The sequence below is a fragment of the Cornus florida genome, unplaced genomic scaffold (genome assembly GCF_030987335.1).
Source record: "Cornus florida cultivar Cherokee Brave unplaced genomic scaffold, ASM3098733v1 CherokeeBrave_3.0.0_Hap2_Chr06, whole genome shotgun sequence".
Classification (NCBI taxonomy): domain Eukaryota; kingdom Viridiplantae; phylum Streptophyta; class Magnoliopsida; order Cornales; family Cornaceae; genus Cornus; species Cornus florida.
Genome location: NW_026775576.1, coordinates 48,115,399 through 48,187,487, shown reverse-complemented (window position 1 = coordinate 48,187,487; position 72,089 = coordinate 48,115,399). Strand labels below are relative to the sequence as shown.

Here is a 72,089-nt window from a genome sequence, read left to right as displayed (position 1 = left end):
GTTTCTATATGAATATATTGTTGGCTTGTGATTTCGTAGCATTATGGATATGAAATGCTTATTATGCACAATTGAGAGTTATATTGCTAACTGGTTACTATGTAGTAGTAATGTGTATAAGTTGTTAACTTATTTATTTTGGAGTTGCTTGGGACATTGTTAAGCTGTGATGGCTAGGGTTTGGCTCTAGTACGGGGATAAGAGTCCTCTAAGTCAAAAGTTCACGTGTTGGGTTGGCTGCCTGGGGGTTAGTAGCTCCAAATTTGCCTTGTCTCGGCGGAAATCCGAGCTGTGATGTCCAAGTCTCCCACTATTTGTTTTCGCATTCAATTCCAAATTGACAATCATGTTTACCTTATTAACTTGTGGTTTTGGCTATTGGCGATTTTGAAGTTGTTACGTACATCCATACTAAATTACTATATTTAGTTCATTGCACACTTTTTGATTTCTAGTTGATAACTTAGAGAATCTATGTCTTGATGTGTGGTATTAGATATTCTAATTATACTAAATTGTTATATTTAGTTGATGTTGCCTTTTAGACTTCAAGTTGATAGCCTTGAGAATCTATATGTTGTTGCTTTGTGTAAGCATGATTCTATGTTGTTGCTTTATGTAAGCATGCGCCTTTGTTGTTGTTTTGTGTAAGCATGCTCCTATGTTGTTGCTTTGTGTAAGCATGACCATATGTTGCTAAAATTTCATGAATGAGGTGATTGATACTAGAAATGATCTTAGGTAGCTAGGATGCTCCTTGAGTCTCACCTTTGACATAGACGTTAGGTGGAATGAACCACAATGATTAAATCATGCAAACTTGTAAAATTTAGGTCGATGCAGGCTCATTTCTTACGAGTAGCTTTATGTTACTCACCCCTACGATACTGGGGTATATTTCAGGTACAAGAATCAAAGTTGAGGTCTTCATTATGCTTGGATGGTTTGTGGACTTAGAGACTTTCACTTTTGTGAAGGTTGGCTTGGAATGCCAATTGTAGTCTTATATGTCAACATGTGTACATTTGATTCCTTATATGTAATGTGTACATGAGTATACTCTTTACGATGTATTTGACATGTATGAGATGAGGCCGGAGGCCAATGACATGTAATTTGTATCCTATGTAAATTTTCATTTCATGGAATATTATGAAAGTATTGAAAAATATTGAGTTTTTGCTTCACCATATTTGCATTGGGTGTGGGAATTCCATTTTGATTCTTCCATTAGCATTCATTAATCATGTATGAAGCATGGCCAAGGGCCAAACGGCATTTTGAAACCATCTCATGATTTTAAATTCCAATTTTTCGTTTCAAACTTCGTTTTTTGGCATTTTGGCCGTTGGGGGGTCATATTTTGTATTGGCCATATTTTTGAGCCATGGACCATTGTAGCATGTCTTACTAGGTAAGTTACATTTGCGTGCATGGTCATATCCGGGCAAGGATTCTTCTTTGGTGAAATGAGTCTCCTACGGACTAATTTTTCACTTTTGTTGCATATTCTGACCTAAGGGTATTTTGGGAATTTCCTTTGGGAAATAAATTTCATTCTTCACATGGTTGATTAGGAAATATGATTTTAGGGGGGGGGGGGGGGGGGGGTTTCGTGTTTTTCCAGAAAATGCCATCTTGGCATCAGAAATCGCATCCAAAGTTCAGTTTTCAGTTTTTAAATTTAGCAGCTTTTTTGGACCCTTTGGACCAGTTTTCTTGGGAGGGCATTTTGGGAATTTCACATTGCGTATTTTTTGATTTTCCTTGCAAGTCACTTGGAAAATTCAATTTTGAGTGGGGTTTCTTCTTTGAGTTTTTCTAGAAAATGTCGTCTAAGGCCTCAAATTTCCATTTTTTCTGAAAAACCCCCTGCTACCAGGTTTTTGGGTCGCACTCTTACTGCCCCTTCACATCTAAACGGTTACGAGGGGTTTCGTAACCGGTTAGATGAGTGTGGGCAGCATTTTTTTTCACTATTTTTGGCTTCCTAACCGGTTAGGAAGGTCTCCTAACCGGTTAGATGTTCTTGGTTGCCCCTTTTTGACCGTTTTGCCCCTTCTTCTTCCGTAAACCATATCTACTTCATCCGAACTCCGAATCAAGCGATTTTTGAGTCTAAGTTCATTGATTTTTTGTTGTCTTTCCAATGGTGTGCTCGGTGGCACCCACTTTTAGGCTGAAAATGACGATTTTGCCCCTAGGTACATTCTTGTCCGTTTTTGAAATGTTGTTTCCGCATTTGATTCCTTTGTGTCCTGTGACCTCATTGAGGGTCACAATGGTGTCTTAGAGTCATGTTGTATCTCTAGAGACCGTTGTTTGTCTTTTGCTTCCGTATTTCGGATCCGTTATCAGGTCATCTTTCGGTTCATCACTGACGCACCGGGTTGAAAAACTTGGGCCGTCACATCGATCGATCTCATGATCGATCTCACTTTTCAGCTTTTAGCATCAACCTCCTTTTTGCTCCAAATCAGCCTCCTTTTGCTCCAAATATCACTAAAACTTAGTTTGACTCCAAAAAGGCCTTAAGAAACCATTTTTAGCTCGTTTTAACATTATTTACTTGAAATAGATAAAAACACAAATAAGTACTAAAACGGGTAAATAAAGATAGATGAATGGACTAAAATACCCTCGCTTAAGGGGTTTAAATGCGCACTTTTCAGCACTCATCATATCCCCAAACTTAAATATTGCTAGTCCCTAGCAATGAACTATAAAGTAAAGGAATGAAATGAACAACTATACAACTATGAACTAGAAAGCAATAAATAGATCACGCTACTGTCGTAGGAAACACAAGTGCATTTAGCATATGCAACAAGCCTTTTAAACCCCTAGGTTATCCCTAGTGGACGAGTGAAGTCTCGTGAGGGTTTTCAGAAATGATACCTACAAACATTAAGCTCATTCTCACTAAAGAGACACCAATATTGTAAACAAATATTGGGAGAAAACTACCTCAAGTATGAAAATTTTCAACCATTTTCAAGCAATCTCCCAAAATTTCAACATCAAGCAAACAAATATGGTCCTCCACATATCAAGAAAATGATCATGCAAATCAAAACAAGTCTAGAATCCTTTTTGAGTGGACCGGCATCAAATATATTGCTATTTTAGCCAACTAAAGAAATGATCACATCCTTATCCTCTCAAACTAGTACACAAATCTAGTACCTATCATCAAGACAAGGAGTGGACCTTTTATTAAAGTTTTATTATTTTAGGTGCGCTTATTCTTTTTACTTGATTTTTTTATTTTTATTTTTTATTTTTTTATTTTTTAACCCTAAGGATCAAAGATGGAAGTATAGTGCAATGTGTTGATCTATTAAACTTTCTAGCGATCCATAAGGTCGAGCGTTAAGTCAATGACTCCCAAACCGAACAGCTTTAGGGCATTAGGTGTTCAAACACCCCTAAGAACTTACAAGCTCAAATCAACTAGGTTACAAATCAAAACAACCTCCATCTAATCATTTCCCACTTCTCACTTTTTGGGAGAAATCCCTACTTTTTATTTGCTTTGGCAATAATTAATTATTTATTATTATTATTATTATTATTATTATTTTAACATTCAATTATTAACCTAGAGTTTGAGCCCTTCACCTTTCGGCGCGAGAAATTCAGTACTTAATGAAATTTGATGAGTATATGTTTCCGCGCTCATTAGTGGGGTGATATGACAGATTTTTTAAAAGTTAAAAGGGTTATGTGATAGTTTGTTTTAGTTAAAGGGGTTATACGATAGTTTTGACAAAATAGAGGGAATTTTATGATATTATTTCTATTATTAGAATAAAACAAACCAATAATAATTAAGGTCTCTAAATTTATTTATTTAATGGAAGTTAGGCTCCTAAAATTATTTATGTTTAACTGAAAGAACATGTTTATAAAAGAATCGAGTGAATATTTTATGCTTCCTATTGCAATAAATGTTACAAATGATGGAAACAAGTGAATGACTACGACATGACTTGAACTGATCCACGTCTATTGTAATCCAATCTCTCGACTTATCGTAACGCAATATGAGTGGTGTTAACGTGTGTTAATGTTAGACACAGTCAATAAATGTTATAAATGGAAATAAGTGAATGACTACGACTAGACTTGAACTATTGTGACCCAATCTATTGACTTATCCTAAAGCAAAATGAGTGTTGGCTCCAGGGGCTTGGAGAAGTTGGTAAGTCTTGCAGCTGTCACACAAGTGGTTAGTGCTGTTTTTCTTATCACACTTGACTAACCATGGTGCTGTTGTTGTAGGGCGGTTACAGTATTTCTAATTTGGCCTCTCTGGGGAGTTCGAAGGGCCTTGTTTAGGAGAGTTATGGGTCATAAAAAAAAAAAAAAAATGAGTAGGGTTCACGTTAGACATATCCTTGATTGCTTTTTCTTTAATTACCTGTTTTTGAAATGATGCTTACATGTGCAATGACTTTACCCAAAGATGGGACTGTTATTGTCCGTGGAACATTGACATCACTATTGTTCACATTTAAACCTAGTTCATTCATGTTTCATGGGATGAGAGAGGAGTCGATGAGGTTAAAATGCAATATAAATGGAGACAGAATTTTGTTTTAGGTTTGAACCAAAATATTATAAAAGAAATTCTTTTAAGCTTTAAACTAAAGAGATTTGACAATTTTTATTGGAAATTAAATGATATTTAAACCGAAAATACACACTATTTTCTTATTTATAAATGTTTATTATTAAAGTTTACAAGAAATTGGAATCAAATATTCAAATAAAAAAAATTTCAGAATTTGAATCCTGAAAAAAATTAAAACAAATTTGTGAAGAAAAATTGAATACTTAACAATGCTTTTCAGTTACCACTTCTGTTATATCAATTTTTTTATCTCCATTAATTTACTTTGCATCTTTCTTCGTTTTTTTATTGTATTCTCATTATATATACACACTTAGATTAGTATGATATAAAAAGTGATATTGCAATTGATCTTTAAAATTTCAAGTTTTAATTGCATACTACTAATTTGGCTCCCTAAATAAAGTTTTTTTTTTTTTTTACTTTGCCCATTTAACTCGTGAAGTCTTTTCTTTCCATCTCAACAGGGTACTCAAACGCTGTGATTGTTCATCTCTGCCTGAGCTGAAATTTCCATTGTGCTTCATTGGACAACACCTAATTACTTAATGGTTTGTGTTTGTGTGAATGTCAGAACTTTTGGGTTTGAACAGTGCAAGACTTATGATCTGTTTTTGAGATTGAGGGGCTTAATCTGTGGTTGTATTTTCAAATGTATAGCCTATTGGTAAATATATGCATACTTTAAATGACATTTAAGGTATAACAAACCTAATATTTTTATGTGGCTGAAGGGTTTCCTTGTTTTTTTTTTTTTTTTTTTTTTGCCTTACCCTTTCAAATATGAAAAGCAATGCCAAGGCAGTAACAACCCAAATCATTTGTGTTGCGTATACTGTTCAAAATATAATTACAAAGAAGCCCCTCAAAATCTCATAAACAAATCAGGATTTTTGCCTTGTCTAGGACCAGAAATTCTAAGATTTACACAAACACAATCCATTAAGGTACAATGTAAATTTTGGTTGAGGGAAGTCTTCAAATTGATTGGGCGTGGAATCCTACCAAATGTATCAGACGTATGCAAAGAACTCGACTGACAATTTTGGTTGAAGTCATCACCCATGTAAATTTGATTCTTTGTTGAGCCACATTATTGTGATGCATTTATTCTGACAATTTTTATGTGGTTGAAGTTTCTATTTTTATTTTTTGTTGGTCCACTCTTTGGCAATGCATGAGAAACGCGGTCATATATTGAATTAGGTATACCACACCAACTGTCTAGGCCATTAATGTGAACAAAGAAAATACATATAACATACTTAATCATGTAGTTTATTTATTTTTAATTAGTATATAGTGAATAATGATGACTAAATCCCAAGTTGCAATGTCATTGATAACATCAGATGGAAGATAAAAAATTCATTCAAAGTCACTTTTTATTTTTTATTTTTTATTTTATATATATAATGTGTCAAAGATTGGCCAAACAATCAAACATTTGTTGTGTAGCGTGCCTCTAATTTGAGATGCATGTGACCCTGATGTGACAAAAAACACATCATCCCTCCACCTCCACATTGATAACATCATATCGAAGATATAGCATTCAAAGTCTCCTCTTTCATAATCTGTCAAAAATTGGCCAACAACCAAACATTAAATTTTTTTTGAGTTAGGGTCCACTACCGTCAATGTGTCTATGTTTAGTCAGCAAATGTGGGTGTTGGCAAGTGAAATCTTGTGGTAGCGTGCGGTTCTCTCAGCTCGTTCGTCCTTGTATCGACTCCCTCTATGCCATTGAGGAGATCTTAGGAAAGGATCAAACCTACTACTCCCACCCCGGAACATCAGATGAGATTGAGAGTGGGAGATGGGCTTCACACAAATTTTGTTAAAAGACTACGCTTGTGGCCAGCTTTTGTACGCACAATATTATTATTATTATTTTCTTTCCTATGCATTTTTTTCCCCTCATTTCTTGATGGGTCTCACTAATTATATATATATATTTTTGATCAGTCTCATACTAAGCAGCTAGCTTGGTCACAAACTGTAGTTAGTCACCTCAGTTCAATTGCTGCGCTATTAATCAAGATAGCCATTGTTATAACATTGTTGTCACAAAAAAAATTATAGGTCCGTCATCATCCAACTAATTGCAAGAGTTTCACTTTCACTTTACTATCTGTAGGTCTTTGATAACTGACAGCCATGAGCATTGACATCTCACTATTATTCACATTTAGCCCTAAATGTCACTGTCGTCAATTAAACCTAATTCATTTATGTTTCATGGGATGACAGAGGAGTAGATGAGGTTAAAACGCAATATAAATGGAGACAGAATTTTGTTTTAGGTTTGAACCAAAATATTATAAAAGAAAATCTTTTAAGTTTTAAACTAAAGAGATGTGACAATTTTTATTGGAAATTAAATGATATTTAAACCGAAACTACTCTCTATTTTCTTTTTGTTAAATGTTTATTATTAAAATTTACAAGAAATTGGAATCAAATATTCAAATAAAAAAATTTCAGAATTTGAATTCTGAAAAAAAATTAAAACAAATTTGTGAAGAAAAATTGACTACCTAACAATGCTTTTCAGTTACCATTTTTGCCATGTCAATTTTTTCGTCTCCATTAATTTAGCTTGCATCTTTCTTCTTCTTTTATTGTATTCTCATTATATACACACACACTTGGACTATTATGATATAAAAAGTGATATCGCAATTGATCTTTAAAATTTTCAAGTTTTAATTGCATACTACTAATTTGGCTTCCCAAATAAAGTTTTTTTTTTTTTTTTTTTTTTTTTGCCTACTTAATTCGCGAAGTCTTTTCTTTCCATCTCAAAAGGGTACCCAAAAGCTGTGATTGTTCGGCTCTCCCTGAATTTCCATTGTGCTTCATTAGACAACACCTAAATTGATGGTTTATGTCTGTGTAAATGTCAGAACTTCTGGGTTTGAACCGTGCAAGACTTATGATCTGTTTTTGAGATTGAGGGGCTTAATCTATGTTTGTATTTTGAACAATATAGCCTATAGGTAAATATATGCATGAAATGACATTTAAGATAAATCCTTGTCCAGGACCAGAAAATTCTAAGATTTACACAACCACAATCCATTAAGGTACAATGTAAATTTTGGTTGACGGAAGTCTTCAAATTGATAGGGCGTGGAACCCTACCAAATGCATCATACGTATGCAAAGAACTTGGCTGACGATTTTGGTTGAAGTCATCACCCATGTAAACTTGATTCTAAATTTTTTATTGTTGAGCCACATTATTGTGATGCATTTATTCTGACAATTTTTATGTGGCTGAAGTTTTATTTTTATTTTTTGTTGGTCCACTCTTTGGCAATGCATGAGAAACACGGTCATATATTGAATTAGGTATATCACACCAACTGTCTACGCTATTAATGTGAAGAAGGAAAATACATTTAACATAATTAATTACGTAGTTGCACCCACCCATTTAGTTGAAGGAATGGAACTACACATAATAAAGTGAAAGTGAAACTCTTGCAATTAATTAGTTGGATGAGGACGGACGTATAATTTTTTTTTTAATAATTTTTTTTTAATAATTTGTTATCTTAAATTATATATTCTTAAAATATTACTATCGTCCCCATTAAAATTATTAAAAAAATTATTACCGGCCCCTCACATTTCCGTTGGTTGGCAACCAAAATTATTTTTCACAAAAAAAAAAAATGAAATAATATTGTGGGACTTGTGAAAATGATATAATTCGTACTGAATCTGTCACCAATCCATATGAAATTATTTTTAGCAATTAATTAGTTGGATGAGGACGGACCTATAATTTTTTTTTTTAATTATTTATTTTTAGTAATTTGTTATCTTAAATTATATATTCTTAAAATATTACTATTGTCCCCTTTAAAATTATTAAAAAATTTATTACCACCCCTCACATTTCTGTTGGTTGGCCACCAAAATTATTTTTCACAAAAAAAAAAAAAAAAAAAATGAAATAATATTGTGGGACTTGTGATAATGATATAATTCATACTGAATCCGTCACCAATCCATATGAAATAATATAATCCATATTGTTAAATAATACTTATTTTCTTTCCTCACATTAATGGTGTAGATAGTTGGTGGTATCCTGAATTAAGTTACACAATCCTTTTCAGACGTATGCAAGAACTCGGCTGACGATTTTGGTTGAAGTCATCACCCATGTAAACTTGATTCTAAATTTTTTATTGTTCAGCCACATTATTGTGATGCATTTATTCTGACAATTTTTATGTGGCTGAAGTTTTTATTTTTATTTTTTGTTGGTCCACTGTTTGGCAATGCATGAGAAGCACGGCCATGTATTAAAATAGGTATACCACACCAATTGTCTACGCCATTAATGCAAAGAAAGAAAATACATTTAACATAATTAATTATGCAGTTGCACCCGCCCATTTAGTTGAAGGAATGGAACTAGACATACTAAAGTGAAAGTGAAACCCTTGCAATTAATTAGTTGGACAAGGACGGACCTGTAATTTTTTTTTTAATAATTTTTTTTTAGTAATTTGTTATCTTAAATTATATATTCTTAAAATATTACTATTGTCCCTTTAAAATTATTAAAAAAATTATTACCGCCCCCTCACATTTCCTTTGGTTGGCAACCAAAATGATTTTTAACAAAAAAAAAAATTAAAACAATATTGTGGGACTTGTGAAAATGATATAATTCATACTGAATCCGTCACCAATCCATATGAAATTATTTTTAGCAATTAGTTAGTTGGATGAGGACGGACCTATAATTCTTTTTTAATAATTTATGTTTAGTAATTTGTTTTCTTAAATTATATATTCTTAAAATAGTACTATTGACCTTTTTAAAATTATTAAAAAAAATTATTACCACCCCCTCGCATTTCTGTTGGTTGGCCACTGGTCATTTTCCTTCCTTTCCTTTTTTTCTGAAATTTTACGGATAAATTTTTTTCATTTAATTTTCTTTTCTGAGTTCAGTTTCTCATCTCATAGTTTCGTCTCGAGTGCTCGGAAATAGTTTCTGAGACTCTTTCGTTCGGATTGACAACTTCCTTTGAGGACCGAGTCATTTCCGCATTTTCACTTTTCTGATACTATTCACTTTTTGTCCTTTTCCCTAATTCGTCCTTTTCCCTATTCTGTCTTTTCCCCGTTTGTCACTCACTTTTCGTACTCGGAGTTAGTTTTTGACTTGATGTGTCTTCATTCGAAGTGTTTTTCACGAAATACGTATCTTTACTTTTGCAAGAAAGTACTCTACTAGCTCCCGGTGTCTATAGGGGCATGGATGCACAGTTATTCAGAATTTTTTTCTTTTCTTGGGGTTTTTTTCGTAAATATCTTTTGAAGATATTTTATTCAGGGGTTTTTAAGAAAATATTTTCGGAAGATATTTCATTCTGGGGCTTTAGTGCAGTTTTCACTTTTTGGAGGGGCCATTGTGTAATTAATGAAAGTTATTACAAAGATATCTCGTCTGGAGTCTGGATCCTCGTACGGGATTCATTTTCACATTTCATCGAGTCGTGTACTCTTAGAATTTCGTTTTGGTCGTTTTTCTCCAGTTTCAGAGTTTCTGACCCTAGTTACCGCCGAACTTGTTTAGGGCATATCTCTTTGCTTGGGGCTCGATTTTCGACACCGTTTCTTTTGTTGTTCATATTTTCCTATTTTGAATCTTTTTTGTTCACATAGTTTTGTCATTTGAGCGCGTCTGCTCAAATTCCACTTTTCTAGACCAGGCGGGGCCCTTTTCGGGGCACTTTTTGAGATTTTCTATAAATAGGGGACTTAAAGAAGAAAAGTCAAATTTTGATCATCTTCCTCACCCTCTTGGCCGGCAGCCATGGGAGCTCCTTGGGCTATCACCTTTTCTTCTTCCCCTCCACTTGATTTCCTAAGTGAAAAGTTTTCGGCCTTCATGTTTATTGTTCCTCTCGACGAGCTTTACCTTTCCCCTTTATTAGAATCCATTTCTGACCATTTCTTGAATTCGGGTTTGAAGTCAAGTTGTGATTTTCATGTGGCTTCCATCGGATTCTTGTTCATCGTGTTGTCCCAGACAAAACCCTTCGGTATCGTCGGATTCGAAGCACTTTTATTTCTGTGGGCTTTTGAGATTTTCATCTCAAATTGACGTAGGGGCTGTTATAATTTATTTTCTTATTATATAGCATGCTTGTGATGCTTATACAACTTGTTTACATGCTTGGAAATCAAATTTAGAATTTTTAATTATTTATTTTCTTGTATGAGATTTGATTTTCCCGGTGGGTTATAGCATGTTTTAAACTTATGACATGATATTAAATTACTCTATGATATGGTCATTGACATATATTAAATTTAGAGCATTTGGACAAGTAATGAAGTTTTTATTTAATATTTATCTTGAGTAAATATTTATTTCATGTGGCCTTAACTAGTTTGAAATCAATGTTTGTTAGCATATTATATTAGGCCCTAGCATGCTCTTCTACATAGGTGAATTTAAGACTAATCGGAGGTGTTTTAAAATCTAGAGAATATTTAATTAATTGATTAATTAATTTATTCCATATGTACTATTCACTTCATTTGAATTCCGACTTGATATTCTTGATATGTATGTCATATACTTTCACATATATTAAATCGGGAATATTTGATTAGATTTTGAAGCCTTTCATTTATTATTTTTCTAGTATTAAACCATGTCTTGCTTAGAATTCACTTGTATCATGTTTTTAAATTAAGTCTTGATATGTTATATAACATATATTAAATTGAGATCATTTGGATGAATTTCAAAACCTAGAGATTTTAATTAAAAGGATTAATTAAAATCTATTCAATGGCTCCTTTGTCTTGATTAAGTTTCTAACATAGCATTCATGCTTTCCTTGACAAGTTCCCTCACATGTATAAATTTGAGAATAATTAGATAAGTTTTGAAACTTATATTTAATTATTTCCTTTGTATGGAACTTGATTCACATGGTCGTGTCTTGTATGAGATGAACATGTAACTTGATATTGAACTTATCCTTGACATGATCCTTGACTTGTCTTGTAATCTTGACAATTTAATCCCTTAAGTAGATTAAATTTCATTACATGCTTCCATCGCGTTAATCATGTTTTGATATTGAACTCGTGTTAACTTATGAATCGGACTTGTATTTCATGGGTTTTTATCTTTTTATCAAGCATCGTGACTAGGGGAAAGGTACCCATGGGTTAGTAGCCCTAAAGTGATCTCAAGAGTACGGTTTTAATCTGGGCGATATTCGAGTTTTCCACATTAGTTGATTTCACTCTTTAAATTTCAAGTTGCTATTCCTTGAAGATTTAAACTTGTTGTGTATGTGAAATGCTCCAATCTTGTTTACTTGCATAGATATTATGTCTTGTTCTTGATCTCATATATAACTCTTTTCACGTTCCATGGAATGTTCCATCCTTGTTTAGTTGCATAGATATTACGCCTTGTTCTTGATTTCGTGTGTTACACCTATCGTGTTAACAGGAATGCTCCAATCATGTTAATTGCATTGATAATGTAACTCTTGTTAACTTATATCCATGTATACTTCTTGTCATGTTATGTGAAATGCTCTAATCTTGTTTCATTACATAGATATTATACATTATCCTTGATTTTATGTATTTTTCTTGTCTTATTAATTGGAGTGTTCCAATCATGTTAATTATATTGATAATCTAATTCTTGTTAACTTATATTTAAGTATCCTTTTTGTCGTGTTAATTGGATCATTCTAATCTTGTTAAATTACATTAATAGTGTGATTCATGTTTAATTGTAAACTTGTCGTGTTCTTTAGATCATCCCAACCCTGACTCGTTTCATATATGTATATATATCATGATTCTTGTTGATATCGCTCTAATGTAGTTTAGGATGCTCCCTGAGTTTCATTTTGACATAGACGTTATCTGGCATCATCTTTTTGAACTGTTCCATGTAGTCTAAAAATCTTTAAAGAAATCGAGTCGATGCATGCTCATTCTCTACGAGTAAACTTGTTTACTCACCCCGAAGTTACTGGGGGATTTGTTCAGGTGCGAAGACTTGGTTCGTGATGCTTATCGTTCATTGGGATGGCTTGTAGCTTCGAGTTTCCATTTCATGCAAATGTTAGCATGAAGTGCCATTGTTGTAGCCTTTTGTATTAAACTTGTATTCTTTGATTCTATATGTATAATATGTACATAAGTACACTCTTTTCATTGTATTCAACATGTATAACATGAGGCCAAGGGCCAAGCATGTTCATATTTGCACTTGTATTCATTTGGCGCTACCTTTTGTTTAAAAATGTAACTTTTCCAACTTTAGAGGTTTGACATGTCAAATCTTGTAAATGGAATGTAATGGGGCCGTAGGCCATTGTAACATATTTAAAATGTCATCTTACACTTGCGTGTATGTTCATTTCATTACACATTAGCATATAATTAAGTTTGATCATGCCATGGGGGTTTCAAATAAGACTTAGAGACTTTTCTTTAATTTTGATGCATAACAGGTTCATATGCACATTCTCGAGCCATTTTGGTCGACCGAAATTCCAATTCGGTTGACCGATTCTCCTTTGGTTTCAATTGTTCAGCAAAAACTCCAACTCCAGTTGCCTTTTTCACTGTAGAGGTTTATTTCGGTCGACCGATTCTCTACTTCGGTCGACCGAAGCACCATCTTTCATTTCGAGCCTCAAACCGATCAACCGATTTGTCACTTTGGTCGATCGAACTGGGAGCGCTTTCTTCTCTTTTCTCCTGGCTTATTTCGGCAGACCGATGCTTCATTTCGATCAACCGAAATGGAGCTGCCTTATGAGTTGGTTTGGTTTGTTGCCTAGACAGGTTAACCTTATTTCATTCACTCCCACTTGACATTGTTCATCTTGTTTAAGCCATTTAATGGCGTACGTGATCTAGTTTGAACTAGATATTGTCCTTTTGGGTGTCATTAGTGCCATAAGGTATCATTTGACCTTTTTATCCTAGCTTTCACTTCCGGTTATTTCCTCGAGTTTTGTGACTTCATGGAACGTCACTCTGGTGTCCTAGGGATGGTTCATATCTCTAGAGACCTAGTCTTATCCTTTGCTCCCACGTTTTTATTTCCTTTGAGTTCCTTGACCTCATGTAAGGTCATCTTAGGGTCTTAGAGGTGTGTTATGTCTTGGGAGACCATTATCTTGTTTCTTGCTTCCGCATCTGGATCTGTTATCGGGTCAATCTTTGGTTCATCACTGTTACTCCGGGTTGAATCAAAACCCGGGTCACGACATGTGGTATCAGAGCGTCCGGGTTTGAATACCTTGGACGACGAGTTTTGGGTGCATATCATGTTTGTGTTGCCATGCTCTACATGTTTAAATGTTTCTTGAAAACATGTCTTGTATGATAACATATTCACATGCTTAGGTGTTTTGAGGCATCTATTATTTTTAAGCATGCCTTATGTGTATATATGCTTCCTGATAACATGGGACCTAGACCATGTCTGTGTCGTTATCATATTCTGGTGTGATATCATATCTGCATACTTATGTTAGCATGACCGTATGCGACGTATGTCGGCATACCTTACGCTTTTCATTCACGTGTATTATCGTACCATATACTTACGTGCTTCTTGATAACATGTTTTGATTTGATAACATGTCTGTTTGCTTACGTGGCAACTTGTTTAGAAGCTTAATTTGACTATATTAGCATGTTGTAGGTGCTCGTATGCCTGAGTATTCTGTATACCCTTGTTCATTTTGGCATGATTGTGTGCAGCATATCATTATGTTTTACATTTTTCTCCTGTGTACACTGACATGTTTTATGTGATCTTACTACTTATGTGAGTAGGTAGTCCATTGCTATGTTGTATGCTAGCTGTTTGCTTTCATATCTAGTTTTGACATTGTCAGTTAGGATCTGTCGTATCCCTTGGATGCATTCTTGTTTTACGGAGTTCTTCCTTGGATAGGAGAAATTCATTCTGGAAGGACCCATGTCAGGAACCTACTTGTCTGTTTTGTTGGTTGGGTGTTTCGAAACCTTAGTCTGACAGTTGATGCGAGTAAGGCTCATGTGAGTGTAGAATCGGAATCCTTGTCTGGTGGAGTGAAACGCGGGCCAGGGAGGCACCGTTTCATTTCCTTTTCCTTTGTGGCTTCTGGATCTAAGGCCTTAAGCGTAGCAGTGCCTATGACATTGTTGTTAGAGTTTTGGGATTAACTACCCCAACTCTCACAGATGCCTAGTTCCCGTGGTGCTTTTGGTAATGATTATTTTTGACATTGATGTCATCCGTATCAATAGGTTTTTTCGAGTTGACCTGGAACGGGGCATGTTATGAACTAGTGCCTTATACTGTCATGCTACCTCGTTGACGAGTAAGTGTGGGCGGGTTTTGGTCACTGTTCGTACTGCCTTGTCACTTTCTTCTTTTATCGGGTTTCAATGTTTCGTTGTCTTGGGATTCTCTCGGTGGTTGACGTTGAGTTAACGTGCCGATTCTTATGAGGTGTTGTCTCGGTTCGGGGTTTTGCGTTCCTTCAGTTGATCTTGAGACTTCTGGAGTTGTCTTTCAGTACTTTTTGAGCTATCTTTCGGTTTGACCTTTTGTTCGGTTCTTGTTCCGTTCTCTTTCAGTATATTCAGAATTTCGGGGATGAAATTCCTTTAAGGAGGGTAGGTTATAATGACCAGGTCATTTTTCTTCCTTTCATTTTTTTTTTGAAAGTTTACGGGTAAATTTTTTCGTTTAATTTTCTTTTCTGAGTTCAGTTTCTCATCTCATAGTGTCATCTCGAGTACTCAAAAATGGTTTCTGAGACTCTTTCGTTCGGATTGACAACTCCTTTTAGGATCGAGTCATTTTCGCATTTTCACTTTTCGGACACTATTCACTTTTTGTCCTTTTCCCTAATTCGTCCTTTTCCCAATTCTGTCTTTTCCCCGTTTGTCACTTTGTTGGCAAAACCTCACTTTTCGTGCTCGGAGTAAGTTTTTGACTTGACGTGTCTTCATTCGAAGTGGTTTCCACGAAATACGTATCTTTACTTTTGCAATAAAATACTCTGGTCGCTCCCGGTGTCCATAGGGGCATGGATACACAATTCTTTAGAATCTTTTTCTTTTCTTGGGGTATTTTTCGTAAATATCTTTTGAAGATATTTTATTTTAGGAGTTTTTAAAAAAGTATTTTGGAAGATATTTTCATTCTGGGCATTAGTGCAGTTTTCACTTTTTGGAAGGGCCATTGTGCAATTAACGAAAGTTACTGCAAAGATACCTTGTTTGGAGCCTGGATTCTTGTACGGGATTCATTTTCACATTTCGTCGAGTCGTGTACTCTTAGAATTTCGTTCTGGTAGTTTTTCTCCAGTTTTAGAATTTCTGACCCCGATTGCCGCCGAACTTGTTCAGAGCATATCTCTCTGCTCGGAACTCGGTTTTTGACACCATTTCTTCCATTGTTCATATTTTCCCATTTCGAATCTTTTTCGTTCAAAGAGTTTTGTCATTTGAGCGTGTTTGCTCAAATTTCACTTTTCCAAACCCGGCGGGGCCCTTTTTGGGCACTTTTTGCGATTTTCTATAAATAGGGGACTTAAAGAAGAAAAGTTAAATTTTGATCATCTTCCTCCCCCTCTTGGCCGGCAGCCATGGGAGCTCCTTGGGCTGCCACCTTTTTCTTCTTCTCCTCTACTTGATTTCCTAAGTGAAAAGTCTTCGGCCTTCACGTTTATTTTTCCCCTCGACGAGCTCTACTTTTTTCCCTTATTAGAATCCATTTCTGACCATTTATTGAGTTCGGGTTTGAAGTCAAGTTGTGATTTTCATGGGGCTTCCTTCGGATTCTTGTTCATCGTGTTGTCCCTGACAAAACCATTTGGTATCGTCGGATTCGGAGCACTTTTATTTCAGTGGACTTTTTAGATTTTCATCTCAAATTGAGGTAGGGGGTGGTATAATTTATTTTTTTGTTATGTAGCATGCTTGTGATGCTTATACAACTTGTTTACATGCTTGGATATCAAATCTAGAATTTTTAATTATTTATTTTCTTGTATGAGATTTGATTTTCCCGGTGGGTTATAGCATATTTTAAACTTATGACATGATATTAAATTACTCCATGATATAGTCATTGACATATATTAAATTTAGAGCATTTAGACAAGTAATGAAGTTTTTATTTAATATTTATCTTGAGTAAATATTTTTTTCATGTGGCCTTAACTAGTTTGAAATCAATGTGTGTTAGCATATTATATTAGGCCCTAGCATACTCTTCAACATAGATGAATTTGAGACTAATCGGAGGCGTTTTAAAATCTAGAGAATATTTAATTAATTGATTAATTAATTTATTTCATGTGTACTATTCACTTCATTTAAATTCCGACTTGATATTCTTGATATGTAGGGCATATACTTTCACATATATTAAATCGGGAATATTTGATTAGATTCTGAAGCCTTTCATTTATTATTTTTCTAGTATTAAAGTTTAATACCCATGGTCGTGTCTTGCTTAGAATTCACTTGTATCATGTTTTTAAATCAAGTCTTGACATATTGTATAACATATATTAAATTGAGATCATTTGGATAAAATTCAAAACCTAGAGATTTTAATTAAAATGATTAATTAAAATCCATTCAATGGCTCCTTTGTCTTGATTAAGCTTCTAACTTAGTATTCATACTTTCCTTGACAAGTTCCCTCACATGTATAAATTTGAGAATAATCGGATAAGTTTTGAAACTTATATTTAATTATTTCCTTTGTATGGAACTTGATTCACATGGTCGTGTCTTGTTTGAAATAAACATGTAACTTGATATTGAATTTGTGCTTGACATGATCCTTGACTTGTCTTGTAATCTTGACAATTTAATCACTTAAGTAGATTAAATTTCATTATATGCTTCCATCGCGTCAATCATGCTTTGATATTGAACTCGTGTTAACTTATGAATCGGACTTGTATTTCGTGGGTTTTTATCTTTTTTATTAAGCATCGTGATTTCTTGTATCTTGACTTCATTAATGTACCTAATGAATTTGCATAATTGTCTTGGAATGATTCAATTACTCATGTGTTGCTTAGTAAGTCATTGAATCATGTATCTTATACTTGTGGTATGTTTATTTCAATAGATTTCTTGTGCTATATATATTTTGGTTGTAATCTATATAGATGCACACTATGATTTCTTGACATTTCATATGCCATGATAGTTAATGAACTTAGGGCATGATTTGTGTGTTCCAAAATCTTGGTTATGCATGAAACATAGTTAATGCATTTCTTGTATTTTGATATTATCTTGGTTTACATAACTTGTTGATTTTGGGACTTGGGATATCAATCAAGAATTGACATGGCTAAGACTTGGTTCTAGTACGGGGGAATGTCCTCCAACACTATAGTGCGCACTAGGGGAAAGGTACCCATGGGTTAGTAGCCCTAAAGTGATCTCAAGAGTATGGTTTCAATCCGGGCGATATTCGAGTTTTCCACATTGGTTGATTTCACTCTTTAAATTTCAAGTTGCTATTCCTTGAAGATTTAAATTTGTTGTGTATGTGAAATGCTCCAATCTTATTTACTTGCATAAATATTATGCCTTGTTCTTGATTTCATGTATAAATCTTTTCGGGTTCCATGGAATGTTCCATCCTTGTTTAATTGCACAGATATTACGCCTTGTTCTTGATTTCGTGTGTTACACCTATCGTGTTAACTGGAATGCTCCAATCATGTTAATTGCATTGATAATGTAACTCTTGTTAACTTATAACCATGTATACTTCTTGTCATGTTATGTGAAATGCTCTAATCTTGTTTCATTGCATAGATATTATGCATTATCCTTGATTTCATGCATTTTTCTTGTCTTGTTAATTGGAGTGTTCCAATCATGTTAAGTATATTAATAATGTAATTCTTGTTAACTTATATTCAAGTATCCTTCTTGTCGTGTTAATTGGATCATTCTAATCTTGTTAAATTACATTAATAATGTGATTCATGTTCAATTGTAAACTTGTCGTGTTATTTGGATCATTCCAACCCTGACTCGTTTCATATATGTATATATATCATGATTCTTGTTGATATCGCTCTAATGTAGCATAGGATGCTCCCTGAGTCTCATTTTGACATAGACATTAGGTGACATCATCCTTTTGAACTCTTTCATGTAGTCTAATGTCTATGTCAATGACTTTGAGTTCATTGACCTCATGGAAGGTCATCTTAGGGTCTTAGAGGTTTATTATGCATTGGGAGACCATTGTCTTGTTTCTTGCTTTCGCATCTGGATTCGTTATCGGGTCAATCTTCGGTTCATCACTGTTGCTCCGAGTTGAATCAAAACCCGAGTCACAACAAATTATTTTTCACTCAAAAAAAAAAAAAAAAAAAAAAAAACAAATGAAATAATATTGTGGGACTCGTGAAAATGATATAATTCATATTGAATCCGTCACCAATCCATATGAAATTATATAATCCATATTGTTAAAAATACTTATTCTCTTCCCTCACATTAATGGCGTAGACAGTTGGTGGTATTCTGAACTAAGTTACACAATCCTTCTCAGACGTATGCAAAGAACTCGGCTAACGATTTTGGTTGAAGTCATCACCAATGTAAACTTGATTCTAAATTTTTTATTGTTGAACCACATTATTGTGATGCATTTATTCTCACAATTTTTATGTGGCTGAAGTTTTTATTTTTATTTTTTGTTGGTTCACTCTTTGGCAATGCATGAGAAGCACGGCCACGTATTGAATTAGGTATACCATACCAACTGTCTATGCTATTAATGTGAAGAAAGAAAATACATTTAACATAATTAATTATGTAGTTGCACCCACCCATTTAGTTGAAGGAATGGACCTAGACATAATAAAGTGAAAGTGAAACTCTTGTAATTAATTAGTTGGATGAGGACGGACCTATAATTTTTTTTAATAATTTTTTTTTAGTAATTTGTTATCTTAAATTATATATTCTTAAAATATTACTATTGTCCCCTTTAAAATTATTAAAAAAATTATTATCGCCCCCTCACATTTCCGTTGGTTGGCCACAAAAATTATTTTTCACAAAAAAAAAAAGAAAAATGAAATAATATTGTGGGACTCGTGAAAATTATATAATTCATACTGAATCCGTCACCAATCCATATGAAATTATATAATCCATATTGTTAAAAATACTTATTTTCTTTCCTTACATTAATGGCATATACAGTTGGTGGTATCATGAACTAAGTCACACAATCCTTCTCAATAGGTGTCGATCTAATGCTTTGAGCGTGGTCACGCTCTTCACACTCTCTTGCTCAAATTCTAACTATTTATGACATAATTTTGCGGCTTTCACTCTCCTGCTCTCGAATTCGCTCTCGCTCCACTTTATATGACTTAGATCATGAGAACCTAATTCAGCCACATTAAAATTGTGAGTATAAATGCATCATAATAATGTGGCTCTACAAAAAAAAAAAAAAAAAAAAACAAATTGCGCAATCAATTTGAAGACTTCCCACAACCAAAATTTGCATTGGAGATTATCTACCTTAACGAATTGTTAATTGTGTTTTGTGTAACTATTAGAATTTCTGGTACCCGACAAGGCAATAATCCTGGTCTGTTTATAATTTGCCGTTGCTCTACTTTGATTGATTTATTTATTCCTCTTCAAGAATTTACAAGCTAAAAATGTGTAATGCACACTTGTTTAATTACTACTGTAATGTTGTTATACTCCATTCATGCTCTGAGATAATTTTGGTTGATGGGCCACGTTTGGGCGGGATCAGGATGTAGGACAATGGTAGTCCAACTTGAAATTGCTCCTGCTATTGGACCCAGGCCCAACCCATTTTGATGGGCTGAAGAACAATAGCATGATTTCATGGGCCTGTTATATTTTTATTGATGCAAGAACATAAACCTTTATTTATTTATTTTTTTGTTTTAGAACTTGCATTAAACTGCATGTATATTGTGACCTTGAAGAAGATGGCTCTACCGCTGAAAATTGAGTGCAGCAAACGGTGTCAATGGGAACTTTTGCTTCAACTTCCTTTTTGAAAATAAGGGTCTGTTTGGTTTCTAACCCTGAAAACAATTCTCAAGAATTCAGTGAACACAAAACTGTTTTTAGAGAACTATAAAAGTCAATTTTTAACAAACTGAACCAAACTGATATTTTTTGTATACACCGACTTAGGTAAGACATGTGTTAGAGATTCTCAATGTACTTGATACCGATTGAAGCAAAGCATATTTATTTTGGAAAATTATGGAGAAATATGAGTTGACACAAGTGAATAAGAAATAAATATGAGGTAACACAAGTGAATAAGAAATAAACAATTATTCCATCTTATGAAATGCACCAAAGGAAAACAGAGTATGGATAATAAGAACTCCCTCTTCTTAAAAAGCCAAATGCTCAAATATCATAAAATCATCAAAAACTGAAGAACATCTATAGGAACTTAAATAGAGGCATGGAAGAACAACCCTCCAACAATAGGTAGATTTTCAAAACAAGCTTTACAAAAACCAAGCAAAGAAAATAAAAAGATACAAAGACTTCTTTGACTCACAACTTACTAGACTTGGTTTTTGTTTTGGTTATTAAATATCTAATTTTTGTATATCCAAAACTAACCTTAATGGTGTCAACGCAGTTGATGGGTACTCCAAGCACTGCACACTCCACTCTCTCTCTCTCTAGTGTACTTGTATGACCCATGAATTGTTGAAATTTATATAAGCTGCAGATCAATATTAGATACAGAATTAACAACGTGTCAAAACAATCAGTCCTAGTGTGAGAGCATCTTCCTTTGGTGGAAACAAAATCACCCGATATTTTCTCTGCAGTTGACATAAAAGTTCATCACATCCTCCATTCCATATGGTGTTATGGAATCAGAATATAATGCATGAATGAAACTGACACATACATATTTTCAAAGACGCTGATGCATTGCAACACAACAATTAATGTCACGAAGTGTGCCTAAACTTGTAAGACCATATATGACCTCCAACAGTTTTCGACATATAAAATATGTTGAAGGAGTTAAAAAGAAGCGAACCACTCAATCACTGCAGAAACAATGCAAACTTGATTCACACACTCAAGATATGTAACAGTGAAGTTACACACGTAAAACACCAATCACCAGAACAAAACATTACTCTCGAATAATTTCCGGTTCACAACACACATGCAGTGTTGGACTCATGGAGATGAAACGGTCACCATTCCGAGATACTGATAATTCAATCACTTTTTTTTTTTTCCATTAAATTAATTCAACTCTTAAATCTTAATTATCTAATAGTTCTGGCTGATACTACAGTTGCTCTTGTGAATTGCGCTATGCGGAATGGACGTGGAAGTTTGTATAATCCAAGCTTCTTGAGGAGTCATATCTTGCACACTTTTGGATGTTGCACCGTAAAAAGATACATAGCACATGCCACAGCTTCTGCCCAAAATCTATTAGGCATTCGTTTGGCTTTCAACATACTTCTAGCCAACTCCATAATTGTTCTGTCTTTCTTCTCAGCAACCTCATTTTGCTGCGGGGTATATCGGACAGTAAATTGATGTCTGAAGCCATTTTCTTTCAAGAAAAGTTCAAATTCATCCGATGTATATTCACTCCTTGATTGAATCGCGAAGTTTTCAACATGTATCCACTTTGCTTTTCAACAAAGGCCTTGAACACTTTGAAATCTCCAAACACTTCTGATTTGTGCTAGAGAAAATAAACCCACGTCTTTCTGCTATAATCATCAATGAAAGAGAAAATAACGATTACCTCCAAGTGATGTTGTATTCATATATTCACATAAATCTGAGTGTACCAACTCGTGGATAAGATGCTCTCCGAGCCTTCCCAATTAGAAAAGATTTTCTTTGATGCTTTCTAAGTGCATATCCTTCACACACCTGCATTTGACGATCAATATCTGGCATTCTCGTCACCAAATTCTTCTTGCACATTATAGACAATGTATTAAAACTCAAATGCCCATAACGAAGATGCCATAGCCATGAGGAATTCTTTATGAGTGCACTTAAGCACACTGATTTCTCATATCGGATACTTAAAGCAAACATGTTGTTTGGAGACATTTACAGCTTCGTAATTAGAGAGTTGTTCTTGTCTTTAATTACACAAAGATCATCCTTAAAATGAATGTCATGTCATTTCCGAAGAAGCTGGCCAACACTCAAAAGATTGTAATTCAAATCTGGAACATAGAGCACATTGGAGATCCGCTTTCTCTCTCCTTTCTTTGAAAGAAAAAGAATATCTCCGCATCCTTTGGCTAAAAGCTTTTTATCATCGCCAATTTTGACTTCAGATTGAATTGTTTTGTCAAGATTGATAAATGCTTCTTTGTTTCCAGTCATGTGATTGCTGCAACCACTATAAAGATACCATGTGTGAGAATTTTTACTAGCTTTGCAAGCAAGCAAAATCCTTTCATCATCCTCTTTCTCTGAATTTTTTTCATGCATGAAACTTGATTCCACTCCTTCCTCTTCAGGCTTAAATCTGCAATAGGCCTTCTTTTCTTTCAAAAATAACTCCATCTACAACTTGCTAGATAAAAAACAATGCCTTCTTTTCTTTCTTACGAATTTCTTTCAACTCACTCAGTTGTTGTGGAGTGAGAGTTGTTTGATCCGCTGGCTCTGTATAACTAGTCTCAACAATCTCTTATAAATCTTGGGATCCATACAGGACCTTCATTTGAATGCTCCATTGAGTATAATTCTTCCCATTGAATCTTGGAAGTTGGGGCTGCAACATGTTGTGTTGGAAGCCATTGATCTTGAACCTTGCTCTAATACCCACTATGATGGGACAAAAGCTAGAACAATGGAGCTTTCAAGAGACTGAACTTGATCTCTTGACCACAAAGCACAAAACAAATGAAGGAAAATGTATACTACAACTTGAAGGCTTTGATTTCACTATATTTTGCTTGATTTTAAAAGAGATACAAGTCTCTATTATAGGCTACACCCTTTAGTACGAATTTACTAATATTCATCTCCCTTTTCATGATTCATCTCCCCATATATGATTCATCTCCCTTAACATGATTCATCTCCGTAAAACAACCATAATTGTAAATCCAAAAGTCACACAAGAAAATATGGCCACTACAAGAAAAAAGGGCTTCTACAAGGGGCCAAAAACGCCGTGGAAACCTATTCATGGCGCATTCTAGGCCCTCGTGTATGAGGGTTCCGTAAATACTCAATTTTTTTTACGGGAAAAAATCTATCTCGTAGAAAAATAATAGATTGGTCGTAGAAAATAATTTTGTTTATATATATTAAATTTATTTACAATTAATAATTAACCTACGAGGTGCTGAGCATGTCGTAGAAAAGTTTTCTACGGCGAATTGTAACTACCCGTAGAAAACTCACGAGGCAGCATCACCTGTAGAAAAGTTTTTTACGGCAAAGTGTAACTACCCGTAAATAATCTCACGAGGTACCAACGGATGCCGTAGAAAAGTTTTCTACGGTAAATTTTAACTACCCATAAATAATCTCACGAGGCATTGAAGCATGCCGTAGAAAACTTTTCTACGGCGAATTGTAACTACCCGTAAATAATTTCACGAGACATTGAAGCATGCCATAGAAAACTTTTTTATGGCAAATTTTAGGTACTCGTAAATAATATAAACATTTCTCACGACTTGCCATGCATGCCGTAAAAAAGTTATTTAAGAGGATTTTTACTTATTTACGGTATTTCAAGTTCCCCGTAAATAAAATATATATATATATTTTTATAAATAATGCACCATTAATTAATTCCAGTTAATCATCCATTACCTATAATTCACATCACTTTCAGTTATACTTCAATTAAAAATATATATATATATCCCATTAAATATATCAAAAGAGTTACAATATTTTTATAATTCATCATTTATCAACGTTCCAAAACAAGAAGTACATCCATTTGTCAAGAAAATCATCAATTTCTCCAAAAGTGGAAGATTGACTTTCACTTGCCTAAACACGTCTATGATTTCATTTACTTTGGCCTTTTGCTTGTCATTTGAAATAGATTATTTTAAGGCATCCGGAAATGGAGCTTTTGGTTCAAAAACCTTTTCAGAATTTTTCTTTGAAGTCTCTTTAACACAAGAAGTTTTTAAATCATTTTGCAAATCTTTCTTTTCAAAATCACTTTTCAAATCACTTTTAATAACTTTCTCATTTATATGGTCATGCACATGAAATGAAAGAGGAATATGAAATGAAACAGGATGGGTGTCAACTTGTGGTTGCACCGGTTTACTCTCTTCATTGGACACACCCACTTGGTTGTCCATAATCTTTCCACTTCTCAAGGTAGTCACCGCATTGACATGCTCTATTGTGTGACCTTCCGATGAGGAATGAGTCTCCACAACACATTGTTGCTTTTGTGGGGCATTCAAAGGCATTTTTCCCTTCTCTCTTGCATTTAAAGTGCTAGCTATTTGCTCTACTTGTGTTTCTAGCTTTGCAATGGATTGAGAGTGAGAATGAAATAATTGTGTGTCTACCTCTAAAGTGCCCAAAGCGGTCAAAACTTTCTTTTCAAAAGCGGGACTTCTAACATTTCCTTGGGAATATGATGGCTGATTAGGGAAATGAGAATTAGAGAATTGGTTTCCTTGTAATAGGTATGATGATCTAAAACCTTGGGAACCTTGGCTTTGTAGTGGAGATGGAATGTACTTTCCTTAAAAAACCACCTTAGGAAGGGTTTGAGCCCTCCCTCTTGGTTTTTCCAAGAGAAATTTGGGTGATTCCTCCAACTAGGATTGTAGTGATTGCCATAGGGATTGTTCCCTTGATTCACAAATGTTGTATTTACTTGTTCACGATGCTCACTTTACACATGTCCATGGGGACAATTGGAAGTAGAATGTAAAACACTTGAACAAGTCATACATGTCTCATTAGATGCATAATGAGAATGGTTAGGGAAGGAAGATACTTGATTCACCGAGTTTTGGTTGATCAAAAATTGATCAAACCTTTGAGATAATGATTTCATTTTAGCGGCAATTTCATTGGGTAGTCGACTTGATGTAAGCCAACACTCTTCCTACCACTAGAATTTATATTATTCTTCAAAGATAAAGTACGATGCAAAGAATTTTCACTTATGTTCTCATAAAGACGCCACACGTCATCCTCATGCCTATCAATGTAAGAGCCACCCATGGAAGCATCAACCATGCCCTTATAATTATCCGATAAGCCCTCAAAGAAATATTGAACTAATTGCCATTTGGGCATGTCATAATGTGGACACTTCCTAAGCAATTCATTAAAGCGTTCCCATGCCTCATGAAATGTTTCTCCATCCCGATGTGAAAATTCCCTAATTGAAGTTCTCATGGCATTGGTCTTAGAAATCGGATAGTACTTCTTCAAGAACTCTTGTTGCATTTCCGCCCAAGAAGTTATTGAAAAAGGCCTAAAATTGTTAAACCAATATTTTGCCTTGTCTTTAAGGGTGAATGGAAAAAGTTTAAGCCTTAAGACCTCTTCTGGCATGTCCGTGTATTTTACGGTGGAACATACTTCAAGAAACTCATCCAAATGCTTGTAAGTTTCTTCACTTAGAAGTCCATGATAATTAGGAAGCATTTGAATGGTTTGTGGCTTGATTTCATAGTGGTGTACTCTAAATGGTGGCAATTGAATGCATGTGGGTGCATTATATTCATTAGGCATATAGTGATCTCTTAAAGCAAGGGGAGGATTAGCAATTGAAGGTGCAACATGGGCACCTTGATTGCCTTGAATGATGGGAGGTGGTGGAGCATAGATTGGCCTTGGCATTCCCAATAGAACTTGGCCTTGTTGTTGTGGTGGATGAACGAATGGCCTTGGCATGCCTAATAGTACTTGCATGTTATCATAATGCACATTGGGGTGGAGGATACCTTATTGGTCTATGTGACCAAGGTCCTTCATATGATCCTCATTGTGTCCTTCCATTGATGAAATGGATTGACTAGAACTACCTCTTCCCCTAGGGTTTCGAACAATGGATTCAAGATGAAAATTTAAAGGGACAAGAGTGGGTCTTAATGATCTACGACCATGCATGCACAATACAACACAACAAGTAATAACAACAAACACTTCACCTTTACAACAAATCAACAATCAACAAACTTTCTCCATATACAATGTTCTCATACTCCCATGCTTTAACAAAATATGCAAGAAAAATAAATTGCCTCCACGCGGGCTCACGATTTATCTAAGAATTGAAATATAAGCCTTCACGCAGGTCGACGATTTAACTAAGGGTTTGAGTAAGAAAAAGTTCACAAAGGTCCTTTAGCACTTCAACTCCAAATTTTTAGCTTTTAGCTTAGCAATTTTTTTAGATTTTTAACATTTCTCCTTGCTTGCTTAGCTCTTTTGCTTGGAATACTCATTTGTTCACCTTCTTAGCCCAATGCTCCTTGTCAAACAAGAACAAACACAATAAGTAATAAAATTAAAAACAAAGTAAAGACACGATCAAAAAACTACTAATTCCTAATTCCTAATTGATTCCACAAATACGACGTTGCCAATTCAATCAATCCCCAGCAACGGCGCCAAAAACTTGTTTGTGGTTCGTGTCATCGTCAAACCCAAAAAGTTTATGCAATGTGGCCAAGTTTTACATTTAGAAATTGTCACTACTACCTTTCACTAAAAATATAGTTAGGGTGAGTAGGGATCGTCCCAAGGGATTGAGGGTCGCACTAGGTTGAGGAATCAAAATTAGGGTTAGTAGGTCGAGTGATCAAAGTAGTGGCTGGTTGGTTGAATTAAACTAGATGCAATTTAAATTAAAGTAAACAATAATGCAATAGAGAGAATAGAAGAGAGAGAGATCTTGGGGTTTAGAGATCACCACTAAGCATAGTTTTTCTACACCTTTAATGAATTATTAATGAGGGGAAGAACATGTATTGCAACAAAGTGTGTGTGTGTGGTTGTTCCAACAAGCATGGATGACAAATTAAGCATATTGTTAAAACAATATGGTGAAAAGCACAACATATCAAATTAAGCTATTAATCCTTTCTTCAAGCTCACAACCAAACACATCACAAGGTTAGAGATAAATGTTACTTGCTTTCATAAGTATGGAACATCAACAACAAGCATGGATTGTCCTCCCATTTAATAACTACACTACAACTAAGCTAATGACATGAAATTAAACTAATTAAACTAAGGGAGAGGTACAATCCATCAAGAAATGAGTATGAACCATCAAATAAACCACAAGAACATAACATTAAGCACTATGTCTTGACAATCTCTATATCTATAGCATCAATATACATAGACATACATTAATAACATAAGAAATAAAGACAAACACATGAACATCTATTCTAGCATACATAGACATATGGATAGAATGAAATGATCAATTGGAAGCATTAAACCACATAAATTATTGAATAAACAAGATCTATATATATAAAAGTGTCAACAGTGGATCACAATACAAATCCCCTCAAAAATACATAAATCAAGAAGTAGAAAGCATGTTTAGGGCTAACTCTAGCCCCAAGAGGATGTCTAGCCACTCATAGATGATGTCCTGCAACCCTCAAGGGCAAGCTCCATAGAAGAAATCTACTCCTTAGTTGATGAAGAGTCTCTAATGGTGTCTCTAGCCTCCTCCTCTCCTTTGCTTCCTCACTAAGAGTTCTCTAAAAATCCTCCCTCTAGATGAATCTAAAAGGTATGATATGATATATGTAAAAAGTAATCCTTATCCTTATATAGGTAGGTCAAATGACACCTAAAATGAGATAGGGTCGTACAGCAAATATTCCCCAATAATTGGATAAAGGACAATTTTTTGTGAGCTGAAAATTTAACTTTTTCGCACTAGAGGAAGTTCGATCGATCGAACTTTGGACTTGGATCGATCGAACATAACTGAGATCTATCGAACTTAGGCTGGATCGATCCACGTTGGTAGCGCCTTTTTGGATAAAAACAAATCTGAGATATTTTGAAGATATTTTTGGGAAAAGGACAAAAGTGGTTGGTAGGGTGGTACAACTGGATAAGATCAATCATTTGGATAAGGATAAGAATGTTCGATCGATTAGAGAAGGTAGTTGGATCGATCGAACTTTTGAGATCTTTGAACAGGGACAAATATGGCTCAGATCCATCTTGAAGTGCTGAGATTGATGAAAGTTAGATTGATCGAACTTTTCTTAAGATCGATCGAAGTTGCGGAAATTCCACCCTTTGCTTCATTTTGCTTTACTTTGCTCCTTTCTTTGACTCATCCTAGAATTGCTTCATTTCTGCTCTTATTTGGCTTAGTTAGCTTATTTTGGGGATAAGTACCTGAAAATGGAAATAAAACGAAATTATTACAAAACGGTAAAATAAGATAGATAAAGCTTTTAGAATACTTAAGCTTATGGGGTTTAAATACGCATTTTTCAACGCTCATCATTGAACTCCCTTGCTCCAAACTCCATCACTACATGGGCTCAATTGCAGCAAGAATTCTTAAAAAAATACTATCATGTGAGTAAGACCAACTAAATAAGGCGTTCTATTCTTAGATTTGCACAAATCAATGAGGAACAACTCTATGAGACTTGGGAAAGACTTCAAGACCTCCCTAGAAAATGTCCGCACCACCTAATTCCAAAATGGCAATTAGTGCAAGCTTTCTATAATGGTTTAACAGACCCCCATAGATTCACAGTTGACTCATCATGTGAAGGGATGTTCATATCTAAAAATGCAGATAAGGCTTGGACCTTACTCGGGAATTTCAGTGAAAACTCATTGCAACATAATTCTCGTAGTGCTCCAACCTCAACCAATGCAAAGAACACCAATCTATATCAACCAAAGACACTACGGGAAGAATCTTCTTATATGGATGCCATAACTCACAAATTCTATCAATTAATGGCACCACATCTCTATCCCTCCTTGTCTCAAAATTTGGCAAGTGCGATGTGTGCATCATGCACTAGCCCTTTTCATGTCTCGGAAGATTGCCACACACCAGAGCAATTTCCTAATAGCAATCAAGAGCAAGCAAATGCGATGTTTTCAAGGCCCGAAAATAATCCTTACTCCAATACCTACAATTTGGGATGGAGAGATCATCCGAATTTTTCATGGAGGCAACCCACCCCACAAAATTCGATTTTTTAAAATCAAGGACATCAAAATCAGCCCTTTTCTCAGTTTCAAAATAGGCAATTTCAGGCCTCTTCAAGTTACTGTCCACCCTATAATCCAAATGTCTCTACTCCACCTCCTGTGTTTCTAACTGATGAAATTCTCGCTATAAATAAGCAAATGATGAAATCTCTAAACAAGCAAATGTTAGAATCTAACAAGCAACTGTTGACATCATTGCAACCCACTCTCCAAATGGTTCATTCTCATACTCAATCAATAGCTAAACTTGAGAATCAAGTAGGACAAATAGTTACTTCAATGAACCAACTTCTTCAAAGAGATAAGGGAAAACTTATCGCTCAACCATTTGAGAATCCTAGAGGGATGCATGTGATTGATGAAGCCCCTCCTTCGAGAGGGCCTACTCATGAACAACAAGGTTGATGAAGGAAAAGAGGAAAAAGTTCTTCCTCCCAAAAATCCAAATCTCATCTTATCTAATCCAAATTTCACTCCTGAAAATCCCAAGTCTAGCACTGAAAATTTCAAGCTTGTGCCCCAAAATGTGGATACTTCTTATGAGCCTAAGGCTCCGTTTCCTCAAGGTCTCCAAGAGTCAACACATTTTGGGAACAAAAATTGTAAAATTCAAGACATGTGGGAAGTCTTTAAGCAAGTAAAAATCAACTCGCCTCTCTTGGATGTTATAAAGCAAATCCCTCCCTATGCAAAATTTCTCAAGGATTTGTGCACTCAAAAGCGCACTTCCAAAAATCATTTGCCAAAGAAGGTAAGATTAGCTAAAAATGTGAGTGCAATCATTCAATACAGTCCTTCTCCAAAGTATAAGGATCCTGGTGCCCCAATAATCTCATATGTTATTAGTGACAACAAGATAGAAAAGGCCCTCTTTGACTTAGGTGTGAGTGTGAACTTGATTCCATATTCAGTTTAGTTACAACTTGGGTTGGGAAATCTTAAGCCAACCTTCGTGGTCTTGCAACTTACCGACAGATCGGTCAAGCACCCACAGGGCATTCTTGAAGATGTCATAATTAAAGTGGACAAATTCTACTTCCCGGTAAACTTTGTGGTTTTTGACACGGAACCGGTCCATGATCCAAAGAAGCATATTCCCGTGATCCTCAGTAAGCTATTCTTAGCTACGGCTAACACCTTAATTAATTTCCAAACCAGGGTGATGGATATCGCCTTTAGAAATATGCAAGTCAAACTCCACATTTTCCATGCAACTCAACATCCTTCCGAAGAAGATGATTGTTTCCTCATTGATATGGTAGATGATGTGGTTGAAGAATCTCTCCCCTTCATTCTAAGCAAAGATCTGCTTGAAACTTACATGTCTCACTCTGATTTTGCAAACTTTGATGTCAACCAATCCATTCAAGAAGTAAATTCTTTGCTCTACATTGGTGCTATCATAGACTTTGCTCCTTGGAAGGTGCCAAAAGAACCACTTCCTCAAATTTCCACTACTCCTCCGATCCCTTCCTTCAAATCTCCACCACAACTTGAGTTAAAACCGCTCCCGGCCCACCTCAAGTATGTGTTTCTTGGTGCAAATCAAACTCTTCCAGTCATTATTACATTGGACCTTTTAAAGGACCAAGAAAATAGCCTTTTGGCGGTGCTACAAGAGCACAAAGAAGCTATTGGTTAGGCAGTGGCCGATTTGAAAGGAATCGACCCTTCTATTTGTATACACCGCATTCATTTGGAGAATGATGCTAAACCTTCTAGAGATGTGCAGCGCCAGTTGAATCCCAACATGATGGAAGTGGTGATGAAAGAAGTGATCAAGCTACTAGATGTGGGAATCATCTACCCCATCTCTGATAGCAAGTGGGTGAGCCCCACTCAAGTTGTTCCCAAGAAATCCGGTCTTACCATTGTTGAAAATTCAGCGGGAGAGCTCGTGCCTTAACACACCACCACCGGGTGGCGTGTGTGCATTGACTATCGAAAACTCAACTTTGCCACTAAGAAGGATCATTTTCCACTCCCATTCATTGATCAAATCTTAGAGAGGCTAGCCGGCTAAAGCTACTATTGTTTCCTTGATGGTTATTCTGGCTATAACCAAGTGCAAAATTAAGAGAAGACCACATTCACATATCCCTTTGGAACATTTGCCTATAGGCGCATGCCCTTTGAGCTATACAATGCACCGACAACCTTCCAAAAATGCATAATATCCATATTTTTTGATATAGTTGAAAAGTTTTTGGAAGTATTCATGGATGATTTCTCCATCTTTGGATCTTCCTTTGACTCCTGTCTCCAAAATCTATCACTTGTGCTTTAAAGATGCAAGGAGACAAATCTATTTTTAAGTTGGGAAAAGAGCCATTTTATGGTCCAAGTAGGCATTGTCTTGCGACATGTCATTTCTAAAAGGGGAATTGAGGTCGACAAGGCCAAAGTCGAATTGATCTCTAATCTTCCTCCTCCAAATTATGTCCGACAAATTCGTTCCTTTCTAGGTTATGCCGGCTTTTATCGCCGCTTTATCAAAGATTTTAGCAAAATATCCCGGCCTTTGTGTAATCTACTTGCCAAGGATATTCCCTTTAATTTTGATAAAGCCTATTTGGAAGCTTTAAAGAAGCTCCGTACTCTTCTCTCATCAGCCCTAATCATGAAACCGCCCAACTGGTCTCTTCCATTTGAGATCATGTGTGATGCATCCGATTATGCATTGGGTGCGGTTTTGGGCCAGCGTGTGGACAAGCTTCCACATGTTATCTATTACGTTAGCAAAACTCTATCTGATGCTTAATTAAATTACACCACCATTGAAAAAGAGTTGCTAGCCATGGTGTACGCCTTGGATAAATTCCGCTCTTACCTTCTTGGATCCAAGGTCATTGTCTTTTCAGACTATACCGCTCTTAGGCATTTGCTCATTAAGAAATAAACCAAACCCCGTCTAATTCGATGGATACTCTTACTCCAAGAGTTTGACATTGAAATTCGGGACAAAAAAGGGACAGACAATGTTGTCGCCGACCATCTCTCTCGCTTACTCATTGAGAAATTGTCTGAATTTGCTGCAGTTCATGATTCCTTTCCAGATGAGCAACTGTTTCAGATTTTTCATTCAAATTTTCCTTGGTTTATGGATATTGTCAACTACCTTGCAGTAGGAAAAATTCCATCCAAATGGTCTAAACAAGAAAAAGACCACTTCTTCTCCCAAGTCAAGCATTTCTTTTAGGAAGATCCGGAACTATTCAAGTACTACCCGGATCAAATCATCCGGCGGTGCATTCCCGAAACTAAATTCTCTAATGTCCTAAATTTCTGCCATACGCTTACATGTGGAGGCCACTTCAGCGCCAACAAAACGGCGGACAAAGTCCTTCAAAGCGGATTTTATTGGCCATCTTTGTTTCGGGATGCTTACAATTTCTGTAAGTCATGTGAGTGTTGCCAAAAACTCGAATCCATGTCCAAAAGAGACATGATGCCCATCACCCCCATCTTAATCATGAAAAAATTCGATGTGTGGGCGATTGACTTCATGGGACCATTTCCATTTTCTTATGGCTATAAGTATATTCTTGTAGCGGTGGATTATGTGTCTAAATGGGTCGAGGCTAAAGCTACCAAAACCAACGATCATAAAGTAGTGGTTAAGTTTGTTCAATCAAACATCTTTAGTTGGTCTGGTATAACTAGGGCCATCATCAGTGATGGCGGATCTCATTTTCGAAATCGCTATCTTAAATCCGTCCTTCTTAAATACTCCGTCATTTATAAGGCTGCCACACCTTACCACCCTCAAACAAGTGGCAAGTGGAAGTATCTAATCGTGAGATCAAGCATATTCTGTAAAACACGGTTTGACCCAACCGCAAAGATTGGTTATTAAGACTAAACGATGCGCTTTGGGCCTACCAGACAGCGTATAAGACGCCCATTGGCATATCGCCATATCGACTTATCTTTGGAAAAGCTTGTCATCTTCCGGTCGAATTAGAGCACCGTGCTTATTGGGCCATAAAATGGCTCAACTTTGATCTCAAACAAGCCAACTTTACTCACAAATTGCAGCTCAATGAGCTCAAGGAAATTCGAAATGACACATATGAAAAAGCCAAAATCTATAAGGCAAAGACTAAAGCATTTCATGACAAGTACATTGTCAACAAGTCTTTTGCCCCTGGACAGAAAGTTTGGCTTTTAAATTCTCGCTTGTGACTCTTTCCCGATAAACTCCGTTTGCGGTGGGATAGTCCATATGTCATCACATCCGTCTATTCTCATGGTGCAATCGAACTCCAAGATCCTACCGATAGATCTCTTTTTAAGGTTAATGGCCAACGGCTTAAGCCTTATGTTGATGGCATAGTCCCTATCTGAAAAGTAAAGAAAGTCCTATTGACAAACCCAATTTACTAGGACTAATGCGAAACCATGGTTCGTCTAGCTATCGACGTTAAATTTAGCACTCATGGGAAGCAATTCTTTCAACTTCCAAGCTTCCCTCCTCCAATTTGCCTTAGCCAAGAATTTTCCAGAAATTAGCTAAGTATAGCCAATATGTGAACCCTTCTGGAATTGTCTCGAATTGCATTCTAAAAGTCACATTCGGTTTTCTTAGTCATTTTAAGGTCTCGGTACCATTTTCGGAATTTTTCGGGGTCCTTTTGACAATTTTCTTGACTAATCCAAAAAATCACTGGACATTCTGGCCTCTAAAATATCATTTTTGCAATTGAACTCCGAATCCCATTTTGAAGGTTCTGCAAGGTGTCTAGGGTCAATAAGAGCTTAAATTTCAAATTTGGAATTTGTCGACTCCGGCCCGGCCTCCGTTAGGCCACAAAGCACTTCAAAAATGAGGTTTACGCCCTGATCATGTGGGCACCAGCCATAAACCCGCGGGCGCCTGCCAAAATGGGTAGCAAGATCACGAACTTGAGGGCGCCCGCCATCAATCTACGGGCACCCGCCGAATTGGGCAGCCACAACATAAATCCGCTGGCGCCCGCCTTGCGTGCATGGACGCCTGCCGCCCCTGCCAACACCGTTAAAATGGGCACTTCAAACCCATTTTAATAGTCTCAAAATCTATCTCTCCCTCTTTCATTCCAGCCTCTCTTTCACTTGCCCTCTAAACTTCATCTCTCACCTTAATCTCTTCCTCTCCCATCTCCATCATCCTTCTACCCATCATACATCCATCTTCATCATCCTCATCATCTCATCTCATCTTCCATCACCAAGCACCAGGGGGTTCCTCCATTGTTGATAAGTTCCTTTCTCTCTCTCTCTCTAAATTTTTGCACAATGGAGAACGGGATTGATTATGTGCTGGATTTGTCTTTGTTTGGGGTTGTAAATTGTTGATTGCAGGCTAAAATTTTTGGGATTTTCTATCTCTAATCCACCTTTGGCCTTCTTCCTTTTTGTCTTACACACCAGGTGTTTGATAAATTGCCCGAACTAATTATTTCTTTCCAATGGCACCCAAAGTCTCTTCCAAGCATGCTCGCTCATCCGAGGGACCATCCAATGACAGTCCCATGCCAAATTAGGCGGAATGGCCCATCGAAACTGAGGCCAAATTTGTCATCAAAGATGGCTTTGAAGCCAATCCAGAAACGGCGTGGGCGGTTTAAGAATTGACAGACCGTGGCCTCCAATCTCTATTCAAGCCACGCGCTAACTTCTACTATCCGCGCATAGTCCACCAATTATACTCAAACATGTTTTATACATGTGCAGACTTGGACATCATTAAGACCACTATTGATGGCGCCGCTTTTGAATTCAACATTCATGACTTTGCCACAGCTTTGGCATGTCTATTGGAGTCTTGGGTGGATGAGGCGAGCCTGCCTCTGTAAGTTGAGCTTTCGGTTAATCTGAATTTGGCAAACATTGTGGAGGAAATTTTCCACAACCAATATACCGGCACTAAAACCACAAGCACAAATAAATCATTCCTTCCGTGCTAGGGCTAGTTCGTGGACTCCGTCTTGGCCAAAAATGTCCTCCCCATCACTAAGCATTCTGAACACAAAGGGGCTTTTCTGAAATTCCTCCATGCGGTAGAGAAAGGGCATTGGTTTTCTGTCCCATAACTCGTTTGGGACCAATTTCTCAAGGTCTACAATGACCTAATTGTGCTGCAGATGAGCAATGTCATTGGGCGTTTCCATTCCCATATCTGGTCACAAGGCTGCTTAAAAACCAAGGGTTCAAAGCACCCTGTCATAAGGAGAAGAAGACAGATGTATTTGATTTTGACCTTGGGGTTTGGAAGTCTAGCACAGTTCAACTTAAGACTTCATGTCAAGCCCGCATAGGTGATGTGCTTGATTGGAGAGCTCCGGCTATCTCTGTTGCTCCAGCACCGGCTGCCCCGGCTGCCCTTCCGGCTGCTCCTGTTGCGTCGCCTCCCCCTACTATGTCCTATGCCAATTATGTTTCTCTCAGTGCTCATATTGATGCACTTCACATGTGAGTTAGGAACATCGAGCGCTGTGTCAAGGAGACTCAAAATGGATAGCAAGTCTTGCAGACCATGCTCCAGACTCTGATTGACCATACCCCAAGCGGCACCGGTAGTTCATCCTCAGCTCCGATAGAGTGATTTTATGCTTTCCCTATCTATTTTGCTTTTAGTAGTACTTTTTGGATTTATTTTGGGCCGCTTTTGGCATGCTTTTTAGTTCTTATTTTGAACTCATAACTACAATGGTGTTGCTATTTTGCATGAACACTTCCTTTTTAGTTAACTAAATTGCAGTTATTTATTTTTCTCTCTATCTAGATTTATATGATGCTCGTTGTGCCTAGGTGTGTTTTATCAGGTTTTTGAAATCAAGTTTGGGGGCGTGCTCTTGGAATTCACAAGGTGGCTTATTTTTGCACCACCACTGAATTTCCTCCTTCACTTAGTATTATCGCTCTTTGTACCCTCTTTTCATTTCCAATTCCATTCTTTATCTTCTCACATTGAGGACAATGTGACATTTAAGTTTGGGGGTGCATTATTGCATTTTTGGTATTACATTTTTGTTTGCATGCGCTAATTGTTCGTGTAAAGTAATAAAAATCAATTTTTTTTTGGAAAGCAATGATAGAGTAATCTTGGAACTTGTTGGAGATTGAAGCATGTGTTTAATACTTTGTGTATAGATGTAAATGGTAGTTTTAAAAATAAAGAAAAATCTGAAATGATCATGTTGATTCAAATTGGTTTGTATAAATGCTTCAATTAGACTCTCGTCAGTTTTCATACACTTCTATGCTTAACAATTCACAGATGCAAACTGAAAACTCAATTGTGAGGCATGCAACCTGATTAACCTTGACCTTGACTCAGTTGATTTGAATTGATGACCCTAATAAATGGATATCTTTGGCATTGAATCTAAAAATAAAAAAAAAAATGATGAAAAATGAATAAGGATAATAACTAGTTTAAGTTCATAGCCTTGCTAACTCGAGTTATTAAGCCCTTGGAGTGTCTTTACACTTAGTACCCTAAAGCCATCTAGTTTGGGAGTTGCTGGCCTAACACTTGCTACATGGGTTAGTTAGAAAGGTTGAGGGACTTAGGCATTGCACGGTCATTCACAAAAATAAAAATAAATAAATATGGTTTGTTGGAGTTTGTAACCTTGCCAATTCAAGTTATTAAGCCCTAGGAATGTCTTTACACTTAGCACCCTAAAGCCATCTGGTTTGGGAATTGCTGACCTAACACTTGCTACATGGGTCGATTAGAAAGCTTAAGGGACTTCGGCATTACACGACCATAATATGTATCATAAAATAATAAATAAATAAATAAAAAGAGCAACAAAAGTTGTATTTTGAATAAATTCATGCCTTAGAGACCTCATTCAAAAGGGAAATTCAATGATTTGAAGCTTGTGTTTTGAAATTGGAAAAAGAAGGTAAAAGTCGCATATTAGGAATCTGGTTCACTTTTACTGAAGTTAGAGTTGACTTTTATTCAAGAGATGACAATTGAAGTATTTATATAGACTATGATGTTGATACATGAGAATTAAAATATGTTTAGCCATGTTGTTATATCAAGGCTTCATATATGCAAGGTAGTCTACAAAATGATTCCGTCTCCATCATTCTGTCTGTTCCGAGTTACATTTGAGCTATATATATATTTTCTTGCACCATGGTTGCTGCATGTTGATAGCATTTCAAATGTTGACATTTTGTTAAGAGTTTCATTTTTAGTTTTGCTATGGGACTAGCAAAATGTAAGTTTGAGGGTGTGATAAGCGCCAAATATTACATATTCAAGCGCCCTTATTTGCATTAGTTAAGTCCATTAGTTGATCATACTGTATATATTAGCTTTATTTGCATACTTTTGACTATTTTCAGGTTGGTTCCCAAAAGAGAGTTAAAAGTGACACTTTGATAAGTTTTTAAATATCAAAGTACGTTGTTGTTAGGAACCTTTGTTTTGGCCAAGATTAATGACCCATGGGACTCATGACGCTCTATACAAAAAGTTCTAGGAAGAATTACAACATCTTCGGGCCGAGCCAAATCTTGGCAAGTTGTAAATAGCAGATTGGTGCAAGGAAGGGACAGCGTAGGCGCCCGCCAAGACCCTACGGGCACCCGCCAATCAAGGCAGTATGCTTAGGTTTTCGCGGGGCCCTGCCGTGCCTCACAGGCCCCCACCGTGTGCCGCGGCTCGCATCAAGGACAAGCCACGGGCACCCGCCATGAACCCGCGGGTGCCCGCCTTACGCCTGCGAGCGCCCGCCAATCTGCAGAGAGCTGCTCACCCACTCCATGATTTAGCTCATCTTGTCCCCTTTGACCCAATAGGTGGTTCTACAATCTTTTAGGGATGAGAGGCCACAAAATTAAGAGTAGTTGGGAGGCTAGTTTGATGGATATAAGGCATGTATAGTTGTAAGAAAAAGATATCTCACATTTTTCAAGTTTTAGAGAGAGAAATATTGTGAGTTTAGAGGGTTTATGTGTTTTGGAGCTCCTAACTGCGAAAATGGAGGGTGAGACCACTTCTTCTCCTTCATCCCTTGCATCCATGGGAAACTAACTCCCTATCTAGGGAGGTGATGAAGCCCTCTCTAGTAAACATGTTCTAGTTTTGGTTTATTTTGGGGGAAATGATGTGTATATGTGGTTATTTCATAATCTAGAGTTTACACTTGATGTAATAAACCTAAATTCTTATAAATAATTATGTTGAATCTATTATCTTGTCTTAGATCATATTTTCTCATGATAGTATGGCTTGCATTTTCATAGTGACAATGAAAATGAGATTGTGGAATGGTTTTAATGGCATGTTGTTGGAGAATCTTGATAGTCCATGACTTAGGTCCTTCCTTTGATGGTCTATGCTTGACTTCTAGCTTCATGTGCTTTCATCATTTGATTAAGGGCTTGATAATCTCTAGCTTAGTGAGCATGTTTAAGGCCACACCCTAGTTTAGGTAGTTCAAGCATGTGAAACTTTGATAGGTTATTCTTGCCTTTTGATTTCATGAACTTCTTGAAGATAATGTAGTAACCATGTGGTGCTACATATCATGACCACTATATATATTGTTTTCGCATGTAAATCATATTCTAGCATGTTTATAGGGTAGGTAGTGAATTCACTTCCCTAGTCCTCTCTACCTAGATTTTTTTCCTCTTAATTTCCTTGCAATTATTGTTTTATGCACTCTTTAATCCCTAGTTCTAAGTGACAAACCAAATAAAACTCTATACCCCCTTCATCAAACTAAATGATTTTAACAACCTTGGTTGCCATAAACTAACAATCTTAATGGTTCGACTTACCCAAACAATAGTGCTATTTTAAAATGATTTGTGCTATTGCAAATGGTTGATTATTATTGTGATAGTTGACGAGACCGATCACCTTAGTTGGCTTCAAAATCGACACATGACTTCTAAGACATCCCAACCATAGTTTTTTATTTAAGAAAATTTATTATTTAGTTTCAAAATTACCATTATGCAATTTTTATCATTAATTTATATAAATATATATATATAGAAATTGATAGTTTTATGATACTGGAGTGGTTATTTGAGGTTATTTGCCTCATGATTCTCATATACTTAACGAAGCTCTTAGTAGGCCAAATTTGAACTTTCCCAAACCTCCAAGTGGTTTGTATTATATTTTTTTTCTTTTTTCTTTTTTTTTTTAACTTTGTTATGTAACTTTTTTTATATATTTTTCTTTTTCTTTTTGTAGGTAAATATTATGTTGTTGATGTTGGGTATGCTAACATGCCAGGATATCTAGCACCATATACAGGAGTACGTTATCATTTACAAGAATTTCAAAGAAATCGCCAACCAAGAGGAGTTAGAGAACTGTTTAATTATGCTCACTCATCTCTTAGAAATATAATTGAAAGTTGTTTTGGAGTTTGGAAGGCTCGGTGGGCAATTTTAAAACATATGGCTCCTTTTCCATTCCCAACACAAAGGTTAATTGTGATTGCATCAATGGTATTACACAATGATATACGACAAGAAGCAATAACAGATGCCGAATTTCGACGATACGATGATGATGAAGGTTGTGCCAGTGACAACGATGATATGTACACGCGTGCTACTTTATCGGAATCTAGTGGAACGGTGGACCAACAACAAGAGATGAGCATTATACGTGATGGGATTGCTAATTCAATATGGCAATCAACTAGATAAATTGTTCCTTAGTCTATTTATGTCTTAGGATTGATTCTAAAATTTTAACTTATTTATTTTGAATAATTATTGTTTATTTGAAATTAATATTTAAATTATTGATCATGTTTACTTTATATATAAATGGCAATTTATTATCTTCTTTAAATAATATTTAACATATCGAGTATCCATTTTCAATGGTAGAAGTGTTCTATCTAATTGTTCATTATAATTTTATGTTAATTACAATTTTTTTTTTTTAATTACTAAACTGTTGTTGATATGATTCAATATTTGTGTCAAATAAAATATAGAAAAATATTATGTAAGGATATTATTGTAAATTTGTAGTTATTTAATAGTAGAAGGACTTCGGTGACTTAGCAACCAAACACATATCGTGTGAGTAAAATCACTTTTGTACATAAAAGAAGTTCTCAAAAGTAAGGTTAACCAAACGCCTTTTTTATTTCTAAATTCCTTCCTATAAGTGATTCTTGAAGGTCCGTTATATTGAAAGGACTTTTCACAACAGGAAGCTCATCCAAACACATCCCTGATTGGTTTGATACGACTTCCAAGAACATAGGAAGACTATGATATATATATAACATTTTTATATCCAGGTTATTTTATTTTATAAAATTATTGGTGTTCCTCATGACAGATTATGTAGAATTCAGCCTAAAGTTTGAACAAATGGTTGAAGTTTCTTTTTGGCCATGGGACGGAACAAATTTTAGGCCTCATTTGAAAATCAAATTTAGGCATTTTGAAAATATTTTTGACATCATATAAATTTTCTAACACATACACACAAAAGCATTCAAAGATCTGGATCCTCTCCTTTGCGGTTCGAAGAAATTATTACGTGGTCCGTGATTCTGACCAATCACTAGATAACACATGAGCTAAATAAAGTTAACACTAAACTAACGCAATTAGTTACATGTCATCTAGTGGTTGATACCATAGAATAATTTCTCATACAATTTCATGTTCAATATCATCTCGTGCACTTTAGATAGATAATGCAATACATTTACATTGACTATGTGTCTATGGTGCAATATTCACGCAAAAGTCTGAAACACATTTACATCAATGATGCAATATTTATGCAACATATTATATCGTCATGTAAATGAAGAATGCAACGTGTTACATTCTCGATTTAATATCATTACGTAAATGTTGCCCGGTTGAAGCATCCAATCTATCTCGGCCGGCTTAGGAATTTGAGCCCAGCCCATTATGGGTTTAAGCTGATTTATTGGAAACTATTTTGTTTTTGTATTTTCAAATTGGGTGGGCCTAGATATGGCCCAGCCCATGGTCTAGGTTTAAATATTATGCCGAATGCAGGCTCGAGTTTGAACAAATGGTTGAAGTTTCTTTCTGGTGACATGGGACGGATCAAATTTTAGGCCTCATTTGAAATCAAATTTAGGCATTTTGAAAATATTTTTGAGGTATAGTAAATTTTCAAACACATATACACAAACATTCAAAAACCCGGATCCTCTTTCGGTTTGGAAAAATTATTACATGATCCGTGATCCCGACCAATCACTAGATGACACATAAGCTAAATACAGTAAACATTAAATTAACGCAATTGCTTACATGTCATCCAGTGATTTGTACCATGTATTAATTCTCATACAATTTGATGTTCAATATCATCTGGTGCACTTTAGATTGACAATACAATACATTTACATTGATCTATGGTGCAATATTCACCTAACAACCTGAAACACATTTACATCGATGATGAAATATTAATCATCGTATAAATCGAGAATGCAACATGTGTACATGTTATATTCTCGATTTAATATTATAGGGTAAATGTTGCACTGTGGATTTAAATGCACTGAAGGTACCCGAAAATTATCCTGGTTGAATCATCCAAACTATCTCGGCCGGCTTAGGAATTTTTGTCCTGCCCAATCTAGGTTTAGCCTGATTTATTAGAAACTATTTAGCTTTTCTACTTTCAAATTGGGTGGGCCTAGATATGGCCCAGCCCCTGATCTAGTTTTAAAAATGTTCATTTTGTTGGGCCGTTTATGATAGGGCCTAATCAGAGTCCAATTTGTGGGCGAAACTTGCCTGGGCTTTTTACATGTCAAATTAGTTCAAATTCAAAAAAAAATTTTTGTTTTACAGTTCAATTTCAATTAAGAAGCCGAACTGAATCCAGCCCAAACCCGAACTGATTTTTCACGAAAGAGAATTGTATTTACAATTAGAGCTGGATTTGGGTTAAAAAAATTTAACCCGAACTTGAGTTTGAGTTGAGATGTCAGAAACTTAGAAATCAACCCGACCTGAATTTTGATGCAACTTTTATATTTATAATATTAAATATATTATATAATTATAAGTGTGGTTGACATTTTTTTATAAGGATTTTACATCTTGAATTTAGCTGGATTGAAGTCCGAATTGCTTCTCTAATTTCATCTAGGCTGTCAGTTGAAGCCCATCCAAGGAAGCCCAAGCCAACCCAAGGAGTTCAAACTCTGACCAAACCGAATTCTTGTTCCTACTAAACATGATTTCACTGGATAGGGGTAAATAAGTAATTTCATAGTATTTTAATCTATTGTGTTTATTTATTTTTTTATTTTTCATCTTGGCAAGAAACTCACTGAAATTCTAAGGAAACTTATGCCCTCACCTTCTACTTTGAAATGTGATAAAGTATTGTTAGAATACAAGTCTTGTTTTAATTGATTGTGTTTAGTATTTTGAAATTCCGTATTAAATTTATTATTTATTTATTTTGGTTAGGTAAACAATTCCGACACCGACGATTCCCCACTAACGATTTAAATTTGTCACCTCTCTTTTGAAAAAGAAAATGTTATACCAAGTTGACGAATGGCCCTTAAAAATGAAATATTGAAAAAGTAATTTAATAATTGAATCAATATGATTTGTCAAATTTAATTATAAGGTTTGAAGTCCACTTTATCAAACATAATGTGAATGTTCTTTCATCCTTTCAATATCATGATTTTGCTGATTTTCCAACCCCAATGGACGGTAGGTTTTTTCCACATTGAACAAATCCAAGTTAACAACATAGGTAAAGGGGCTTTTGGTTCATTTTTTTTTTAAGAATTCTAGAGGATAGAAATATATAAGTAATTTAAATTTCATTTACAATTTTTTGAAAATTATTTTTCTTAATATAGTTACTAAAAGATTTCAGACAGAAAAAAATAAAAAATAAAAAAAACAAACAAACAAACAATTTTTTTTTTTTTTTTTGTTACTTGCATACACATAGAAGGATTGCAGCTCTTGCGGGCAATAAACATCCTTATAATATGCATATGAGTTTTTTTTTTGTCAGTGAAGCGATTGAAAGACTAAAGTGCTCTTATGTAACTAGAAAAAAAAGGTTTAAAACTAAGCAAATGTAAAATGACTAAAATGCATAACCCTAAATACAAAGAATAGGAATATTATTTGTCCAAAACGTAAACATAAGCGATGTTTTTCTCACTTTGCCCTTTAAATTGATTAGGCTTTGGAGTAGCTCTACCACTTCGAAGTTGAAAAATCTTGGAGACTGTGGAGAGGCAATGAGAATTAGAGAATAAGGAGAGAAAGAGAGTAGCCAAAGAACTAACAGGTCAGTGGCCCCGGTATCAAGTCCATACTTCTCAAAGGGAGGTTAAGGGTTTAAATATCAGTGGAGGCATGGGTGTGTAGCAACTGAAAAAAAAAAAAAAAAAGTGCCTAGAGAAATAAACAGGGAGATGTGTTTGTGAGAGGGAAATGTGGTTTATAAGTAAAATGGTATAAAGGACATTTTGGGGAGAGCAAATGGTGTTTTAGAAAATTTATTACTTAAAATAGTAATAAATTATTCAAATTAATTCATTTTTGTCAATTTTTTCAAACTTAACGGACTTATATACCGAAAATAAATTATAGAGATATTATTTGTCCAAAATTTAAACATTAGGATTGTTTTTTTGTCACTTTGCCCTGCACAAAATCATACACGACCACAATCATGTGAGAATTTTTTATTTTTTGGTTAAAATTTTCGCTAGCAACGCGAAGCCACATTAAAAAACATGTGCAAAAGCATTAGAGCAATGGAGATCTTGTTTTTATTTTTTATTTTTTTAATTAATTAATTTATTTATCTCATACCACTATATGATTGTCAATTTTAATTCAAAGGTTTGAAGTACACTTTACCAAACGTAATGTGAATGTTCTTTCAATATCATGAGTATGCAGATTTTTGAAAGGTTTTTTCCACATTGAACAAACCCAAGTTACTCAAAGGGGCTTTTAGTTCAAATTTTTTAGAATTCTAGAGGATAATAAATATAAATAATTGAAAATTTTCATTTACAGTTTTTTTAAAATTATTTTTCTTAATATAGTTATTAAAAAACCCAATTTCCAAAAGTTAAAAAAAAAAACCTTACTTTTTTGGTTGTTTGCATACAATTAATAAACACTCTTGTAGTATGTATATAGGTTTCTATAGGTTCTTAAAAGCCTCTAACATTTACTTTTGGTGCGAGCAATGGTCTTTTGTCATTGGAATGATTAAAAGACTGAAGTGCCCTTACGTAATTGGAAAAAAAAGGTGAAAAACTAAGTAAATGTAAAATGATCAAAATGTCTAACCCTAAATACAAATAATAGGATTGTTATTTGCTCACATTAGTGATGTTTTTCTCACTTTGCCCTTGAAATCAATAAGGTTTTGGAGTAGCTCTACCGAAGTCGAAAAACAGTGGAGATCGTGGAGAGGCACTGAGTATTCAGGAGAGGAGTAGGGAGAGAAACAAAGTGGCTAGAGAAATAGGGAGATGTGTTTGTAAGAGGGAAATGTGGTTTATATGCAAAATGATGATATATGGGGTATTTTGGGGAGAGTAAAAAGGGTGTTTTAGAAAATTTATTACTTAAAATAGTTATGTGCAATACACATGACTTTTTAAAATGGTTTTCTGATAAATTATGCCCCATTTACTAACAGGAATGAAACCTGATTTTTACTATCAATTTCTGAAATTGAGAATCAAAATTAAAAAATCATGTTTAATAATACACTTTCAATTTTTTGTTCTAAGAAATTACTTTCTAATTTTGTTAAGAGGAAAAATCCTCACTTTCTCGTTTTCTCCACTGTAGCGGAGGAATTACTTCTGCTACTGTAGCGGAACTTAACCAACGCTCCGCCCTCGGTCGTTTATAACAATATCCACCACTATTGTCTCTCTCCCATGTACCACCACGATGGCCACCAGATGGGCAACTCCGGCGAGGATGATTCGTCGATCGGCATCGCCGGCGACCACTATATCCGTGATGATGGGACTTAGGTAAGTTACTCAAATTTGAAATTTCTCTCTCTCTCATCCTCAGGACAAAATCACCTCTTCCTCCCTCTGTTTTTCTTACCATTGATGCACCAATCTACCAACCCAGAAATCATGCCCACTGCCATCACAAGCAGGAACCGAACCGCTGTCCATAGCTCTTCTCTCACGGCCATCCCAACGCCGCCGAACCGCTGCACCACTGTCGGCGTCCGCCGTTGAACCACTGCCAGTGATCTACTGAACTGAACTACTGCTCGCCGCTGCACCGCTGCATCGTTCATAGCCGTCGCCGGATCTTCTTTACTGTCCATAACCACGTGTATGGGTTTTGAACTTTGATTCTTGTAGTGCAGAGAGAGAGAGAGAGAGGGAGAGAGGGGGCAAGTTGAGGCGAGATTGAGGAGGGGAATTACAGCAAATGATATATATATATATATATATATATATATACAGAGAGAAGAGAGAGAGGGGGCAAGTTGAGGCGAGATTGAGGGGAATTGCTTATATACAGAGAGAAGAGAGAGAGGGGACAAGTTGAGGCGAGATTGAGGGGAATTGCAGTAGATGATATATATATATATATATATTGAGAGAAGAGAGAGATGGGGCAAGTTGGGGCGAGATTGAGGAACAACAGATGATATATATATATAGAAAACAAAATCAAAATTATAATTATTAAACTTGTTTTCTAATTTCTTGTTTTAAAAATATTGAAAGCATAAAATATTACTAAACATAATTCTACTTTATATTTCAGCTTCAGAAACGAAAATCATGATTTTACTTTTTGAGAAAGTAAAAGTAAGAAAGTGAAAGCGTTAATAAACGGGCCCTATACAAATTAATTCCTTCTTTGTCAATTTTTTCAAACTTAACGGACTTATATATTCAAAATAAAAAATATAATAAAATTTTATTTGGGTAAAAATGTCATTCCACACTCATTTTAACGGCGTTAGTAACGAAAAAGCGATTTGAGGTGTGAGTGATAATATTTTTCGAAAGATATTTTAAAGTGATATTTGGTCAAACTTGAAGATGTGTGAATAAAATTAATCGTAAAAATAAAAAAAATTAAATTTCAATTAATTTTCAGGACACTTCCAATTGAATTACAATTTTACGTACAAAAGTGCACCTTTTTCGAAACAGTTATAGGTTGGTGAAGTAATAAATTAGGGTTGTAACTTGGGCGGGCTAACCCAGCCCAACCCAAGTCCAACCCGAAATTTTGAAATCTGGACTTTAAGTTCACAAATCGGGTTCATGTTCGGGTTGGGTTTTATCAAAACCCAAACATATTCGGGTTGGGCTCGGGCTCAACCCTAACCCAACCCGAACCCAAAATAAAAAAATAAATTTTTTTTTCCCCTCCTTTCTCTCTCCTCTCTCTTCTTTCTCTTTCTCTCTCTAGTGCCGCCCCATGTAACTGAAAGATTTGGGATTGAAACTAAAAGATCTGGGTTTTGACTTTTTGATTTTTTGAAGATCTGGGTTCATATATTTGAGATTTTTTTTTCTCCTCTCTCTCTCTCTCTCTTCTTTCTCTTTCTCTATCTACCGCCGTCCCATGTAAACTAAAATTGAAACTGAAAGATCTGGCTCATGTTGATTTTTTGAAGTTCTGAGAAACTGAAAGATTTGGGTTTTGAACTTTTGATTCTTGCAGACAAATTTTAAAATATATGGGTTTTGAAGTTCTGATTCTTGTAGATTTTGTAGTTTGCAGAGAGAGAGAGAGAGAGAGAGAGAGAGACCAAGTTCAGAGATCCATGCACCAGGAATGGCAATCCGCAGCCTCGCTGGAGATGGCTCTGCGGCCAGGCTGGCTCAACAAGTACCTCTAACGGTCGTGCCTGAATGAGATCTAAGATGGAGGCGATTGGGGAGGCTTAAATGATTTGCCCTAAAAATAATATTATATATATATATATATAATTTGTTTTTTAATAATAATATAATCAAATATATAATATATATATATATATATATATTAAAAAAAAAATTTAAAAATCTCAACCCGTCAACCCGACTCAACCCGCCTGAAAATATTCGGACTGAGTTATGATCATAACTCATGTTAGTTACAATTCGAATTGGCCCAACCCAACCCGATTCGGGTTGAAGTTGGGTTGGAACTGGGCTGGGTTAGGCTAGCCCAACTTGCAACCCTACAATAAATTAGTGTGCGAGGAAAACGTGCAATCTAAGGTTAGAGAATTGAGGATTTCTATATAAAGGAATAAGCTTTGCAACTAGAGGCACCAACTTTTTTTTTATTTCGATTTAGCTTTTATCTATAGAAACTACAGTGGGAGAGTCAAAGTAGTGACTAATTATTATGGATAAAATATCAGGTCTCACAGTTCTTGTTATGCACTGTTTAAAATCATATTGAGCAAGTTCTTGTTATTATTATGTTTTATATCCTCATAATTGTGATGCTAGCTTAAGTTAATAAAAATACTTTTTAGCAATGGACATTTGTTCATTAGCTGTATAGATCTTCTTATATGAAATTATTACCTTATTTTTAAATATAGCCATTACTTTTATATGATATTATAGTTGGTGAGCACTGTGAAATTGGGCCATATGCTTCACTTCAGCAGTGATATTGACTGTTAATTACTTTTAAACGTTAGTTTAAAAGTAACATTAAATGAAAATACTATGGCAATGTGAGACCTGATATTTTATCCATAATAATTAGTCACTACCTTGACTCTCCCACTATAGTGTCTATATATAAAAGCTAAATCAAAATAATAATAAAAAGTTGGTCTTTAGATTGCACGTTTTCCTTGCACACTAATTTATTGGTTCACCAACCACTAACTGTTTCGAAAAAGGTGCACTTTTGTACGTAAAATTGCAATTCAATTGGAAAAGTACCGAAAATTAATTGAAATTTGATTTTTTTTTACCAACACATCTACAGATTTGGCCAAATATTCAAAAAAAAATATTATCACAGCTCAAATCACTCTTTTGTTACTAACGTCATTAAAATAAGTGAAATGACATTTTTACCCTCAATTTTTAATGTACAAGGAAAACAAAATTTAATGGGAATGCTGATTTCAAGTTCCTTTCTTTCATATGTGGAAGCAAAATCTGAAAGGTTTAATGAAGCAGTTGCAAAAACAGAGAGATTGTTCTTTGGTCCTTGGTTCAAGCCTTGAATAATAACAAATCGCCTCCGCCTCCGCCTCCGCCTCCGCCTCGTACCGGTTAATCAATGAACTTTAAAGCCTAAAGAAAACAAAATTTAATTTGGCCACTTTAAGGTGATAATAGTGGATTAGGTGGATATATATATATATATAGAAAGATTGATATTTTTAGGATGAGGTAAAAAAAAATCTAGGGGGCATGTGCCCTGATCATATACCGGCTCCCTTCCTATTTGGAAATATTAAAATAAAATAATAAAATAAAATAAAAGTATAGGAACAAATTGGATTATGGGTAAAACGAAAAACAAAATCATGGCATGACCTAGATGCATGGGTAGCTTTACCTATAAACTGCCGGTATAAGATAAAGAGTGATGATACAATTCTCGACCTTTGGATAATCGACTGTGAAAGGAGAGAGACAACAAAACTTGGTAAGTTTAAAATTTGTATAGACTTGACACAATACTCATGATCAATAATTGATTGAAAACTAATCACTCTTGTTAAAATATAAAGTGATTAATTTTCAACCAATCACCAAAATCATGTGTAACAACCATGATTTGCAATATCGGTTAGAGTCACGATATAGGGGATTCGGACAAAGTCAGTGTAAACTGGTCGATACGAATCGCGTATCAGATTTGAAAAAGAATCGCATATCTGACGATACGACGAATTACGATCACAACGACAATTGACCAGCACAAACGCCTTCACATGTAAGTATGTAATGTATATATATGTTTGTAACAAACTTATTTTTATTATTATTATTTTTTTTTTTATCGACGAACAAGTTTGTTGTGAAAAGCTTACTTTGTTGCATTGAGGGGGTCTGCACGATTGATAAGGTGGTGGACCGGTGGTGTAGAATGATGCCACGACAATGGAGCAAGGTTCAAAATCTTGTTCATGGGTACAACCCACTACCCTACTTAAATTTGATTGGCCCGTCTTTTCATTGCTGTATATAAAAGTGGGAGAACTAGGGGATAAAAAGATACTACAATTATATATAATAGTGGAGATCCATTTATGAATTGACAAGTAGATGTAATTATATCCCACTATCCCACTTTATGACTGGCGTGATTAAAATGGCGTGATTAAAATATATGTGTGTGTGTGTCTGAGAGTGAGAGAGAGAGAGAGATAAACATATGGCTCGATGCAATTTTGTGTATCATGAGGCCACAACTCAAAGAATCAGTTAGTAGGGAAAAAATGGACAGTGTATCAAGCTGACTTCTTTATGTAAACAAAGTGGCATTGAAAAGGATAATATGAATCATAGACATACAATTAATTTAAATATAAGATCAATTAATATACATTTAGTTTTGACTTGGGGAACTCCCTATCTCAAATTTCTAGCAAATGTCCTTCAAGTTTTTTTTTTTTTTTTGGTGAATGGGAGTTGACGGCGACAACGTTAATTATAGTTGGTTGGAGTTTAGGTGTTGAGTTAAAACAAAGCTATGTTTGGTAGCACCAAACCGATATATTAAAATTGAAATAAGAAGAAATTTGATTTGGTGATACAAAACGCAACATATGTGTATTTATTTTTTAAATTTTTGACTGAAACATTTAGTGAGTTGGGATAATATCACTTACTTCCTTCGAGACTAGGCCTAAAGGCAGTATATCTAATGTTTCAATCCCCCGCCCCCCCCCCCCCCCAATATGACCAGTGTTAGATTCCGGTGGTATCTTTGTTAAATGACTAAAATACCACTCCACTCAATGCGTCATTGAACAGACCTAGACAATCATCCAACCGGCCAACACCTACCATATATGATTGTTCGATTTGGAAATTAGGGTTTTGGGAAGTGTTCAGTAGTTGGTGAATCCATTGATGGAGACTTGTAGAGAGAGATTGAAGATATGGTGGGGACACTTGAGCTCGTAGGCGAGAAAATCGTTCTCGCATGGTAGTGGCAGTGAGAGAGAGTAGAGAGAGATGGGTGTATGAGTAATTTTCAATTCAAAAGTAAGAGTGTCAATGTCATTGTAATTATAATAAGGGCAAATATAATATTTCATGTTAAAAAAAATGTGACATTATAAAAAAACTTTTGTTGACCGGCATTCATGACCATCATCGAAAGGAACAAAGTGTTATAACGGAACTAACTTTGAGGGAGGTTTCTATAATTTTTGAAATGTTAAGAATATTGCCAGTAATTAAGACTAACATCGAGAGAGATAAGTAATATTTTTCTTGGGTTTATTCGCTAATGTTGAGCCACGTTGACCATGTGACAGACACTATAAACATGTCATTACAACAAAAAAATTGTGTGGTGGTCTCTCCCCTCACAACTAACTCACACAATGCAAGGACCACTTTCTCATTTTGTGAGATATATGGGACAATTACCATATCTTCAAATACATGAGGAAGAATAAGAATGATTTTGAAGTTTGAAAAAAAAAAAAAAAAAAACAAAACAAACATATGCACACTAACCAGAAAAGCTGTCCAAATTAGGTCATATTATAGTCTCAAATTTTGCTCGTGCACAAATTCCAGTTTTGTTGGTAGTGTTTTTTATTCAAACATGTTATTATGAATTGCTAAAGCCAATGAATTAAATTGACCAATAACAACCTAGCTTCTTAACTTTTATTTATTTTAGTTTAAAAGTGAAATCCAGCCTAGGTATCTTAAATTGTGGTTCAAATTGTTTCAAGCGACATGGGTTGTTTAATAATATTTGTCCAAAATGACGGCAACAAGCACATATAATTCATTTATGCACATATAATATGAAAAGGTGATATATATTATATTCATTTGTTGACTATACTATTAAGAAGAGTAAGTGATCAAGCAAAACCAATGATGTTGACACAGTGAAATACATATTTCAGTTGTGAAATAAATAATAGGATTGTTATTTGGTTCAAAATGTAAATATTAAGCAAAGTAAATATTGTCCTTGAAATCAATAAGGTTTTGGAGTAGTTCTACTGTTTTGAAGTCGAAAAAATATGGAGACCGTAATTGAAGTAGCACATATAATTCCTTCTTTGTCAATTTTTTAAAACTTAGCAGATTTATATACCTAAAATAAATGATTGAGGTATTATTTGTCCAAAATTTAAATATTAGGGTTATTTTTCTCACTTTGCCCTACACAGAATCTCACAAACAATCAGAATCATGTGAAAGTTTTTTATTTTTTGGTTAAAATTTACGCTAATATTGCAAAGCCACCTTAAAAAACATGTGCAAAAATCAACAAGGCAGTGACCTAATCGTATCAGCCTCTTACTTTTTAAAGGGAGATCAAAGGTTCAAGTCTCAGAAAAGATAAGTATGTATGAGTAACAACTAAAAAAAAAGTACATGTGCAAAAACATTAGTGCAATGCAGATCTCGTTTTTTTTTTTGTTATTAATTAATTTATGGAAAATGATAGAGTCACTGAATGATTTTTTGGAGTAAGTCCCAAATCTGACGTGTTTTTGTTCATCTCATCTACTTACAGTTTTCAAAAATAATTGTTTAACACATGATAAGTATAGCCAATCACATCAAACTCGGTGTTAATTCGAGATTTCCTTTTCGATCCCCTTATCTATCTCATATTCGAGATTTCCTTTTCGATCCCCTTATCTATCTCATACCACTTTATATTAGTGAGGAGAGCACGAAATGAATATCATAAATTTTACAAAAAAAAAAAAAAAAAAAAGGTCTATAAGTGACATATTGTGATACCGACTAAGAAATAAAGAGTTGTGAAGCGTGAATTCTATACACTCTTCTCTCTCTGTAATAATGTCCGCAATTAGACTGACATGTGAGGGCAGAAAGAGTTTTCTTCTAGTTGGACCCCAAAAGTAAAATGTACTCGTTTCTTTCCTCTTCGTTTTTTGACTCATGCATTTTCACACCAACCAACCAACCAACCAACTAACTGAATAAATGTTCCATACTAGCAAACATTTAAATGTAGTAAATGTTTATTTGACTGACTATAATGACATCAATGTAATTTTTTCATCGCAGTTACCGGACTATGTTATGAGCCCGACAATTATTTTTGTTTTGTAATTTTGCTTTGACTCAAAACAAAAGTAATATTTTTACTTTAGAGAGTATGAGTGTGTTTAATATTATTTCGAAATTTGTTTAGTAAAGTAAATTTGTTACAAGGTTTTTGGAACACAAATATGTAAGCATGTTTAGTAAAAAATATTGCAAGTATGAAAATTTTAAATAGTTAGTTAAAATGTTATTTTAGATTTTTTTTTTTTTTTTTTTTTTTTTTTTTTTAACAGTACTTTTGCTTGAGTGCTAAAGCAACCAAAAATATCATTTTTATGCTTTCAATTTTGACCTCTTTTTTTTAACAATTCACTACTATTCAAATGACAACAAATGTTACCAAACATGTTTCGTATTTTTGCTTTGTTATAGTACAGAGCAAAAACAAAATATATAAAATAAACACACAACTCAAACGGGCCATATATCAGTCAACTCAAATATGACATACGAATGTTGTAATTTAGTGATATCTCCACTATTTTTTTTTTTTTTTTAAATTTTAAATGCTTAGGTTCGAATCCTTATAAAGACAAATGAATGTATGTAGATGAATGAATCAGACTGAATCAGACTGCTTGTTTATTTAGTGACAACTCCTGACTCGCCCTGTACCCGCAATGGGTTGAATTTTCATAATTCGTTCCCGCCTAGTTGGAAAATGATTATATCCTTGCCCGCGTTTAGGATTTTATTTATTTATTTTTATTATTTTGGATTTTTTTTTTTGGCAATGTTAAGTAATTTATAAATGTGTAATAGTTACATAGGTTTCAACCTGAGCTTGAAACAGCACACAAAGAGAACTAAAAAAACATTAAAAATGAAGGCCAAATAGCCTATTGCAAGGAAGCCGGTCCATGCCAATAAGGAGTTGTGTTTAAGTAAACCTAAGTTATAACATATATTACACACACACACATATATATGGTGTTCACCAAAATTCATTCCCGCCCGTGATCTACGACAACCCCCCCCCCCCCCCCCCCCAAAACACACACACACACACACACACAAGGCAGACAGGGTGGGTGTTCACCAAAATTCATTCCCGCCCCGTGATCTACAACAAGTTTTAATTTTATACTCATATTCACCCTTAAGGTACAGAAAAAGTTCCCATACGGACTGTACCAGTGATTAACAGGACGGTACAAATTACCATCCGAATGATTATGATTTAAAACAGAAGTTTGAAAAATGTGATTGGGAGGTGACTTGGTTGTTAAATATTTAAAATTAAATTTGTAGACAGATTCAAAAAGACTTTTTTTGAAAAGACATTAAAGTATCCAGTTGTTATCATCATGCCTTTATCAAAAAATAAAAATAAAGTTCACTTTAGTTACATTTCTTAGAAATCTGTCGTCACTATCCATTGTCCTGTGAGTTTAGAAAGAGTTATTTCAATTAAAAATAGAAACATTGTTATAAATAAATAAAAAATTCTTAAAATATGAATTTAAAAAACTAGAGAAAAGCTTTAAATATTTGCGGATGTCGCTTCTCTCTCTAATTTACATTTTACATTGATTATTGACCATTCAAGGTATCCATCCTAGTATAATTTTAGAAGAATGTGTGATTTAAACACACAACACAATGTGTGTGTGTGTTTCAACATAATAATTGCCTTTAATTAACCATCATTCCCTAAGCAAAGAATCTACATCTAGAAAAATGCAAAACACGTGAATGAAGAGTAAAATAGTATCACATATTTGATGGAATTAATGAACTTATAGTTGACTACATTAATTGTGTCACGCCATACTCGTCCTTCAAGAAGTCACAGCTCTTGTTGACGAGCGCAATGTCGTGCTTGGTCGCCAAGCTGAAACGTCCTCCCTTTTTGGTGTGCCCGTCCACGAGGTGTAAAAGGGCCTCAAGATTATACGCACAACCAATATCTTTAGTTGGCTTTAGAAATGGCGAGTGAGTGTGGTCCAACGCAAGTTCCACAGCAACATGAGCATAACTCCATGCAGGCACCTTATCGTGCACATCAATCACCCGTAGGACCCTGACTCCGAGCTCGTCACAGCGTTCCTTAAACCTAAGATTTCCTACCCTGGGACCCAAAAATGAATACACAGTGATTGGGATTTTATTAGTACCCCATGGACTCACCCTTATGTATAGTGTTCAATTTCATCTCAGCAATGTCATAAATTTTTATTTTTTTTTATTTTTATTTATTTATTTATTTTTTTTTTTCTGAACCATATTTTGTTACAGTGCGAAAGCAAACAAAAGTATCATTTTGATGCTTCCGATTTTAACCTCAATTTTAGAAGCGCTTCGATATTATTCAAATGACAGCAAGCGTTACCAAACGTGTTTTGTGCTTTTGCTTTGCTAGCTACAGTATACTAACAAAAGCAAAAACATTAGTAAACAGCAGTGTTAGGACCAACTTAAAAAAGTGTCTACACGGTTAGAACACGGATCCACACATATAAGTTTCAATAATTTCTTAGTCTCAGCATAACATGAGCTAAACTTTAGGAGTTTAGTGTCGGTTGAGGCGGTTCACTTGCCCAATTGCTAGTTAGGTCAGGCTGTTCAACGAGTTGGTTAAAGTTTATTCATTTGATTTGCATTATTAGTTATTTTTTCTTCTTCTTCTTCGCTACGTGGGCCATAAATGATCACTCACATGGGTTGATCATGAGAAGGTAGCACTGCCAAACCCTTTCTTCACGTCACGACTTATAATGCCAACTCGTACCTAACATGGACCATGCATTATAGCTTGGCTAGCTATATTAATTGGTGGTTATCACCAAGTACATAAGTGGTCATCTCCCTTTCAAACCACATCTTTATGTATTTACAGCCTGTTGATAATTCATTTGATCTATGGGTCATGTAGTGTTCCAGCACTACGTACCAACAGGCAACAATAATATCCCCACCACGTTCAACTGCTAAAGAGAGGGAAAAAGAAGGAAAAAAAAAAATTATAGACATGGAATGGCAAACCAAATTATATATAGCTTATGATTAGTTGGTATAGAAATCGAAGAAGAACGCGACAAAATGACTGTAATTTTGGCATCATAACATTGATTTTGATCGATCTCGATCCATCTGTCTCTTACTAGCCATAGCAAAAACATTTGTCATACAAGTATAGTAATATGTGATAGACTCTAAAGGTTAAACATTTATTTTTTTATTTAAAAGTTTAAGTTGTTGGGTAGAAGACCGCCATTCATTTTTCAGTACAAGATTTTACTTACATGCAGTACATGCATGCGGTTGAACTCTAGAGTACTTATTGAATTTTCCAGGAAAATGGCAAAAAAAGGACGAAAAAGATAAAGAAGAAACAGCTGTTTTTGGTGAGCATTACCCACCAAAAACTGAGTCGTCCCCGTCCGTCACGGTCGTGAGTGTGGGAGTTGTGAAAGTCGGTTTGGGAAATTAACAGATAAATCAAATCAAATTTATCTACGTGACACCACGTTTTAGAATGAAATTGTTTGACTAATTTCGAAGAAATAAAATTTTAAAAATATGAAAAATGTAGTTATTCTACTAGGATTATATATATATATATATATATATATATTCGAATTGTAGTACTAAAAAACAGATTTGAGAATTGGGATTAAGGTTCCGGAAAATATTGAGACCGAGTCCATTGGACTGGACAAGTAAAATAACTTACCGTGTTAATTCATGTGAAGACTTGTTAACTTCTCATAAGGATGTCTCATCCTTATGGTATTGGAACTTCTCATAAGGATGTCTCATTCATTCTTTGTTCTCTCTCTTTCATTCAATTTTTTTTTTTTTTTTTTTTTTTTTTTTGCCAACATAGCATTAGTTAAAAGAATAATTTGGGAATGTTATAAAAACTAAAATGATAGTTGTTTTTAGAACCAGTTCAACTCCTCTGGGAATCAACGTAATTTAACTTCCTTATTGGTATTTTAAGGTGTAAGATGACTTAAAGAAAATATTATCATACGTGTTGTATGACTGATTAATTTGTGCCAACACAAAAGAGAACAATTGGGAGAAATTGAAAGAAAATTCTCCATTATAAATTCGATTTGCTCTATAAAATTTGAGTGAACCATATATATTTTGTGTTATTATTATTTTTTTTTCTACTTGCGTTCCCGCTACAACAACAGATATCAAAGGGATGACTGTGCAGCACCTCCAACATCAATGACCAATCTATTAGGTCTAACTATTCCGTTGGACTCTTGGGCCATTCGCTTGTGATACACTTGTTAAATATAAGAAATTTTACTTAGAATCCAAAGTCTCATTTTCGTAATATCTCAAAAATTGGCCAAACAACCAAACATTTGTTGTGTGTCTCTCTATTTTAGTTTTGAGATAAGAAACATATAAGCACTCTACCTCCACATTGATAAGAAACATATAAGCACTCTACCTCCACATTGATAACCTCACATCAGAGATAAGAAATTTTACTTAACATCCAAAGTCTCCTTTTTCATAATATGTCAAAAATTGGTCAAACAGCCACACATTTGTTGTGTGGCTGTATGTGTCTCTCGATATTAGTTTTGAGATAAGAAACACATCAGCACTCCGCCTCCACATTGATAACATCACACCAAAGATATGAAATTTTAATTAGCATCAAAAATCTCATTTTCATAATATGTCAAAAATTGGCCAAACAACCAAACATTTCTTGTGTGGTGGTACGTGTCTCAATATTAGTTCACGCCGCCACCACAATTTTAAATGTAAAATACAAGAAGCGATACTTCACTCAAAAATATTCATGAAACTATGAAAGAACCATAACAAAAAATTACATGGTTGGTCATGCTGCAAAGACAAAAGAGTATAAACCTTTAACGTCATTTTATTATTAAAAATAAAAATGAAAGTTGGTACCTGGTTATTTTTAAGGGGAACAATTTTTAATAAAATAAATAAATAAATCTTTTTTGAGTTGGGTCCACTACCCTCAATGTGTCTAAGATGCCGACGGGCATTATGCCATCAGTATGTGTTTACATCCTAAAAATAAATTTTAATTCAGCTATATGGCATCAAATAATTTGATAAAATTTCTTACTTCAATTAATTAAAATTAATTAATTATTGGATGACTTCTTACGATGGACTGTGATAATAAATGATTATTTACAGTTGATACAAACAATTACAACTCTTAATCAAATTGGAGTCTAAATTCAAGAATTGTCTAATTTAAAGTTACGTCAGTTTTTATTCCAAAACATTACGTTCATTTGGATAAGCGGTAAAATGAGTGTACGTGGATAAGCTTAAGACAAAATGAAATGTATTTGGAAAATGAAGTTTTTTTTAATTCAAATATAATATTTGAATTTGAAAAGGAAACTTCTTTTAATAACTGCTTAGAGCCTCAACTATAAATAGAAGAAGAATGCCTTGTGGAAAAGGTCCCCAACCACATGACCACATAAAGCATTTTCATTATCTGCAATTTACTTAATCTTTTCATTGTATTAAACTTGTTTCGCTTAGGATTTTTCATTCTCTGCCATTTTCATACAGTCTTTTACTTATACTTTATTTCTGTTCATAGGAGTAACCTAGTGTTAGATTTACACTTCTTGTACTCTATATGGGAATTTTACTTATGAAATAAAAGTCAACGCTTGGCTTCAATCTCCTCTACTTTTATTTTCTAAGTCTCTTAGAAGAGATGAATGCTCCTGTAATTTGTGTTACTTCCTTCTTCCATTCTACTTATAATGTTGAAAGTCCTCTTTATTGAGGTATTGAAGAACTTGAAGGAAGGAGTCATCCTTACTTTTCAACAGTCGCCTAATTTACCAAGGGCCAATTTCAGATTCGGTCAACACTAAAGATAGTTTGACTATTCAATCTCTTGGGTCGAAAGATTCTGACACGGCCTAAAAAAACACAGAGCCAAACAATATGGTATATGTCTAGTCAGCAAATGTGGGTTTTGGCAAGTGAAATCTTGTGGTGGCGGGCTTCACACAAATTTTGTTAAAAGACTGGCCATAGCTAGCAATGCTTGTGGCCATCCTTTGTAGTCACAATCAACTATTTTTTATTTTTTTTCTTTACTATGCAATTTTTTTCCCCTCATTTTTTGGTGGGTCTCACTTATTATATATTTATTTGTGATCAGTCTCATACGAAACAGGTAGGTTGGTCACAAAATGTAGTTAGTAACCTCAGTTCAATTGCTGCGTTACTAATCAAGAGATGTGACAATTTTTATTGGAAATTAAATGATATTTAAACCGAAAGTACTCTCTATTTTTTTATTAATAAATATTTATTATTAAAGTTTACAAGAAATTGGAATCAAATATTCAAATAAAATTTTTTCAAAATTTGACTTCTGAAAAAAATTAAAACAAATTTGTGAAGAAAATTTGACTACCTAGCAATGCTTTTCAGTTACCACTTCTGTTATATCAATTTTTTCATCTCCTGGATTGTGGATTGTGTTTGTCTAAATTTTAGAATTTTTGGTCCTGGATAAGGCAAGAATCCTGATTTGTTTCTGAAATTTTGAGGGACTTCTTAATGTTTATATTTTGAACAGTATACAAAATATTGGGTTGCACAAATGATTTGGGTAGTTACTGCCTTGGCATTGCTTTTCATATTTGAAAGGTAAAGTGCAAATAGATAAATAAATAAATTTCTCTACAATATGCAAAATGTGCAAGAGACCAGTCATACTTTTTAACTAGTGTATATAAAACCATGTATTTTTAAAAAAAATTCAAAATATGCTTAAGGGAATTTTATGTATTTATTTTTAAAATAAATAAATAATAAAATAAATTTTTCAAAATTTTATAAAAAATTTTAAGTTCTTTTATTAAATTAATCATTCATTTATTATTTTGTCTTAAGGGCATTTTAGATATTTCGATTTTCAAATTGAAGAATTATACTTATTTACCCAATTTAAAAATTGCAATGATTTTTTTGATGATATTTATTTGCACATTCTCTAACAGGGGATTTTTTCTGCACTTTTCATCATTACCATATTATATGACTAATATTTATCTTCTCGTATGGAACTGTGTTTGTTACAGTTAAATATTATCTTATGATTTGATCACGTTAAAATGCTTTAACCATTTTGGAATCAGTTTGACTAGGTAATAATGGGTCGATTGTTTTTGTTATTTTATTTTCTTGTTTTGATAATTTTTCTTTTTTAAAGCAAACATAAAAAGGGTTACATGTCACATTAATATGATAAAACATCAATTATAAGGAAAATATTTTTACTTCTTTCCGTGTAAGCAAGATAATTATTATTCATACATATTCAATATTTTTAAAGAGTTTTTTTAATGGATAAATAATTTTACAAGTGTTTAAACTAGGGATGGCCATAGATCGGATTAGATTAGGTATCAATCCTAATTCGATCCGTTTCCATTGGATTGGACAAATCTTAATCCGCTACCGATCCGTAAGATAACGGATTGGATCGGATCCGTGAAATGACGGATCGGATCCGCGAATTGAGACTTTTTCTAAATTGTCCAATATTATTTACTTTTTAACCATTGCCCATTATATAAAATTTTAATTTATCAACATTAATACATATATTGAGAGCGGGATTAGTTATCCTACGGATAATTAACATTATTATTAGCCATGTCTGGATTAGAAGATTCTCCTAATACTTTAGAATTCTGTTTAATATTTCTAAGTTGCTTATGAATCTTTTCAATTTCTGGGTCGTATTCAATTAAAGGAATTGACAGGAACGACAACCTAACATGGGCTAAGTTCAATGGCAAGAAAGAAAAGAAATAAAAATAAAATTTCAATTAAAGAAATAAAATAACAAGAACTCACAAAGGGACCCGAAACATTAGTTTATTTTCCTTAAGCTTCTTCGCTCTTGCACCTAAATTCCTGCACTTGAAAAGAAAAGAAGTAAGATGAGGATATAGAGATTTCTAAACTAGAAATTAAACTAGAATTAATTTATAATGCAACAATAAGCGTTACACAGTCCTCGGCAATGGCGCCAAAAATTGATGTGTGTTTTCTTCAATACTAAATCCCTCGCAATAGAACAAATCATTATAGGATAGGGCAATGCAGACGGTGTCGCACTTCAAGGACTGTGTTGGATTATCAAGTAAAATTAATTGCTAATTTAATTTAGATAGAAGGTTTGTTTGTTTTGTTTGTGTATAAATAACATGAAACGTAAAAATAAAGAATTTATTAAAGATTGAGATCAATAAAAGAAATACTTAGGGCTTGATTTCACTACAAATCTCGTAATATGGTCAATTGATTCAACCTTAGGGACTTTAATATTTATGCATGATTAGGAATTAAATGAATTAACATCCAATTTAATTCAATTTCAAGAAGATAAATCATGAATTTACGTTAAACAATAACCTATTTTCGGTTGGCACAAATTATTTACCTAACTACTCTAAACTAAATTGCAGAATAATTCATCTTCCCTAAGCATAAATTATCAAAACATTCATTCACAATATAATTAAAACACTATTGCATGATAACTGTTCAAATCGTTACGAGAAACCCTATGCCGCCAATCTTAAACAATAAGAATAGTTTGAATTTGATTAAAGTAAAATCAATTTTTAAGACAATATATTAATGTCATCAAAAACCAATTTTATTCATTAAAACTCTAATTGCTTAGAAATCCTAAGTCAATTGCTCATAATCATGTAGTTAAAATATATAAATAATGAAAATCCCCAAAGTTAAAGAACAATCAAACCATATTATTTGGATTCGGGTTACATCAATGCCGTAAGAGAAGATTTAACTACTCATGAAGATAAATGATAACATCATTGTTGGTGTAGAAAACATCTTTATGGACTGCAACTCTTCTTCTTATGATCTCCTTCTTCAATCTTCAAAGAGAATTCCAAAACCCTAGAAGCTGCCACGAGATTTGAAAATTGCAAGAGAGATTTCATTGTGACCTTACATCTTCTTTTATAGGAGAAACTAAATCATAATCCTCATTGGATGGGCTTTAGGACTTCTAGGGTCATTTGGGCCCATTTGGAACCAAAAAGGATAGGATTTATAATTATCCCACACTTAAAGAAATTAATTTCCAGTTTTAACAATGCTCGAGAACAAAAATTTATGCTCGAGCTCTTCAGCTTGTATTCGAGCACAAATATTTCTGCTCGAGCTTTTTTTTTTTTTTTTTTTTTTTTTCCATACTTTGCCAAATTTTTATCAATAATTTCTAAAGAGTCTTTTCTTCCAACACTTAGAATATTTTCTGACTTTTTTAAAGTTGTGCTCGAGCACAAAATCTTATGCTCGAGCATTGGAGGCTTGTGCTCGAACATTTTGAAAAATGCTCGAGCTCTGGGAGTTGGAACTTTCGAGGCGTTTTTTCATCCTCTCAGGGGTGTTTGTGCTCGAGCATTTTGAAAAATGCTTAAACATAAAGGGCTTATGCTCGAGCACAATAGTTTATGCTTGAGCTCAAAGTACTTAGCCATTTTCTATTATTTTCTTCAATATGTGCTCGAGCACAAAGGGCTGTGCCTGAGCTCTGACATCTGTTTTACTTCAATTACCCCAAATTATCTCTAAAATGATCTCAGAAGGTTCTGTATATCTCTAAAAGCTCCGGGAACATCTCTTTGAGCTCTAGAATCATGATTTTGTTCTATACTTCGGGCAATGACCTACGAAAAACAAATATTCTAAAATAAGTATAAAATCGAGATAAAAACAATGCTAAGGTACTAACTAAGCATGTTTAAGGTCTCAAATATGAAATATTCAGCACTTATCATATGGTAAGATACTCTTAATAAGAAATTACCTATATAAATATAAAGGGGGCCGCTTCTATGAGAACTATAAAGAATAAAGGTTAAGTTTTCTGGAGCACTCATTGAATACCAGATTTGTTCAGGGCTAAAATGAACACAACAATGAGAACTAATTATGTGAGGAAGGGTACTGTGTGTTTGCTATTGGCTTGGTTTATGTGATACCCCTCGGATCAAAGAACACGGGTTGATCAGGCCCAGGCCAAAACCCGAGGGAAATATCAAACAATTAAAGTATTTTAAAGCGAACACAGTATTAAATGAAAATAAGAAATAGAATAAAACTAACAGAAATATCCAAAATTGAATCCTCCAAACGATAGTAAACAAAGTGAATCCAAATCTCCAAAACCTCCAAGAGTACAACTTAGTAATCCATCTAGTGGACCCCTAAACAAAATCCAAACTGAACTGAAATAACATAAATAAATGAAACTAAACATCGAGAGAAATCCTACATAAGCAGATGAAAGAGACTGTCCTTGACAAGCACGATCAAGCTCTAAGGCTGGAACCGTCCTATACCTGAAAAGAATAAAAGAGTGGGTCAGGCCCATGAACAAGTTCTAATCTAACTGCAATCCATACAGTGACTCGATACACAGACACACCCTAAATACCTCACAATATATATTTAGTCCATACATATATATATATATCCACACTAAGGGACATTCACTGGACTATAATAGGGGTCTCAACTTGAATAGAAGGTAACATGCGAAAACGTACCCAAAGGTAGGCATGAGTACCTAGACCTAACAGGGTACACCTACCTACTATATCCAGTTACACATCCACTGCATATACGCACCCTAACCAACGAGCCCAAGACTCAAGCTCATCTTGAGGTACTATAATCATATATATAAAGTCCGTCCAAATCCAGAGTATGTCATTCAATTATTTATTGAGGAGACATACAAAATGCAGTTCAGATAGTCACTCAAGTTATTCAGCTAATATGACTTAACTAAAACCAACAAATCCAGGAAGTCACTCAACTTAGTCAGTTGATCTGACTTAAACACAATTTAGGATTCAATAGTTTACAATCCATTCCGTTAATCCGATAGGTTAGTGTTGGGAAACGTGCTAGTTTTAAAAACTTTTCGAGGGATTTTGATTCATAGATCTTGATTCATCACATAAAGACAAGTTTTATGCAAAATAAAATATGATGTATCATTCAATTAATGAATTGAATACTTACATCAAAGGTCTGAGTAAACCTTTAATTCTTTCCTCTAAAGTGAATGTTCTCACTTATTGTAGATCCCTTAGCAAGACGCCTCTCCTTAGATCTCCATCTTCTTGGTAATTATTTTGCCTTTAGGGATCACCCATATGCCTCTATGAATGACCTTGGAAAACTAGGCTTGTGGGAGCCTCCATTAGATGAGAACATAAACCCTAATTTTCTAGAGAGAGAAAATATATTCCTTTTTCCTTCTCCTAAAAATCATACCTAAAATATACATAGACCATGTATATTTATAGGCAACATAAAGATAAAGAAAAGAAAATAACAAATCCTTCTCAATCTCTAATTCACATGTCTCAAATCTAATAGGATTCCAATCTCAACTTAGGCTATGAGTGAGAATCCTTTGGGCTTATTATTTTATTGGCTACAATGAATTAATAATTGGCCCGGTCCATGGACCCAATTCATTTAATTCATAAATTAATTTCTACTCCACTAAAAGAAATTAATTGAACTCCAATTAAATAATAAATAACTTCTAAGTCAATGTTGCACTTTGACCCCTCTATGCATAATTAGTTATCGGATAAATAAAGCCATCAATTTGACTACTTAATTAATATATTTATTTTAGTACCATTGATTATTTCTGGCTCGATCACAATTAAACATTTGTTTGACAAAAATAATAATTTAAATAAATAAATATATAATAAATCATTTTGTCTAAAAACACACGAAGGCCTTCGAATTTACTTTGTGATCAACCATAATCAATACAAAATAAATACACGTAGCAATGATGCAAATATTGAATATATAACCCTCTAACTATTAATTACATAATTACCCAAAGTGCCGGTCTAAGGATTTCGAAAATTCCACCAGACAAATCAAAGTAACTACTAATTAATAAAAGAGTCTATACTTCTCTCATGCTTAAGAGTCAAATGCATTGATGGTGATAGGGAGCAATTGCATATGACGACTCTCGCAATATATCTCAACCTAACATGGATCCAGTTTAAGTCTTAATTAATTATGAGTTTATCCATAATTACCGACTATGAACCATTTATGATTACTATTTATATATCATGCATTGATTGCCATCACATACATATATATATAAATATCTCTTGTAATCAAATGGACACTATCAATTCTATAATGAATCGAAATATAATACATTGAATTCACCAATTGTATAAAACATAAATATTTCAGAAACGGTCAGGAACATCTATCACTTTAATCCAATTTGCTATGTCAGGGCATATAAATCCCAACAGTTAGGTCTTAGCGTTTTAAAGCTAAACCGTCCCTAGTATGCCACCGTACCATACCGGTACATACAAAACTCTATATCCATGTAAATTACTACAATTAAATAAAAGTTTAGCAATTTACAGTCCAAACCATTATCTAACTAATTGTAGAAAAGTATATAATATTCTAGCAACTTAAATTAAAACAATAATCCATGTAATTGCATAGAGGATTTAATATTTCAACAATTAGCCTCCAAAGCATGCATAGATCAAATTCAATACATCACTGACCCTATAATACATTTAGAACAAGTTTTATAATCATGTTGTTTCCCATTAAATTGCTAAAATTTAGTTTAAGCAATTAATCCCTTTCATCTGGTAACAGTTTAACACAATTACACTAATTAGATACTATTTTTCCCATGTACTTAGAATTAAATTTTAATCAATTTAAGGTCTTAATGATACCCAAAACCATCTTCTTAAGTCCTCTGTGAAGACCCAAAACCATCAGAACAGTTTAAGCCTCGCATAGTTCAAAACAGTGCGTAAAAAAAAAAACATCAAAAACCAAATTTGAGAGAGAGCCTGCTCCAAGTCTTTGGGAAAAAGCTTTAATAAGCCTGGAGCTGGCTCCAAGGACCTTGGAACCGGCTCTACATGTGTGGGAGCCGGCTCCCACTTCTATGGAGCTGGCTCTCACCTCCTCTGAGAGCCTCCTACTCCAATGCACTTCGTTTCAGCCCATCTGCTTCATCTCCGACCATTCCAATCCCTCTGTTCCTCTTCAATACTGAACTTAGGAGTCTTATCTAATCCCAGTAGCATCCCCTTAGTTGGTTTACAATGGTTAAAAGTAGTTACGGTAATTACAACAATACTAGTTTAGGATGCTTAATGAATAACACTGGAACTCAAACAAGCACGAACTGAAACAGAGTGGATTGCAACACATACAGATCATTAATATAGCATATATTATACATATAAATCTTAGTTAATGATTAATAAACCCTAGAGACTATCTAGGTGCACAGAACACGAGCTAACGGGAAAGAAGAAGAAAATAACTTGCCTGTGATTTCAGTTATGAAATCTTGGCATCGTGGCCACTGTTCCGGCAACACTGAACTACTATCAAGCCCCTTAGTGCTCTGGGATAATCCACCACCACACTCCCCTTGGTCCTTTCTGTTCGTCTCCTTGACAGACCTTACAGTGTTCTGTTCCCTCTACCCTCTAATTTTACAGAACTCAGTTTACATCTATGTGCTATGTGTTATGCTCGTAAACCCCAGTCTAAAGCATAGTGCTGTATTTACAAGCTTAACCCCAAAACCCTAATCCTTGTAATATTAGAGACAGAGCCCTAATATAAACCTTAGTCGGCCCATTCGTACATTCTAAAATAAAAGAAACCCTAATCTTAACATTACAAGAATTATACTAATTTAATAACCTAATCTTAAAACAGTGAAATATAAATAGAATACTACAATTAATAATTTACGAAAATAACACACAACAATTAATAATTTAAATAAATCAAACAATGCACATAAAACCATTACATATCAATTAATAAACGCAAATAAATAATTAAACAACCAAAATTAGCAATTAAATAAATAAAAAGAAAATAAAATAAAAATTAAAATAATGCCGAGACTATATTACATTCTTCCCCCCTAACAAAAGGAATTCCGTCCTCAGAATTCGCTCTTACCTTCTTCCAATATTTTAGAAAACTGCGAGCGAATGACATCCTCCTGTTCCCAAGTAGACTCAGCTTTATTGTGATGACTCCACTGAACACGTACCAAAGGGATAACCTAAATTACAAAGGATTTGATCCCGACGGTCGACAATATGACACGGTGGCTCCAAATAAATTGCATTTCGCTGCAACTCAATCTCACCAACATCGATATGCTGATACCGATCCTCATCTTGCAGAAATTTCCACAACATGGAAACATGAAACACGTTGTGTACGCGATCCAAATTATCCGGAAGTGCCAACCGATAAGCAACAACTCCAACTCGATCCGTAACCATGAATGGACCGACAAACCGCGGAGACAAATTCCTTTTCTTCCCAAAGCACATTACACCCTTCATAGGCGACACTTTGAGTAGAACCTGATCCCCAACCTAAAACTCCAAAGCACATGTGCGACGATCCGCATAACTCTTCTGCCTACTCTGGGCAGTGCGCATGCGATCCCTAATAAAAGCAATCTTCTCAGAAGTATCCTTGATGAACTCAGGACCTAAGAATCTACTTTCGCCAACCTCTATCCAACAAACGGTCGGCCGTATAACGCCTCAAATGGTGCCATCCCAATAGTCTTCTGGAAACTATTGTTATAAGCAAACTCCACAAGCGGTAAATAATCCTCCTAGTGCCCCTTGAAATCAAGAATACACGACTGAAGCATATCCTCTATAATCTGAATAACCCTCTCAGTCTGTCCATCAGTCTGAGAATTATAAGCAGTGCTAAGATGCAACTCTATACCCAAAGCCTGCTGAACAACTCTTCCAGAATCCTGACATAAAGCTCGAATCCCTGTCCGATATAGTAGACAATGGAATTCCATACAACTTCACAATCTCTACAATGTAAAGTCTCGCCAACTGCTCCGTAGTGAAGTCAGTGCGAATAAGCAAGAAATGAGCTGATTTTGTCAATCTGTCCACGATGACCCAAATGGAATTGTGATCTTTGAAGGAATTTGGCAACTCTTCCACAACATCCATAGAAATGCTCTCCCATTTCCACTCCCATTTTATTGTCTTTTTATTTATTTAATTGCTAATTTTGGTTTTTTAATTATTTATTTGCGTTTATTAATTGACATTTGAATTAAATTGATATTTAATGGTTTTATGTGCATTGTTTGATTTATTTAAATTATTAATTATTGTGTGTTATTTTCGTAAATTGTTAATTGTAGTATTCTATTTATATTTCACTGTTTTAAGATTATGTTATTAAATTAGTGTAATTCTTGTAATGATAAGATTAGGGTTTCTTTTATTTCAGAATACACGGATGGGCCGACTAAGGTTTATATTAAGGCTCTGTCTCTAATATTACAAGGATTAGGATTTTGGGATTAAGCTTATAAATACACCACTATGCTTTAGACTAGGGTTTACAAGCATAACACATAGCATATAGACGTAAACTGAGTTCTGTAAAATCAGAGGGTAGAGGGAACAGAGCACTGTAAGGTTTGTCAAGGAAAAGAATAGAGAGGACCAAGGGGAGTGTGGTGGTGGATTATCCCAGAGCACTAGGGGGCTTGACAGTAGTTCAGTGTTGCTGGAAAAGTGGCCACGACGCCGAGATTTCATAACTGAAATCACAGGCAAGTTCTTTTCTTCCTTTTTCCCGTTGGCTCGTGTTCTGTACACCTAGATAGTCTCTAGGGTTTATTAATCATTAACTGAGATTTACATGTATAATATATGCTATATTAGTGATCTGTATGTGTTGCAATCCACTCTGTTTCAGTTCGTGCTTGTTTGAGTTCCAGTGTTATTCATTAAGCATGCTAAACTAGTATTGTTGTAATTACTGTAACTGCTTTTAACCATTGTAAACCAACCAAGGGGATGCTACTGGGATTAGAGAAGACTCCTAAGTTCAATATTGAAGAGGAACAGAGGGATTGGAATGGCCTGAGATGGAGTAGACGGGCTAAAACGGAGTGCGTTGGAACAGGAGGCTCTCAGAGCAGATGAGAGCTGGCTCCATAGAAGTGGGAGCCGGCTCCCACACATGTAGAGCCAGCTCCAAGGTCCTTAGAGCCAGCTCTAGGCTTATTAGAGCCTGCTCCCAAAGACTTGGAGTAGGCTTTCTCTCAAATTTGGTTTTTGATGTTTTTTTTTTTTGACGCACTGTTTTGAACTGTGCGAGGCTTAAACTGTTCTGATGGTTTTGGGTCTTCACAGAGGACTTAAGAAGATGGTTTTGGGTATCATTAAGACCTTAAATTGATTAAAATTCAGTTCTAAGTACATGGGACAAACAATATCTGATTAGTGTAATTGTTTTAAACTTAAACCGGATGAAAATGATTAATTGCTTAAACTAAATTTTAGCAATTTAATGGGAATTAGCATAATTATAAAACTTGTTCTAAATGCATTATAGGGTTAGTGATGTATTGAATTTGATCTATGCATGCTTTGGAGGCTAATTGTTAAAATATTAAATCATTTTTTGCAATTACATGGATTATTGTTTTGATTTAAGTTGCTAGAATATTATATATTTTTCTGCAGTTAGTTAGATAATGGTTTGGACTATAAGTTGCTAAACTTTTATTTAATTGTTGTAATTGACATGGATATGGAGATTTGTATGCACCGGTATGGGATGGTGGCATATTAGGGGGTAATACCCCTAGTTTTGAAAGGGATATAATCGAAATTTTATTATTTATTTTATTATTTTCAGTATTTATTTTATTATTTTTAGGTGCTTATATGGCTATGTATGAAATTTGAATTACGTGATGTGTGAATTGACTGGTTGGTTTAATTTAATTATATGTTTAATTTGTATTTAATTGGCTTACTTGTTTATTTGTTTTATTTTGATCTCACTATTGTAAGGAATTGTTTAATTAGGTAATTAAGTTAAATGAGTTTTTTTTTTTTAAATACATTCAGTACTTAGGGTTCTTTGAGAAGTTACGTATGTTGGTCGACGTAGATTTTAAATAAGGTTTTTTATGCGCCGACTAGGATTTAGTGTAGGGTTTGAATTGAACCTAGGTCTTATGTAAACCTATAAATATAGGTATTAAGTTCTGCCTAGGGTTTTAGAACCCTATTCACGATAGTGTAGGCAGGGAAGGAACAGAGGAGGATTTCCTAGTTCGCCGGAGAAACTTAGGAAGACGACGTTGAGGTTTTGAACTGAAAACTCACAGGCAAGTTCTAATCCTAACTCTATCCCGTTGACTTGTGTTCTTTGCATGTCTAATGCAACTCCAGGAATGTATAAGAATTAAAAGTAAATTGGATTACATATCTCTGTTATTTTTCCACTGAAGGTAGCCATGAGTTATACTGCTTGTTTTATGATTTTTTATGTTCACCTCATAATATAATTCATGTAACGGGATGTATAATGCATGTGAATTGATATACAAGGAATTAAATTAGCTTATAACACTGGAAAGTATGAATGTGAATCTGGTTGGTATGTTTAGGTTCATTTGTAACTGTATGTGTTTGCTTGTTTCGTATTTGCTTGTTTTATTTCTTTCTTGAATTTTTTTTTCTCTGTTCTAAATAGAGTGGATCTAGGATTAATGGTTTTTACAATATCTTGGACATTAAAACTTAGTTTTATTCAGTAAAATCATTAGAGCTGAGGACTGATCAAACTAGACATTACCGGAGAAGACGTAGTTGAAGATTAGAAGCAGAGAGGAGGGGAGGAGGCTAGAGGTGGCTCCATGAAAACATGGAGCCTGCTTAAAGTGCCTTGGAGGCAGCTCCAAGTGGTTTGGAGCAGCATCTCTTCAATTCTTCAGTTTTCTGGGTTGTTAGGCGACTGTTTGGGCTGTGGTGCTTGGATTTTGGGATTTTTAAGTTCTGGTAGGAGCTGTATTGAGGTGTTTTGAGATGATCTAACTCCATATTATAACTTCTAAGAGTTGATTACTGTGTATTAAAACACCATTGTTCAGGGTGATACAGAACATAAGTCAGTATATGAAAATCTGGATACTGTCATTAGAGATGAAGAGTTTAATTACTTAAAAACTAATTTAGCAAATTACTATGGATGGTTACACCATGTTAATCATGGAACAGTGGTAGGAACAATTATGCTTAAACTTTAACTACCGCTAGCTACGGTTTAACTGACGTATAGAATTTAACTTGTTTCAATTAGTGTTGGTTTGGTATAAAAGTAAGTATGTGAATTGGTATATTCTGTTGTGCTATCTTGGAGTTAAATTGATGTTAATATGTATGTCATGCATGATCAATTACTGTAACTTAGTTGCTCTGTTATGCTTAATGGGATCCTAGTTGCTAAATATACAGTATTGTGTCTTATAAACTTACTAAATATCTTGGGATAGTTTAAAGTGAACATGTTAATTATGATAATGTTATTATTATGCTCATAGTGGATTACAGAATGGATTATACCTATTCTCCGTATTTTAATCTTATTGGAGAATCATGTTACTGGATGGAAAGAACTAAATTGCTTAAATTAATTTAGCAATTGTTTGGACTATAACATGATTATAAAACTTATTTAAATGCATGATAGAGTTGTTAATTTATTAAAACTGATTTATGCATGCTCTGGATGCTGGTTGTTGAACTATTAAACAATTTCTTGCAATTACATAGTTTAGATCTTGGATTTAAATTGCTGAAACTTTAATCACTTTTTTGCAATGATATGGATATTTGGTTTTAGACTGTAAATTACTTCCTTATTATTTATAT

The 72,089-nt window shown here is 34.6% G+C and overlaps 1 protein-coding gene and 1 pseudogene across 1 annotated transcript; both read left to right on the top strand.

The window, feature by feature from the left end:
* Positions 1-26,030: 26,030 nt before the first annotated feature.
* On the top strand, positions 26,031-26,129 carry LOC132315342 (small nucleolar RNA R71; annotated as a pseudogene).
* Positions 26,130-38,954: 12,825 nt separating this feature from the next.
* Positions 38,955-40,648, top strand: LOC132314054 (uncharacterized). Its single transcript, XM_059812971.1, has 2 exons — positions 38,955-38,961; positions 40,185-40,648. Exons 1-2 carry the CDS (start codon positions 38,955-38,957, stop codon positions 40,646-40,648), a joined length of 471 nt encoding a protein of 156 aa, XP_059668954.1.
* The last annotated feature ends 31,441 nt before the right edge of the window (positions 40,649-72,089 follow it).